At 42.3% G+C, this 60,948-nt stretch overlaps 2 protein-coding genes across 2 annotated transcripts; one reads left to right on the forward strand and one right to left on the reverse strand.

Annotated features, from left to right (window-relative positions):
• Positions 1-2,534: 2,534 nt before the first annotated feature.
• On the reverse strand, positions 2,535-8,128 carry pjvk (pejvakin; the record flags this gene model as incomplete). The annotated part of the gene is made up of 6 exons (XM_080878057.1): positions 2,535-2,836; positions 2,919-3,062; positions 4,001-4,118; positions 5,330-5,471; positions 5,973-6,168; positions 7,918-8,128. The coding sequence occupies 6 exons, from the start codon at positions 8,126-8,128 to the stop codon at positions 2,535-2,537; spliced, it is 1,113 nt and encodes a 370-aa protein (XP_080734183.1).
• Positions 8,129-25,131: 17,003 nt separating this feature from the next.
• Positions 25,132-60,716, forward strand: LOC308394260 (uncharacterized protein). The gene is made up of 54 exons (XM_080878512.1): positions 25,132-25,350; positions 36,568-36,786; positions 37,693-37,917; positions 38,107-38,123; positions 38,205-38,237; positions 38,365-38,397; positions 39,499-39,552; positions 42,665-42,757; positions 42,872-42,946; positions 43,037-43,081; positions 43,178-43,231; positions 43,324-43,377; positions 43,457-43,510; positions 43,644-43,697; positions 43,788-43,841; positions 45,169-45,213; positions 45,289-45,342; positions 45,447-45,491; positions 47,592-47,645; positions 47,792-47,890; positions 47,988-48,032; positions 48,136-48,234; positions 48,327-48,380; positions 48,493-48,600; positions 48,723-48,776; positions 48,862-48,960; positions 50,981-51,034; positions 51,118-51,216; positions 51,348-51,401; positions 51,503-51,556; positions 51,644-51,697; positions 51,876-51,929; positions 52,043-52,087; positions 53,079-53,177; positions 53,286-53,393; positions 53,575-53,628; positions 53,934-53,987; positions 54,286-54,339; positions 54,447-54,500; positions 54,606-54,713; positions 55,220-55,273; positions 55,354-55,407; positions 55,499-55,660; positions 55,738-55,845; positions 55,968-56,075; positions 56,528-56,581; positions 56,660-56,767; positions 57,839-58,000; positions 58,081-58,134; positions 58,222-58,329; positions 58,998-59,352; positions 59,443-59,633; positions 59,724-59,966; positions 60,043-60,716. Exons 1-54 carry the CDS (start codon positions 25,257-25,259, stop codon positions 60,187-60,189), a joined length of 4,767 nt encoding a protein of 1,588 aa, XP_080734638.1. The 5' UTR covers positions 25,132-25,256; the 3' UTR covers positions 60,190-60,716.
• Positions 60,717-60,948: the final 232 nt, after the last annotated feature.

Raw genomic sequence — 60,948 nt, forward strand, 5'->3', positions numbered from 1 at the left:
CATTTCAACTTTAAAAACTGTTTATCTTGCCTTGTCATCATTATTTGTTTATCATTATTTTCAGCACAACCTCAAATATCTGAAATTTGAGTTATTTTTTCATTTTGGCATACCATATTAGCACAATTGATATAATTTCAGACAAAAAATTAAAAATCAGAGTAGAAAAAAGTTATATTTTTTACTATAAAACCCACAAACATGTTTAACAAATAATTTTCATAACTTGAAATGCAAATAGAAATCGTACATTTGTAAAAATTATGCACAAGTTTTGCAAACAACAAAGTTATAAGGTACTATTTACCTAAAAATGCAATCAAGGCCTCAGGCATTTTTTTATATAACCATTTAAATCTATTTACAGAACAATCAGGTGTGCTGCATCAAATAAGAAGGTACACAAATTATTTGTGCCAGTCCAAAAAAAAAAAAAGAAAAATAGTTTGTGTCCAGTATAAGACAGAGGAGAATACCAAACCCTGCAGGTCTGACAGCAGGAGGTGCATCAGTCCTGTTTTCCATGTGGGAACAGCGTTTACACTGGAATCTGCCTTTGGTGGCTTTTTTGGAACAAATGTGACATTCACTTGTATATCTGACGCACAATACCAAACAATAACTACACAACACACTAACTACAGCCTCCAAACACGCTAAACGTCACTAATGTCGCTCTGAAAACTCTCTCTCTCTTTCTTTCGATCGCCCGCTTTCCGTCGCGGGTGTCACTCCTAAAACGTCCCCCTCTCCCGAAACAACCAAGTGTCACATGTTGCCATATAATTTTTTGGATTGGCTGACATGGTAAATTTTAACACCAATAGGGAAGGGGTGTTTTTTTCTTTTTTCACTCGCAAGCGGAGAGTGTTTGCTGTCCACAGAAAACGCAGTTTTTTCCGTTCTTCCCGCTGTAAACACCGCGGTTTTGTTCAGAAAAAAACATGGCGTGAATTTTTTTTATCATAACTGGTTTTACGTGGCCCATCGATACAATTCAAAAAATGTCGACCCAAGTTGAAATGGAGACTCTGGGTTGCTGCATCTTGTAGCTGTGTAGTCTTAAATTGGTCATGTGATTTTGACACGCTGGTGCATCAGTCAACCCCAGAGGGTTAAAGGTGCAGTGTGCACAATCTCACCACTAGATGTCAGTAGATGTGCCACAATTCAATTTTGAGGCAGTGATTCTGCTCACAACTTTGCCACTCACTCTCACTTTGGGTTGTGTCTAACCCTCATCTCCTTGCCTTTTTTGAAGAATAATTTTCTTCTTTTTTTTTGTACAATTTATTTTCAATAACACGAGAGTCATCATTATGCTGATCAGGTGTGTTCAAGCCTTAACAAAATGAATCTACTTTTCATTGGCATATGGAGAGAAAAATAAGATAAAGATCAAGCTTTCTGCAATACCTGAAACACCAGCGGAGCTACTGAAAATCAGTATCAATATTAAACTATATACTATTGTGTGTATTTTGTGAGTGTAAAAAAAGAGAAATTACACTTTATTAATTTTCTTCTTGTCTGCAGGCCATTAATAATACATTTTAAGGTAGAAACGACGGGCCACCTACAGCCATGATTGGCCACAGGGGCCAGACTTTGGACATGCCTGGGTTACACTGACTCATTGCACCATCTTGTGGTACAAATTGTTATTACACAAAAAGTGCAGCATGGCTCTCTTTAAATGTACATACATAGACTTTAAGCCATACAAAATATTTGAAAGTAGAACTTACTTTTTTACATATTTTTCATTCTTACATCTTTCAGATCATCAGACAGATTTTAATATCAGACAAAGGTAACCTGAGTAAATTAAAAATTCAGTTTTTAAACAATGATTTCATTTATTAAAGCAAATTAACTCTATTAAGGGAAAAATTCTATCCAAACCTACCTGGCACAGCATTTTACAGTTTCAAGTACCTTTAATGATGTGTTCAACCAGGTGTTCACTTAAATAATAAGTTAAAATAAGAACAGAAAGATAGAAATATGTTACCCCTAAAACATCTTATTTTCCTAGTAAAAAGACATACAGCCTTGATAATAGTAGATTAGGACATAACTATTGCTGACTTTATGGCTCTTGTGTAGTTGTGTTTCTTAGCATGTTAGAAGTGCATGTCTTTAAATAAAACAATCCCAAAGGAACAAAAATAATTTTTTAAACTGAAATTCAAGCGAGACAAATTTAAAACAGAAACTCAACATCAGTGACACACTTGGAACTTGTTCCTCACTGGCCTTCACACGATCCCTCCTCCTATCTATTTTTAATACGCTCAGTTAATAATAAATCAGCTGGCAGCTACAGTACACACACAGCACATGTGCAGAAATGCGCCGGTGCCAGTGGGAAACTGAAAATGATACACCACAAAGGTACGGATAGCACCAGGTTTATGTTTACATCTTTTACTGGATCACTTGGCTGCAGCTGAAGACATGGTGTGTTGAGGCTGTCGGCAGGAGTGATAAACAGTCGCACTTGTATCACTTGTGAGAAAAAAAGGCCTTTTTCACCTCAAGGTTTTATGCCAGAGATCAAAACAGGGTACCACATGCAGCCGGATGTATTTCTGGCCCCCAGTCGAGCACTCCAGGCAGCCGTACACGGTTTCCCGCCGTTGGTTGCCCATCCCGCAGAGTGCGCAGGGGCCCTTGGGGATGTTGTGTTTGAGGAGGTTGACCCTTGTATGTGAGCTTTCCCTCAAGTAAGCGGTGGAAATGTCCGTCATGCTGGCAGCCTTCTCGTAGTAGTCGGTCACCATGTCGTCCATGTAGGTGTCAGAGTGGGTGAGCTCTTCGAATGTTCGGTCATCTACACAGGGGTTGGATTACAGTGGACTCAGTCTATCAGAAGGATGGGTCAGTTTATTTAATGAAAAATACTGTAATCATACCTGCTCTAAAGGGGTTTCCGTAGATGATCCCAGAGAGGAAGCGGCGTAGTCGCCCCATGGAGAAGCGACCAATGAAACCACCAAGCTGCTCCCTGATCTGCTCACGCTCAAAGCCTCCCTGTGACTCCGGAGCCACACAAATATCTGACACACAGGAAGAAGAAAACCAGGCGATGTGCGTTGTTTATTATTATTTTTGTAACAAATCAAAATTTCATTATTGACTTTGTATATCTCTAATAACAACTTAGTCTATGGAATGCTGGAGTAAGATTTGTTATGGTTTTGCTATGCTAAAAGTTTATTCTTGCTGCAGTATCAAACACTTCAAAAACTTTAGTAGTTGTAGTAAGGGGTGGCCAGTGTGGAGACTGAACCTGGTCTAAAAGTTCCTTCAATGCCTGGACATTAGCTTGGATGCTGTGTTCAATCACTCAAAAACATTAAATTCTTATTTAAAACACTTTATGACTTCATTCCAAGACTTCAAATGTGTGTTCACTAGCTGGTACTGAAGTGTCAGAGTCCCTCTGTGATTTTCACTACAGGAACACAAGGAGTCACGCAGCCTAACAGGTAAAGTATCTGCCATCCGACACTTTATCCATTAGATAAAGTCCCAGAAATCCAGATGAGGTTACAGGCGTTGCCCAGCTGAAATTCAGAATAATTTGTTTCTAGATGATTTCATGAAACGTGTTATCAAACCAATTCAGTAATTAACGGATGTTTTTACAACCACCATCGTCCCAAATTGATGACAAGCTTCAAACACTCAAATAAATGTCACGCAGGCTCACAATTATGGTTTCAAATCATTTTGAGTATTTCATTTTTGACTGTTTCTGACCATTTAGACTTATTTCATCACTTACACTTCACGTAGTTCTTCATACAGATTTTGTCACCTTACCTGTTGACTATAAGTTCACCTGCTTTCATAGTGACAGTTAGCCTGCAAGGCTTTAAAGACTAAAGCTAAAACTTCAAAGGGTCAGACACTTCAAAGCCATTTGAAGTGCTTCATCTCATAAACATGAATTAATTGGCTAATTAACGATTGGCATGGTTTGCCCACCTACCAAGTCGTCCATCCAGTCGAACAAAGAGCTCACAGATGCTGAAGGCGATGGTGGTGTGAGCTGGGATGACAATGGCCTTGTCTCGACCTTTGGGGTTTCTGCCGTCGTCAATCTGAAACTGGAGCAAAGCAGGAAGCTGATAATTACACATGGAAAAGGCGGTTAAACGGAGAATTTGGGATTAGGTGAGGGAAAAATTATTGAGTTAGGGCTCGTTATTTTGAGTAAATGATTGGGAGATGGATTGTTCACTGCCCTTGACGCATTTGTTTTAAATATAAGTGTTATGAATTTAAGCATGGCCCCATTACATACATAGAGACATAAAGTTTATTTCTATAGCAGATTTTCAGAACAACTTCAGCTGATCAAAGTGCTGTACACATTATGCCAAAATATACATTAACGATTTACAATCACTAATTAAACTATAAATACACATACATAAACAATAAAAGTCAATAAAACTTATCTAAATAAACAATAATTCAAGTAAATAAGACTATTTGTGCAGTAAAAGCCAGGATACTGAGCTCAACTAGAACTGGCAGTGAGTGAAAGTAAGGAGTTTTATTTAAGAATATTTAAAAATATCTGTGAAGGTTCTCAGTCATCAAGGTCATCGTAGTCTAAGGAGCTTGGAAAGAAAAGCATCTGGACTTCTCTAAGTTTCCTTAAAGATGTTTCAACTCTCATCTGAGAAGCTTTTTCAGTTCTAAGCAACTGGTGGAGAGTCCCAGATTTTCAGCCATATGGGAACGTCCCCAAGAGGGTCATGGACCCCCTAATGATCCTTTATCTAATCACATGAGCCGAGGTGGGTCACAATCAGCCAAGGTTTCGGGTGAACCCATTGTGAAGCCTAGCCCCACCCTATTATGTGACTTACTGAGGTCAAATGGCCCAGGATGTGAGTGGGCGTTAAGACACATTAAAAATGGTTGAGTAATTGGGCAGCTCTTGTGTGAAAGAGTAAATTGTTCCACAGAATGGAGACAGCCACTGAAAAATCTAGTTTTTGAGGCTGGATCTAGGAACATTCAAGAGCAGTTGGTTTCCAAACATCAAGACTGTAGGGCTTTAAAGGTTAAGTCAAGTAGGCTGGCACCAAATCACTGAGACTCTTAAAGACAAGTTTAGGTATCCCAGTAAAGGTGTAAAAGCATGAACTACTCTTTCTTCATCTTACCAAGGAAGCTTAATTTAAAAAACTCATCAAACAGCTAAAAAAAAACTTATGAAAAGCCAGTAAACATTAATCTAATTCTAACCCTGGATGGGTCTTGGTCCTGGAGGGTGTTAAGATAAAACAACTACAGGTATTTTTACCCTCATGGTGGTCCCTCTCATGCCAGCATGCACGGTCAGAGAGCATTGACGCGTGGTGCGAATACTCTCCACGACAACACAGAGGACACTGCGTCCGCTCTCCTTTGACTGACGAATCAGGCAGTGATCCAGGTCCACCTTCCTGGAAGATCAAAAAATGAGAGCTTGAATTAAACATGAACTCATTAACACCTGTTAAAGTCAAGCAAGGCAACATCTCTGGCTTGTATTGTCCAATTGCATGTAGCCCCTGTATGTATGTATGAAGGTGTAGAATAACATGATTGTTTATACAGGGAAACCCTCTTCTCACATTCTCCGTGTAACAAAGAGGTCGAAGGTCAGACAACTTATTGTGGACATAAGGAGAATACTTCAATGCAGATACCTGAAATATCCGATTTACAAAGTGCCATAATTTAAGAACTTTTCCTAGGGTATTTTATGCTTACTTTTCAAATTGATAAATAATTGATTAAAGAAATATATCCTTCTACTTGATTATTAATAAAGCGCTACCTCAAAGTAACTTCATCTAATCTGTATTGAGAAACTATCATGATATTGATGCTTTAACATCCAGCACATGTAGATAAAAGCCCCTGCTGAGCTGCTGTTATACCCTGTCTGTCAATGCATATACCTGGAGTTGAGTTCACGCAATAACGTTGGCACCTCCAGCTCGTGTTTGGTCACAATGCCAAAGGAGGCTTTTACAGCCACTGAGTCTGACCCGCTGATGTTGAACCCCACATCATTGATGATGTGGTTCCCTAACCGACCATTGAGAGCTACATCAGATTTATCTTCGTAGTTGAGGAGTTGGTAAGAGGAAACCCCTGCAAAAGAAAACAATAGTTAAGATTATGGTTAACTTATGCTTTTGTAAGCATTAACTGTAAGTAGGTCCGACTCCAGTCCCAACAGTAAAATGGTATCTGTTCATGCATAGGTTAAATAATACTTATATAACATATAACATATACTTTAACAATTAAAGTACATTTTAGAATATTTGTGGCAGCAGTGAAACATTTTTTATAGTGTTAAAATGTTTATTTAAGAAATTAACTGTTTTTTTTTTCTTAGAATGAAGAAAATTAATCATGTCTCAAAAACGTGAAAACTATAAAAATGTTTTATGTCTCACTCTAACAAACTACAGGAAGCCAAAGAACTCAAAGAACTATTTGTTATGACAAAAATTTTCAGAAGAGCGTCTCTGAATGTACAACATTCAACCTTGAAGCAGATGGGCAGCACCACATTGGTGGAGGAATTGCTTTATCAGTCAGATTAAGCTGGTGAATATATGCAGCTTTGATGTCCTTTTCACCACGGAAATAATCAAAGTTGTGATTCTCTGCACATTACTTTAAAATTATTGTCTAACTACAGTGAAAGTATTAACAACATGGCTGCTACGTGCTGAAAAATGCTTTCAGAATGACTGGCAATAGGCTTAGATTAGCTTGTTAGCCTTTTTTTGTCTGTTTTATTATTGCGTTAGATTGATAATACTCTGAAGAACTGTATAGTGATAAATAATAACAAGAAAACAGTTGGTTATCTATGTATGGATTAAAAGCTAGGAGCAAGGGGAGACAACTAGCCTAGCTAATAGTAAAGCTCCCAAATGAGCCATATTAGATGTTTTTCTGCTTGCTAACTAGCTAGCTTGTTAAGCTCCTGGGCTCCTACTCCACAAACATAAACAGTGGTCACCTCAGAAACATAACAAGCTACCAGATTTGCTCATGTGGGTTGTAAATGATTAGAGAAAACAAAGTTCGCCTAAGTTAAGATTTGTTGTGAAACCTAAAGATGACCATATTGCAAACATTACTTATTATAATTAAATAATATTAAGGCTAAAGATTATTAGAACCTACAGAAGTTCATTTGAAACTTTAGTGGAGGTAACAACGTTTTCAGATAGTAAATCAGATATGTTGGGTTTTATATTTCTTTTTGTCCATGTATCCATATAACATTTTAATTGAGGTTTTACTGACATAAAACCACTACAGACTACAGACATACTATGATCATTTTGCGTCGCACTTTTTCACTTGCAGCCGGTGACCATGGCAATCTGCTAGCAACAAAGCAATGACTGCAAAGTTTTTGGTGGGTTGCGTGACTATAAAGGCTTTATGCTTGTTTTATGGTTGCGTGGTTACATCTGTTTGGGGTGTTTGCCTACACAAAGCTTATAGATAAGCGTTTTCAGATTAGATTAGATAAAACGTTATTAATCCCTCGGGTGGGTTCCTCTGGGAAATTCAGCCTATGCAAATGTGTTCCCGTTCAGTCCTTAAGGCGTGTAGCTCATTGGTGCATAGGTTGCTTGGAATCAGCGAAAAAACATCAAAGATTTAAAAAATACTGTATGTAAATTAGAGACAGTGGCTGCAGTGGACAGCAGTCTTTATATATTCAACAAAATGCAGGAGCATGATACAATACTTAGAGTGGAATAAACTTATTTTTCCCCAATCTTAAACCTTTTAAAGGGAAAAGGCTCATGTTTCAACATAAAATTTAGTTATATTTACTCAGATATGAATTTTCTGACATTAATGTACCTGCTGTGATCTCTTTCTCGCCCACCAGGATGTCTTTCAGTGAGAAAGGTGTTGAGGCATACTTGTCCTTCTTCCAAAAATGCTTCCTCCTCTTTCTGGTAACCAGGCTGAGGGGCTGGTAGCGGTCAGCCTCACTCAGGCTCGGGACAGGGATCAACCTCCCTGTGTCTCCCACCTGCTTCACAAAGTTTTTGGTCGCTGCAGCAAACATTTCTAAAGATGCATAAATATCGAACCAGGTAAAAAAAACAGCTTGTACTCGACTGCTGGGCACCCTTTGCTTGTATTGGTTATGGTGAGGAGTGCTCTCTCTCAATGGGGAAGCTGATTCGGGAGTGTTCTTACAAACTCGTGAAATGTTAAATAATGCAGGGAATTTGTAAGGGAATATGGGACAGTGAGGTGTGTGTTAACCTGATAGGTTGCTGTAGGCCTGCACCTTCCTGTCACCTCACAAATAAGGTGGAAGAAGTAATTATAAGTGCCTGTTTTGTACTTTTTGCCATCTGTATTTGGAAAATTTGATTTTCAAGGCATACTTAAAGTATGGAAGTCTATTGCTATTAAGTATTAAAGGAATTATACAGATGGTATTGTTGCTACATGTTCCTCTTTGAGTCTAATACACGAAACATCTGCTATGGCCATTAGTCTATCTTCATTCAGCCTGAAAACGGTCTGGACTTTTTCTCTTTGTCAGGGATGCCTCTGTGGTTTTTGTAGGATTAAATGTTTTTGCATCTGAGCTTTTTTTAGTTTGGATAATGTCAACCTTTCTGACTGGTGGCTTCCACACACAGTGTGTCCTGCATGCATGATGGTGGGTTGATCTCTCCTGTGGTTGCACTGCTTTCTAGTCTATACAACCAGAAATAGTATGTTTGAAGGTTTAAAGCTTTCTTGCCACAGAAGCTAAAGACAGCGTTAGCTTTCTATGCATTACACTCCCTTTAATTTTTTAACTTTTAGGTCAAAAAAAGTCATGGATTTGCTTGTAAGTGTTATTTTTGTGTTTAAAAAAAATCTTGCTGTAATTCACAGTTATATTGTTCTAAGTTGTAACCTCACCTTCTGTCACCAGTTTAGGCCATTTCATCAAGAAAACAAGACTCATTTTTGTACATAAAAATGTAGGTTTATGAGGTTAGGGTCGTATACCAGCTTTAACCATTGTGACAAATCACATTAATGAGCGTAAAACATGTACTGTTGACATGCTCAGTCTTCCCAGAGAAAATCAACAGGCAACAAGGTTGTTTGACAGTCTAACCCCCATGACCTGAAGTGAAAAGGATATCTTCTCTAACCATTAGTCCATCACAGCAGGGAAAAAAGTGCATGGATATACAGAACCTGAGCTCTCATTTGACAGAGGAACTGACTTCCCATCTGCCTGAGTTTTTGTCCCTGGTGGCTTCATGATGAGAAATCAGCGTGTTCTTCAAGCACCTGAAACACTTCCTGTCTTGTTCAGCAAAGGAAACAAGTGAAATCCACCTCACCCACTGAGAGAAATGTTACTTTAGGAAGACCCTGACAACTCAGCTGAAGCTAATATTACTCATGAAAACAAACATATTCTAGTGGAGACAATGACAGAGGAGTCATGGTGTTTGTTTTGCCATCCACCTCTGGGACATCACTTTGGGGACTGAGGATCAGCTTGACATAGTGACTTGGCAAACAGCTTTTATCTGGAAAACAGATTGAATGGATGTAACATGCGCACCGTATACCGCTCCAGCTGGAGTGCACAGATGTTGGACAGATATATCAGGTTGATAGCAAAGTTTCCAACAAATTCCTTCTGGTACTAAACAAAGAGATAAGGATTTGTATAAACCGCTGTAAATGTAGTTTCATGTGGACACTAAATGTTCCCAAATTACACTGAAATCATCAGAAATCATCAGCTAGAGCAGCGGTCCCCAACCTTTTTTGCGCCACGGACCAATTTAATATCAGACTTTATTTTCAGGGATCAGCCTTTAAGGTGTCGCAGATAAATACAACAAAATAAAATGATACAAGCAAGACAAAAACTGTGGTATTTTGTAAATATAACAATAAACACAAATTCACTGTGTAGTTGTATTTAACTTTAACTGTATTAGCAGCGTCCTCCTTAAATGCGCCAACAACATTGAGAGCAACTTCTTCCTCTCTGCCCCTTAATGCTCTCTGGTTGCTATGGTAACACATAAATATTTCTTTCAAAATAAGACACACAAGTACAACTCGGGAAAAGACCCAGGAAACCGAGTTAACGATAAAACCCCTGAAAACCTTAAATTTCACACCTGAGCCTCAACTCTCGTGGCCCGGTACCAAATGACTCCCCAACCCCTAGGCCACGGACCCAGGGGTTGGGGAATCCGCTGAGCCGGATTATCCCTAATGGCGGATTATTATAATCTAGGAAAAATGCCAAAGATAACATAGTTTGACAGACATAAAATAGATTTTTTTCACCAATACATTGATTCTCAAAGCGCTATTAGCTGAAAACTTAGCATAGCACGGTGGAGGCTGTGTCATGGTTTGCGTCAGCCAGTGGTGTTCTGTTCAGTGGAGATCTGTTAAAACTGATAATTTATGAACTCAGAAAAGTACAATGAGATTTTGATACAGCATCTGGAAAGTATCTAACTGGTAACAGCTTCATTTTTCAGCATTACAATGATCCCAAACACACTGTCAATGCAGTAAAATCATACCTGAATAGAAAAACACAGTAGAACACTATCGGTCATGGATTGGCCTCCCCAGAGCCCAGACCTCAAGATTATTGAAGCAAAAGGCAGTCAACTAGACTAGTTCACTAAATGTAATTCAATTCAATTAGCACCAATTCAATATAGCACCAAATCACAACAAAAGTCACCTCAAGGCGCTTTATATTGTACAGTAGATACAGAGAAAAGCCCAACAATCATATGAGCCCCTATGAGCAAGCACTTTGGCGACAGTGGGAAGGAAAAACTTCCTTTTAACAGGAAGAAACCTCCGGCAGAACCAGGCTCAGGGAGGGACGGCCATCTGCTGCGACCGGTTGGGGTGAGAGAAGGAAGACAGGATAAAAACATGTTGTGGAAGAGAGACAGAGGTTAATAACAGATATGATTCAATGCAGAGAGGTCTATTAACACATAGTGAGTGAGAAAGGTGACTGGAAAGGAAAAACTCAATGCATCATGGGAATCCCCAGCAGCCTATGTCTATTGCTGCATAACTAAGGGAGGATTCAGGGTCACCTGGTCCAGCCCTAACTATATGCTTTAGCAAAAAGGAAAGTTTTAAGCCTAATCTTGAAAGTAGAGATGGTGTCTGTCTCCCGAATCCAAACTGGAAGCTGGTTCCACAGAAGAGGGGCCTGAATACTGAAGGCTCTCCCTCCCATTCTACTTTTAAATACTCTAGGAACAACAAGTAGGCCTGCAGAGCAAGAGCGAAGTGCTCTAATAGGGTGATATGGTACTACAAGGTCATTAAGATAAGATGGGGCCTGATTATTTAAGACCTTGTATGTGAGGAGCAGGATTTTGAATTCAATTCTGGATTTAACAGGAAGCCAATGAAGGGAAGCCAAAACAGGAGAAATATGCTCTCTCTTTCTAGTCCCTGTCAGTACTCTTGCTGCAGCATTTTGGATTAGCTGAAGGCTTTTCAGCGAGTTTTTTGGACATCCTGTTAGATGCATGGGGGCCCAGCCCTGGCGCAGGGTGCCGCTGGTGCGTCGAGCCACCTGGGGGGCTCTTCAACTGGTGGGGGAGATTGTCACATCTTGCAGGAGCTTTCCTCTCTTCAGGAACTCTCTCTGCAGGAAGGGGAGATACAGGAGAGGTGGAGGAAGATCTCACCCTGGGTGTCTATTGTCTTATGTAGTCTGGAAGATGAGTGGATGGTGGGGTGGGTGCAGTTTTCTCTGTGGTGGGGTTGGGTGGACTGTCCCGGGCTCTGTGGGGCCGGGAGGCGCTGCTGCACTGGGCCCCGGTCTGGATGGGCCTGGGCCCCCTTTCCCTGGCGGGTCGCGGAGTATGGGGGTGCCTACTGGGGTCAGCGGGGGAGCTGGCCCCAGGGAGGGGTCACTTGCCCCTCCCTTCCTTCCCTCCCCATCTCCAGCTGCCTCCCTCTTCCCGCTCCACCACAACCACCCACACATGCAGGGCCTTGGAATAGGGGTATGTCACCAGGGTGCAGAGGAGGCTACCCCCCCCCCCCCCCCCCCCCCCCCCGTCCCCTTCTGGCTGCCTCTGCCTCAATTTTATCCCACAACTTAGACATTCACATTACTCACACTCTCATTACACATACATATAGGATCTTGGGGGTGGGCACGCTACACGGACTCCAAAAGACCATCAGGGTGTACACCTCACCCCTGGCGTCGTTGCCCACCCCTTAATTTTAAATACACATAGACATTGAGGGCTAGCAGGAGGGACTATGCATGTTGGGTAGATAGCTTGTACTGGAAGGACTGTAAGGTGCTAGTTCAGGTTTGCAGCTACCACTCCCCGGAGTGTCGGCCAGAACACTGCTCAAGGCCCGGATGAATGTTCAGAAGGGAGACAATGAAGACACCGAGGATAGTGCAGACTCTTGTATTGACTTCACACAGTTGAAGGTAACAGAGGTTGTCAGAGGAGCAGGTATTGCATACAGGTTTAGGTGCGTGGGCATGGATGTGTGTGTGTGTGTGTGTGTGGTCTCTGAACGGAACAGAAAGAAAATGCTACATTACTAAAGTGTTCACAACAATATCTCCAGAGTACATCAACATAAACACAGGCAGGAAATAAACTAACATCCCCTTTAATACCATAGGCCATATATTACCCACGACTCACACGTAGACCCCCTGAGAGAGCTAACCAGGTACACAGCTATACCCAACCACACGGCAGGAAAGTTAGCTTAGCTTAGCTTAGCACCCGCTAGCGGCACAGACAGAAACATAATCATTTCCCCCCTAACCTTGGTTACAGTCCCAAACACATCTTATTATCACATCCTCACACATCACCAACTTACGTTGCTCATTAACGCACACTTCTCACGGGATAACCAATTCTCTGCCAGTAATCTGGAGCAGAAAAGCTCAGGTGCTTTGCCCACGTCTCTCCCTGGACATAGTCTCTCATACAAAGCGGTGGGGTGACCTCTACTGGCCACTCTAAAAACTACAGGTGAACTAACAACTGAACAGAATAAACCCATAACTACGGGGCCTTTTGTACAGCCGCCCCCAAATGTATGAAGTACATTTGCTCACAACAAAAGGCAATTTTACAAACAAAGTTACGGTGATTGTCCTTTGCCTTCGTCCGGGAGGGCAGGCAGTACCACCAGCCTCGCCACAGGTCGGGTGAAGGTCCGGTCCTTCACCTTGATGTCAGCAGACCTGATGTGCCCGTCGGGACTGGGGTGGACTTTGGAGATGCGGCCCACGAGCCAGGAAGCGCGAGGCAGCTGAGGATCTACGATCATCACCACCGAACCTTCTGTGACATCTGCGGGGGATGACCTCCATTTCTGCCGAACCTGCAGGCTTGGAAGGTACAGCCGGATGAATCGAGACCAAAAATGGTCAGCCAGCACCTGGGAGTGCTTCCACCTCCGGCGACTCAGGAGCTCTTCTTTGGGATAAGCCACTTGAGGAAGTGCTCCGTCAGGCCGCCCCATCAGAAAGCAGTTGGGGGTCACTGGATCAGGATCACTGATGTCAGACGGGACATAACCTAGTGGTTTGGAGTTCAAGATGCCCTCCACCTCCACAAGGACCGTGCGGAGGACCTCTTCTTGAAGGGGTTGGGATCCTACTGTAGTGTAGAGTGCCGTCTTGACAGACCTAATCTCCCGCTCCCACACTCCCCCGAAATGAGGAGCCGCTGGTGGATTGAAGTGGAAGACGATCTTATGGGGAGCCAGGAGCTTCTGCAGGTCAGAGGTCATGGCTGCAAAAGCTGCTCGGAGTTCCCTTTCTCCCCCACGGAAGTTGGTCCCTTGGTCCGAGTACAGCTCAGCTGGAGTTCCTCTCCTGGCAATGAAACGTCGAAGTGCCATTAGGAAGGCATCTGTATCGATGGAGGTTAGGACATCAAGGTGGACCGCTCTGATAGTTAGGCACTTAAAGATGATGCCCCACCTCTTCTCCACACGGCGCCCGATTTTGACCTCAAAGGGTCCAAAACAGTCCACGCCTGTCGAATAAAAGGCAGGTTTGTAAAGGCGGAGGCGCGCAACTGGCAGGTCCGCCATCTTGGGAACAGTTGGTCGAGCTCTCCATCTGCGGCACTCAAGACAGGTCCTTTGAAAACGCCTAACTGCTTCCCGGCCTCTCAGGATCCAATGAGTGCGCCGAATCTCCGCAAAGACCCTCTCTGGCCCTGGATGGCGCAGGCGACTGTCGACGTCCTGGATGAACAGGCGGGTGACTGGATGTGTCGGATCCAAAACTAAAGGATGGGAGCTGGTAAAGGCGAGATCTTCAGAGCGGCGAAGACGTCCACCTACACGGATGACCTCATTCTCGTGGTCGAACTCAGGGGATAGTGCAAGGAGACGACTGCTGCGACTGATGGATTTCCCCTGCTTAAGGAGTCGATACTCCTCAGGGAAGCTCTCCTGTTGAGCTTCTCTCAGGACATCCATCTCTGCTCGAACATAGTCATAAGCCGATGAAGTTCCACCGCCTTTGGCCGCCCCATGCAACTGCGTAATAGCCGCTTCCAGCAGCTGTGTCCAGGTGTCATATTTGCTGAAGTTCGAAGTGGCCGGGTCGAAGGTGGTAGAAAATCCACAAAAGGTCTCTTTACGGAGCTCAGATGGGCCTGGAGGCTCAGCCAGGGTGCCACTTGGCTCTGGAGGCCACTGTTCTGGACCTAGGAGCAGGAAAGGAGGCCCTTGACTCCATCTATTGGGTCTGGTGAGCTCGAGAAGGGACTTCCCCCGGGTTATATCATCTGCGGGGTTCTGGGCTGAGTCCACATAGCGCCAGGTGTGCGAGTGAGTTAATTCCTGGATCTCAGCCACGCGGGTGCCGACGAAGACCTTGAAGTGGCATGACTGGGACCTCAACCAGGTGAGTACAGTTGTGGAGTCAGACCACAGCACTATTCTCTTTATGTCCAGAGTGAGCTCATTTTTAAGGAGACGGGAAAGATGAGCTCCGGAGAGGGCACCACACAGCTCAAGTCTGGGCATGGAGAGAATGCGTTTAGGGGCAACACGGGAGCGAGCCATCAGGAAGGCTAGATGTGAGCTGCCATCACCTGTCACTGTTCTCATGTAGGCCACTGCGCCATAAGCCTGCTCTGACGCATCACAGAATATGTGAATCTCTCTCTCACTAACTGACTCCGTGATGTGCTTTGGGAGATACGGGCGAGGAAGCAGGACTTGTTCAAGGAACAGCAATTCCTCTTCCCAGGTTTTCCACTGCTGGAGTAGTTCTGGCGGAAGCTGCGGGTCATCCCATCCCCTCTGTTGATCCCAAAGGCGCCTCACCAGCATCTTGGCTCGGGTGGTGTACGGTAGGATAAAGCCCAGTGGGTCGTATTGGCTTGCGAGAACCTTATAAATATTCCGCATAGTGGGGGCGCCATAACTGATTTTGCGGTGTCTGTAACCCAAGGTGTCCGTGGGGAAGTGCCAGCTAAGGCCCAGAGTTGGCTCAGAGGTGTCTGATTTGTCTTGAGTGAGCCAAAGTTCTGCACTTGTGGATCTGAGGTCTTCAGGTAGGTGGCCAATGGTGCTGGGTTCATTACTGGCCCACTGGCGAAGGACAAATCCAGCAGAAGACAGGAGGGCTCTTAGCCTGTCCACTAGGTCCCGGGCTTCTTCAGGGGTCGGCACGCTCTGGAGAAGGTTATCAACATAGAAGCACTGTCCCACAGAGTGACGTAGCGGATCATCTCCTTCCGTGTGGTCCCTGGCGTGGCGCTGCAGAGCAAAGGTTGCACAGCATGGGCTGCAAGTTGTACCGAAGGGGAGGACCTGCCATTCATAAACGGCCACCGGTTCCTCGGGGTGTAGATCCCGCCACACAAACCGCAGGAGGGAACGATCTTCGGGAAGAAGGCGAATCTGGTGGAACATACCTTTAATGTCACCACTGATGGCTACAGCATGCTCTCGAAAGCGAAGGAGAACACCAAGGAGTGATGCGCTCAGGGTGGGCCCAGGTAGAAGATGTTCGTTGAGGGCTTGGCCTTGGAACTGGAACGAACAGTTAAACACAAGGCGATCTTTGCCATTGTGGCTAACAAGGTGGTGAGGGATGTACCATGACTCATCTGCATGAGCAACCTCAGAGGGGGGCACCTTAACCACCGAACCGGCCTGGACCAACTTCTCTATCTCTGCCCGGTAGACCTTAGCTCGTTCTGGATCTTTCTGGAGCCTTCTCTCCACACTTCTCAAACTGGGAACGACCGCGCTAGGGCTAGCTTTAAGGTGTGGCATGTTCTCGCGGCGAAGGAGGGGGGTGGCATAACGTTGGATGCCCTCGACGTCTACGCGAACTGTCTTCTGCTCTAGCAGGCTAACTGCATAGTCATCTTCTCGTGAACGGGTAACCACCTTGCCTTCTGGCACTGGGACAACATCTACCTGCCATAGCTTCTCTACATGTTTGAGTAGCTCACTCACCTGGGGAGGAATGGCGGTCGTGAAGAGGCACTGTTGTGGCAGCGAAGAGGAACCTATAAGGCTGGAGGGACCCTGTAGTGTCCACCCTAACCTGGTGCGCATAGCGGCGGGACCACCCGGTGGACCAAGACGGACAGCTTCAGTTGGAGTGATGAGCTGTGGGTGGTCACTGCCAATCAGAAGGAGAGGTTTGACCTTCTTGAAGGACTGGAGAGGCAGGCCTCGGAGGTGTCTATACTTCCGCTGCAAGGACTCCACCGGGTAGCTGTGCTCGGCTAGGTCGATACGGGTGGCGGTGAAGGCGTTGCGGACTTTGTACTTCAGCTTAGGTTTGCCACCAGGGGAGATCTCGAATGAGATACATGATCCTTGCAGAGTTTGCACATCTTGCCTGATAGTGCGCAATGGAAGTGTCTCTGGAATGCCTTGAAGGTCAAGCTTCTGGGCAGCGGTGGGTAGCAGCATAGTCCTCTCTGACCCATCATCCAAAACTGCGTGAGTGCTCAAAGTCTTGCCATTATGGTGAAGGATGACTGGGACAACCTTTAACAGGACTTGGCCGCTCTCTGTAGGACGATCGAGGTACAGGACGCCCGTAGGATTCTCACCTTCTCGTGGGGGAGCAGACACTAGGCCATGTGCCTTTAAGGGCTTAGAATTCACATCGTGAAGGACCTGCAGATGACGACCCTGACACCGGCTGCAGGGTTTCTTGAGGGTACACTGTGCTGCCTGATGGGAGCGAGCGCAACGCCAGCACCTCTTGTTGATCTTTATCCAGTCTGTGAGCTGTTCGCGACTCAGTTTGACGACCTCCTGACACTGACTCAGGTGATGGGCACGGTTATCGCAAAAGGCGCAGTAGGGTGGCTGCCTAGCTGTGTTTGGAGTGGTACCTGGTGACCTGGGTGAGCTCTCTGCACTGTGAAGGACCGCAACAGAGCGTCTGCTTGGTCTGACATCAGGCTTCTCTCTGGTGATCGCTGGGGTGGGCAAGCCGTCATAGTCCTGACACCAGGATTCGTACTTTAACCAGGTAGCCAGGTCATCCAGGGTGTAAGCCTGACCAGAATGGTTGTACATGCACCGACGGAAATCAGCTCTTTGCTCTGAAGGAAGCTTACTAAGGAGTCGAGCCACATGGGAGCCACACTGGAGTTCAACCTCCCCATCAGGGCCTAAAGTCTTCAGCATGCCCACGAGCGACTGGATGTGGAGAGAGAATCGCTCAAATGCGGCTGCATCCCCTCGGCGGATGTCAGGTGAGTCCATGACAGCAGCAATTCTTCTCAGGGCAAGCTGGTGGGGCTGCCCAAGCCTGTCGTTAAGAGCGTTCATAGTGTCACTGAAGGGCGTGGCAGAATGGAGGTAAGCGTCCGCTATCAACTTTGCTTCCTCCAGGTGTAGATGATCTAACAAGACTTGGTACCTGAAAAGCTCTGAACTCTCCGGGGGCAATAAGTTCTCTAGCGCCATCTTTAGACGAGCAAATTCCCCAGGATCACGGCGTGAGAGCTTGGGAATGCTTGGACGAGGCCCCCTGTAGGTCAAGAAAGGAGTAGATGAGGACGGGGATGGAGTTGACAGTGGTTGCAATGGAGGGGGGTGTGCTCTCGGAGGCGGCGCTGGAGGGTAGGTGATCCTTGGCTGAGGAGAAGTGAAACCTGGCCTAGATTCATGTGGGGGGATGATCTTACTCTCCTGTGCAGCCATAGACTCCCTCTTCAGATCCTGGAGCTCTTTCAGCATCGTATCGATGCGGTCCGCAACTGGACCCTGGCTGGAGACAGACTCCTCCTTGAACACAACAGGAGGAGGTGGTGGAGGCCAGTCCTCTTCCTCTTCAGCAGGGGGTGGCTGGAGATGAACAGCAGGGGCTCTGGGCGGTGGACTGAGCTGCAGACTCTCTACACGGTCCAACAACTGCAGCAAACTAGTATGAAGGGCCTGGACATTAGCCAGCCCAGCTTTCATCTGGTCATGCGACTGCTGGAACAGGAACCTTTCACGTTGTATATCTTCTAATTCTGCTCTCAGTGGTGTGACATGACCGTGTGAGCGGTCATCAGAGGGGTCAGACGGAGGATGGTGGGAAGAACGGGTGTCGCCTCCTGTCTCACTTTCCTCCTGGTAACCTGCACCAAGCCCGGGAAAGTCAGTCTCATAAGCTTCATAGCGGAGGGGACGCCGTACATTACGCCGTGGGCGCGCACCAAGAGCTGAGAAGTTCTGAATATCATCCATCTTGTTAGGGTAGAAGCAGCTTACCTCCGGCTCGAAGGACCATTAATGTTGGGTAGATAGCTTGTACTGGAAGGACTGTAAGGTGCTAGTTCAGGTTTGCAGCTACCACTCCCCGGAGTGTCGGCCAGAACACTGCTCAAGGCCCGGATGAATGTTCAGAAGGGAGACAATGAAGACACCGAGGATAGTGCAGACTCTTGTATTGACTTCACACAGTTGAAGGTAACAGAGGTTGTCAGAGGAGCAGGTATTGCATACAGGTTTAGGTGCGTGGGCATGGATGTGTGTGTGTGTGTGTGTGTGGTCTCTGAACGGAACAGAAAGAAAATGCTACATTACTAAAGTGTTCACAACAATATCTCCAGAGTACATCAACATAAACACAGGCAGGAAATAAACTAACATCCCCTTTAATACCATAGGCCATATATTACCCACGACTCACACGTAGACCCCCTGAGAGAGCTAACCAGGTACACAGCTATACCCAACCACACGGCAGGAAAGTTAGCTTAGCTTAGCTTAGCACCCGCTAGCGGCACAGACAGAAACATAATCATTTCCCCCCTAACCTTGGTTACAGTCCCAAACACATCTTATTATCACATCCTCACACATCACCAACTTACGTTGCTCATTAACGCACACTTCTCACGGGATAACCAATTCTCTGCCAGTAATCTGGAGCAGAAAAGCTCAGGTGCTTTGCCCACGTCTCTCCCTGGACATAGTCTCTCATACAAAGCGGTGGGGTGACCTCTACTGGCCACTCTAAAAACTACAGGTGAACTAACAACTGAACAGAATAAACCCATAACTACGGGGCCTTTTGTACAATGCACTTACCTGCTGCTCTCTGGCAGGTACCTCCATGCCCTCCTGGGATTTAAATTCACCTTAGAACACACATGCATCAACACTACAATGAGCGGGTGGAGGGAGGTTTGGAGTTTTCTCTCACCCCCATTCTCTGCAGCCTGCTGGAGCGGGGGGGCTAGGAGGAGGAGTTGGCCGTCCGACTGTGGTCTGGGGTGTGGGGCCTCCCTGCTGCTGCGGAGTCGGGGCGGTCTGCCTCTCCCCACCGCAGGGAAAAGGGTAACACCACCTGGGTCTGGGTGCAGTTCCCCCCTCCAGGGGCAAGGGTACCTAGACCCGGTTCGTAGAGTACGCTTGGGGAGTGTGATCGTGTGTACAGCGTCTCTTTATGTCTGTCTCCACGTTGGTTGAGTGTGGAGTAAGTGCATATGAGAGCATGAGGGTGGGAATGGATGTTTGTGTCTGTGTGTGCCTGTATGTCTATGTCTATATGTCAGGTTGGGTGTCAGACGCCACCTCTCTGGGGACATCTCAGGCCCTCCAAGGTTTGGAGGTCTATCTCCCCCCACCACCACTTCCCCTGCCAGTGGCGGACTCCCTCAGACATCGGTGCGTTGGTGGTTCTTTGTGTCTGGGGATGGGCGTCCGGGTACACACCGGCTCACTCCTTGGCGGCCGCTTATCGGGGCCTGGAGCCTGGGGCTCGCTCGGGCCACTTCGGAGGTGGGGTGCCCCCGGCCTCTCGGCCTGGGGCTCGGTCACTCAGGCACGGCTGGCTGCCGGCGGAGCTCACGGGCGCGTCACTGCAACTCCCCCTGGCTTCTGCTCCGCGGCTGCTGAGTGAGCCCTCATCTGGGACTCTCCTCAGCTCTTTCTGGGACAGTGGTGTGGCTGCCCCTCTGTTGGTCTTCCTTGGTCTCTTGTGTTCTGGGGGCCTCTGGATGTCTGGAGTTTTGATCTCCTCCATACCTGCTTCATGCCCTGGAGGACGGGGCTGTGGCCCCCCCCACACCCTCTAGCAGATCATTACATGAAGAAACCTTTTAAAAAACAAAAAACAAGCGCGTCCATGCTCACAGGTGTACACACGGGTGATCACACCCACAAACTACACCCTTTTTGGCTCCTACCTCAAAGCACACTGTGTTCTGTTGATCTTATGTGCTGCACAATAATGTTTAATATTTAGTATTTACTGTCATATTCCCATATATCATTGTGATGTTGTTTATTCTATTACTCTTGTTCTCTTCTGCTTGTTTTCTTTTTTCTTTCTCAACAGGTGATCCAGGTGATTGATATATGCATTTTTTTTTCGGTTGGTTTTTGTCTTTTGCCCTTCTCCCCCGTCCCTCTTCTCAGCTGTTTCTCTTTCCCTCTTTCTTTCTCCCCTTCTTTCCTCCAGTCAAGTCTGTCCCGTATTCAACAAGTGAAAATAAAATAAACAATAAAAGGTGAATCAAATGGACCATTATGGCAAGGCTGGGATGGTCAATTTGGTAAAGTAAATCCGTTGGGCATCTTTCTTTGCCTTTAGACAATAATTCTGATGGCAAAAGAGCCAAACGGGACAGGCAAAAAAAAAAAAAAAAGAATCTGGTTAGATACCATATTTCTAGGCTTTTCAGGGCCGAGTACAATAACCTCAGTTTTATCTGAATTAAGAAGCAGAAAGTTAGCGGCCATCCAGGTCTTTATGTCTTTAAGACATTCCTGCAGTTTAACTAATTGGTGTGTGTTATCTGGCTTCATGGACAGATAGAGCTGCGTGTCATCTGCATAGCAGTGAAAATTTATGCTATGTCTTCTAATGATGCTGCCTAGGGGAAGCATGTATAATGTAAACAGAATTGGTCCTAGCACTGAACCCTGTGGAAATCCATAATTGACCTTAGTGTGTGAAGAGGACTCTCCATTTACATGAACAAATTGGAGTCTATTAGATAGATATGATACAAACCACTGCAGCACAGTACCTGTAATACCTACAGCATGTTCTAATCGCTCTAATAGGATATTATGGTCAACAGTATCGAACGCTGCACTAAGGTCTAGCAGGACAAGCACAGAGATGAGTCCACTGTCAGAGGCCATAAGAAGATCATTTGTAACCTTCACTAAAGCTGTTTCTGTGCTGTGATGAGCTCTGAAACCTGACTGAAACTCTTCAAATAAACCATTCCTCTGCAGATGATCTGTTAGCTGTTTGACAACTACTCTTTCAAGGATTTTTGATATGAAAGGAAGGTTGGAGATTGGCCTATATTAGCTAAGACTGCTGGGTCTAGAGATGCTTTTTGAGTAAAGGTTTGACTACAGCCAGCTTGAAGGCCTGTGGTACATAGCCGATTATTAGAGATAGGTTGATCATATTTAAGGTCATATGGGGTCTAAAAGACAGGTTGATGGTTTGGAGGAAGTAATTATTGAAGTTAACTCAGAAAGATCAATTAGAGATAAAGAGTCTAACTTAACATCAATGGTACTAAGAGTAGCTGTAGATAATATTACATCTGTGGGATGATTACTGGTAATTTTTTCTCTAATGATAAAAATTTTATTTGTGAAGAAGTTCATGAAGTCATTACTAGTTAACGTTAAAGGGATTGTTGACTCAAAAGAGCTCTGACTTTTTGTCAGCCTGGCTACAGTGCTGAAGAGAAACCTGGGGTTGTTCTTATTTTCTTCAATCAGTGATGAATAGTAAGATGTTCTGGCTTTGCGGAGGGCTTTCTTATAAAGCAGCAAACTATTTCTCCAGGCTAAATGATGATCTTTTACATTTGTGACACGCCATTTCCTCTCCAGATTACGAGTTATCTGCTTTAGGGTACGTGTTTGAGAATTATACCACAGAGTCAGGTACTTCTGATTAGAGACCTTAGTTTTCACAGGAGCTACAGTATCCAGAGTCGTACGTAGTGAGGAGGTGAAATTATTAACAAGATAATCGACCTCTGTTGGGGTAGCGTTCAGATCGCTGCTCTGCTCTATGTTGGTACAGGGCATTGAAGATGATAACAGTGGGTGGATTATATTCTTAAACTTAGTTACAGCGCTTTCAGAAAGACATCTACTGTGATAGAGTCTGCTCTCCACTGCTGTGTAATCAATTATTGTAAATGTAAATGTTATCAGGAAATGATCAGACAGGAGAGGGTTTTCAGGAAACACTGTTAAATGTTCAGTTTCTATGCCATATGTTAAAACAAGATCTAGAGTGTGATTAAAGTGGTGGGTGGGTTCTTTTACATTTTGAGAGAAGCCAATTGAGTCTAATAACAGATTAAATGCCATGTTGAGGCTGTCATTTTTAGCATCTACATGGATGTTAAAATCACCCACAATAATTATTTTATCTGAGCTCAGAACTAAATTAGATATAAAGTCTGAGAAATCAGACAGAAACTCTGTGTAAGGCCCAGGTGGACGATAGATGATAACAAGTAAGACTGGTTTCTGAGTTTTACAGCTGGGGTGGACGAGGCTAAGCATCAGGCTTTCAAATGAATTAAAAGTCTGTCTTGGTCTTTCATTAATTAATAGGCTGGTGTGAAAAATTGCTGCCACACCGCCCCCTCGGCCTGTGCTTCGAGATTTCTGGTAGTTAGAATGACTCGGGGGTGTTGATTCATTTAAACTAACATAATCATCCTGCTGCAACCAGGTTTCTGTAAGGCAGAGTAAATCAATTTGTTGATCAATTATTAAGTCATGTACTAACAGAGACTTGGAGGAGAGAGACCTAATATTTAATAATCCACATTTCACTGTTTTACTCTTTGGTTCAGATGTGGATACTGTATTGTTCTTTCTTTGTAATTGTTTATGTTTAAGTTGTTTGTTGCTGGTTTTTAGTTTGTTTTTTGTCTGTTTGGGAGCTGACACAGTCTCTATGGAGATGGGTTTTTGGGGGGGTAGCAGGAGGAGAGAAGCTGCAGAGAGGCGTGTAAGACTGCAACTCTGCTTCCTGGTCCCAACTCTGGATAGTCATATTTTGGGGGTTTTAATAAATTTGTCCATATTTCTAGAAATGAGAGCTGCTCCATCCAAAGTGGGATGGATGCCGTCTCTCCTAACAAGACCAGGTTTCCTCCAGAAGGTTTGCCAATTATCTATGAAGCCCATGTTTCTGGGACACCACTCAGACAGCCAGCAATTTAAGGAGAACATGAGGTTAAACATGTCACTCCTGGTCTGATTGGGGAGGGGACCAGGCGTAACCGGGTGTCATTACTGCCGACGTGAATTATGATTTTACTGAATTTACGTTTACCCTTAGCCAGCAGTTTTAAATTTCCTTCAATGTTGCCTGCTCTGGCCCCTGGAAGACAATTGACTATAGTTGCTGGTGTCTCTAGCTTCACATGTCTCAGAACAGAATCACCAATTACCAGAGTTTGACCCTCGGCGGGTGTGGCGCCAAGTGGGGAAAAACGGTTAGACACATGAACGGGTTGGTGGTGTACCTGGGGCTTCTGTTTATTACTACACTTCCTCCTCACCGTGACCCAGCCGCCCTCTTTCCCCAGCTGCTTGGGGTCTGCCGGGGAACAGCTAGCGGGGCCTACGCTATCTTCGGCTGCACCAGCTACAGGGGCCTGGCTAGCTATGGGTGAATGAAGGGTGCGAAGCCGAGTCTCCAATTCAGTAATCCTGGTCTCCAGAGCTACAAATATCATGAAGATCATACTATGAGAAAAGAATGTATTTTAAAGTTGTTAATTAAATTGCTAAGCAGATAAGCTACTCAGAAACACCACTGTGTTTGAGCAGGAACAGGAAGTGATACTCTACCGCAGAGCGAGCGAACACCAAGTGACAGCGTCACCAAGTTAAGGAATCAAGTAATAGATTTTAAGAAAAGATTGTTAATTGGCATTAAAATGTTTGCTGGATATGATTATCTTGAGGTTAGGCAACAGTTTTAGAGCTCTGTTTTTGTCTTCTGCAACCCCAAAGTGAAAGAAAATGTATATTATCAGCTAGAACATTAACTTTGTTGGCTGTTAAACCAAAGGCCACTGAAGAACACCCCAAACTCACAGACGTTTTTCCTAAACAGACCACTTCTATGAGCTGAGGTGTCCCTTTTCACGCAGAGTAGCAAGGGAACAAAAAGAGCGAACTCTCCTGCAGATCTTGTTCTTAAGCCTCAGATTATTCAAGGAAAATGTTCATGCAACAAACTGCAAATTATGCGCAGCGCTCAACTGTAGCTTTCAAAAGAAATTTCTTCAGATTCACCGTCCAACCCATCTTCTTTCATCAGCCTTTCAAATGGACTAATTTCATGCAGCCTTTAATTATGCCATCTTTCAAGGCAAATGCAGTAGGAGGAGGAGGGTGGCCCTGAAATAGAGCAAAAAGAAATGATGATGATAGAGGAGACTAAAGAGAGGGAGGGAGTTTGAGAGAGAGAGAGTAAAAGAAGGAGGTGTTGGTGGGGGGGTTGAAGAGGGAGCTCCTTTCAGTTTGCAGTAATCGCTCATCCAGGAGCCGTGTTGCACTCAGGGATATTTGGGATTTTTCAGTCTGGATTCTGTAGTTCGGGGTCGTGCTCTCGCTGACTTCCTCTCTTGCACAGCGATTTGTGTGTGAGGACGCTGCATGTCTGGCATGCAGACATGGGCCCCTCGTTGCACTCTAGGATTATCGTCTGCCTGGCCCTCACCTTGGTTCAGGTGATCGCCGTGACCTGCCAAGAAGATACTAAGAATGGTGAGCGATATCCACCAAGTTATGACTTCTTTTGCTGTCCTCTGATTGGCTTTCCGTGTTGATACCTGATAGGGATCCTTCCTGTTCTTCTGTGGGCTTTTGTTCTGATAACAGGTTTATAAAATCACCAGTTCATGTGCTTAATTGATCAAGGTTTTCATGTTTTTCTTATATAATAACAATGTTTTCCTTTGATTTCTTGCCTTCTGATTTTTCATGATTCAACAAGGCTTCTGAAAACACTTTAATCGGTATTTTTATGAAACTTTTATGTTCATATTCCGTGTTATCCCCCCCCCCCCCCCCCCCCCCCCCATTATATCCACGTTTTATTTATTTATTTCAGAATTTCAGAATGTGGTTGTCCTGTAAAGTTAAACTGGGATGTTCTGCCTCCTAAAGCTCAGACCGCACTGGCCTTGTGGTTTAGGGATGAAAGGTTAAATTCACACCCACAACCAACACCAGAAAGGCTTATCTTGCCTTAATGAGACACCATTCAGGGAAAGCTGCTACAAGCCACTGACCAGGTGACGATTAGTAAAGAAGCTAAACTGAAACTGTTTGAAAGTCTTGAAGTTGATAAAAAGCTTTGACACTGAAATGACAAAATTTGTGAGGATTTCTCAAAGATGGAGATGTGGCTCATTTCTAAAATTAAATGTCTGAGTAAATGTGATCCTGGGTCAAAAATACTTCCCCCCAACAGGCTGCAGTGCACACTTAAAGAGCACACAGGGCTATTTCAGTGCGAGGTCGAGGCTGAATGAAGGGGTTCGGAGTGCCACGGCTATAATGATGTGGCCTTGTGGATGGAATGGACAAAAGAAGGCCACTAATTTTGGTCAGACTTCAGGCCAGTTGCAGACAAGACACACCCAGACTAAGACTATGCTGAATATGAAATATGCATCTCTTACTTTCATCCAACTATACCTCCACTGAAGCATTCATGCTGCAAAGGGATAAACAACAACCTCAAAATATCTGCACCAGCTGTTTTTCGGTCTGAATCTGCCTTCTTTTCTTTTTTTTAACAGTAATGTTTATGTATGACATTTTCTCCAGCTATGGCCTGATAAGTATCACTTTAGACCAGAAATTATATTTAGGGTAATTTTTGAATAATTAAAAAGTGAATAAGTCATAACCGTGTTTAGAGCCAAGAGGCAAAGGTTTACATGGATATGTAACCTTAAATTCTTTGAAGACTGCTAATTATTAAACTATAAAGACAGGGGCATTCAAATGTTAATTGTAAAATTGAATAGTTTTGACAATTTTCACATGTCAATTTTTTTGCTTGAGACAACATAATTTATAACAAATACCAAAATATGAAGCTAATTGTGGCAGCTGCTTAGCTTTGTTTTCAGTCAACAAACAGGCTAGATGACTTACTAACTTACAAGTTTCATCTAATTTTTTTTAAATCTCTGCAAAACTTTCTTTTTTGCAGTTTCTTGACTTTTGTGCTAATTAAACAAATTTTATTTTAATATAAAACATTAATTAGCCTCAGAGGGGCTAATACTTATATTTTACTAACTTTAAACACTATCTTGCTAATGAACAGCTAGCTGTAGCATCATCAGTAGTAAACAATTCATTCTTAACGAGACATCTAACATCTAAGCGTACCTTACATCTCCTCTAGTTGCTAGCTTAGACCAAAATTAGGCTTTTATCACATTTCACTTTTTCCAGTCTGTGTGCTAAGCTAAACTAAGTCTATATGTTCAGTTTAACATACAGACAATAAGATTTCTCCTTAATCTCAGCAACATAATTAAAAAGGTGGCGTAGCATTGCAGTGTATTCTCTGGTTTCCTGCTTACTTTGCACTGAGTCAGTTATTGTTAGTTTCCAGACGGTCGAATTGCTGCTTAAACATGGCTGACCCCAGCGTCAAGTGTAGCATACAAATTAAAAAGTGTAATTAACATTTTTCATTTCAGATTCAACAAAATATATATAAAAATAAATCTATAACAGGTGAATGTAACTTTGTCTAATCTTTATTGGTGGACTGCTTATGTTACAGTCCTACCTTTTCCAGAGTATATGTAAAGTATATGTAAAGCTAAGCTATTTGGTGTCATTAGCTTATTTAGCATGAGAGTTATTCTAACTTTTAAAGAGGTTCACGAGTTATTTGGAAGCTCTTGGTGCATATGACCTTGAAACGAGGTAGGTGTTATGCATAAATATCTGACAGAAAGTAAAGATTAAAGTAAATCTGTGAATAAGTTTAATTTTGTGCAGCTACAAACTGTAAATTTGTTGTGGGTTTATCCTCCATTTTTAACTGAAATTTCTGTTGTTTCCTTACAGCAGAGAAGTTCACAAGTCATTTCAAGTCATTTCTAGCTGAAATGCATATACATTTACTGTCACAATACATATGTGACAGTATATGAGTTGTTATGAATGAACTGTGTGATTTATGATGCTGGCCACACGCTTGTTCAGAATTAGAATCAGAATCAGAATTCTTTACTGCTATCCCAAATGAAATTATATTTTGCTGGTATCCTATGTGAGATCTCTAGGTCAAATTTTGGATTAGATTCTGGAAACTTTCAGGAAACTTACTCATAAGTAAGTTGATCTGATTTGTTTTTTCTAGTGGCAGAAACAAACTTCCATACTATCAATATCAGCAAGTCTTAGTTTACTTATGTGTGCAAGTTTCTGCACATGTTTGCTTTTCACTGGTTCTTATAGATTTTTTAAGCAGTGTGTGGATTGGGATTCTTTATTGTGACCCTTTAAATCTAAGGTATAGCCTTCAGGACTGTTCCTGGTTACTCTTGAAACCAAGTTTGTAATGTTGGATTTCTCCATTTCAATCATTTTCATTGTTTTTGAACCTTTAAAAGAGAAAGTATTCAGATGAAAAAAGTAAAATAAAAAGTCATCAAAATATTGACTGTTGGTGTAAAATAAGTATGAGAAATTAGCACAGACTGATTTTATATCACCTTCCCATCCTATTTATTGAAATAAGTTTTAATAAATGGTAAAGAACAATATTACAGTTCCTTTTTCATATCATAAATCATCTTAACATGACTCATCCCTCACTTTGTGAATCTCTAGTCGGAAGTCCTGTTTTTGCGAACTGAATATGGTTTAAAAACTAAGCCTGTAGTCAGAAAGCATGGGTGGAAAGCTGAAAAGAAAACCACAGCTAGTCATGATAATTGACCTCATGCTGTACTGTATATATAAGCTATAATCACATAAAAATAGCTGAGGCACTGCCCAAGAGTATAAAGTCTGCAGTATAAAGTTTAAGTGAAAAAAACTACATTTTATCTGCAGAAGTGATGAAGAAAAATGAGCTTTTGCAGATTAAATACCAGCGTTAATTACTGGTATTAAGAGCTCTGCTTGGTAAAGACGCTGCAGCTACAGGGTGAAGCAGGTTTCATGGCAGGAGGTTTCTCCGGGTGTGGCACCTCCCAAATAAAGTGAAACCACAGCCTCTGAGCCCAACGTATAATAATACAGCTGCTGTGGTTTCCACTGAAATAACTGCTGCATTCAAGAAGCAGCCTCTCTGGTGGGGAGCGGCTCTACCACATAATTAGTGCTTAGGGACGTCACTAAACTGCCAGGATTAAAATGCACTCAGAAAGCCTGCAGCAGGTGGCTATTTGTAACCCCCCCCCCCCCCCCCTTTTTTTTTTTTAAATGTTTTTACTGTTTTGGGATGATTTCATGGCAGGGACACGGCTTCATCCAAGGCCAGCAGGATGAAAGTGCCTAAATCTGCCCTCTTACACTGCATAAATATGTTAATACGTGCTGGCATGTACATTTAATTCAAGGAAAATTTATTTGGGTCAATGTAGGTATAAAAAACTTAAATAAGAGGGTTCTGAAAATAAGTGCATTTTTGTTTATTTTACCCCCAGGACCTGCTGCTGAATGAGGCAGCTCTGTTTTCTGTCATTTTTCTAAATTACAATATTTAAACAGGCTCCTTTCACCTTATATTTTAGCCCCTGATTAACTGACATGCTGATAGATTTTTGACATGAAAACTACACGTTTGGCCTTGCTTTATGTATATAATTGAGTGACAAGAGACGTCGCTGTTGCAGACATGATTGCATACTTGCATACAGACACTTTTATCGTCGCATGCAGCCAGAAGCTGTCAAATTCAACCACAGTCTAGTCACTGACTGCTCAGAAGCAATTTACCTGAAAGTGTCTGTCATGAGGGAGAAGGATGTTCGTGGAGATTCTTAGTAATAAGATCAAGTGTCTCAGTTTGAAATCAAATTTTTTTTCCGTTTATGTTTAGCTGACTTTAAAGGTAAAAGACATCTTTGTAGTTTGCACTGTCCATAGACTGTATGTAAAAGATGGATGAAGGCACCATGACATCACATAAAACCTCAAGCTGAGCATTTGAAACCGGTCACAACAAACAGGCTCTAACCACAAAACTAATAGTCACTGGCTCATTGGCTACTGAGGTGTGGTTAAAGTTCTGTTAGCCAATGAGCATATACTGGCTTGTCCTCTTTCGGACTCAATTAAAGACCATAATGAGTTTCATGCTTTATTCAGTTTGACCTGAGTACCTGAATACCTGAGCCCCGAAACTCATCAGGAAACGGTTTACTAAGGAAGCTGAGACTTCTATGCAACCACAGTCGCCCCCTGCAGGCTGTTTTAAAATATGCACAACATTTAAATCGATTTTTCCTTCACAGAGTTTTATTGCCAAACGATCTACTTTTACTGACCTGAGGGGGAAAAAACATATATACTGATGGGTAGTTTTTATATCCTTTGATATGCCACTTTATTAGGTACACCTTGATAGTGCCCAGTTGAGACCTTTTTTGCCTTCAGAACTGCTTCTTCATGGCACAGAGTCAACAAAGTGCTGGAAATATTTTTCAGAGATTTGAGAGATCTCCTGTTCCATCACACCCCAGTGGGGCTCTACTGGTTTGAGATCTGGTGACTGTAGAGGCCATTACAGTTCACTTAACTCCTTGTCATCTTTAAGAAACCAGTTTGAGATGATTTGAGGTTTGTGATATTTCAGCGTGGACCAAAATCTCTGAAGGAAAAAGGCGCTCCAACCATGTAATTAGTAATGTGTACCTAATAAAGTGGCCGGTACTAACTGACGTTGGGTGGGTGCACTTTCAAAGATCACTGTTGCTCAGGTTGAAACTTGCTGAAAAGCTGCTTTGATAAAGGACTTAAACAGCTTTGACAGGATTTAATCATAATTACGGTAACAAGCATTTTGCTCTGTGCGAGTCACGGTGCGCTGGGTTCACTGCTGCTTTTTGTTGAGAAAATTGGAGTCTGCTGGGCGCCACATGCTCCTAAAGAAGTTTTAAAATCCATATATTTTTAGTAAGAAATGTGAGTGAATCATTCGTCCTGTTGGTGTGGTCTTCCTACTGTATTTCCCACACCAGTGAGGAGAGACTCTTCCTGTAACCTCATAGCAAAAACACTGAACATTTCTTGTTCAGGCTGTGAGGTTTTACAGTACATGGTAGGGTCACTGAACTCATGTCAATTTGATTATTTTAGATATTATATTGCCTTAAATTGAAAAAAAAAAAAGTAAAGACACTGCAGTACAGTAGTACCTCTCCTTGTAGATAAGGTGCTGTTCTCCACAACCCTACATGGGACTGAGTCCCATGTAGGGTGATTTTTAATTAACCTTCACACAGCAGTTTAGAGAAATTAAAAAGTGCTGCAGAGTGCACTTATTCTATATCCCAAACAGCACTGCCTCCATTTTACATATCTATTGAATAAATTAACTCTTATTTAAAGGGCAGCTGGTGCATCCTGATGGATTAATATACATCACATTAAAGACGGGGTTTGTGTTGCTGTAGATCTACTGCTCCAGAAGAAATACCCTCTCTCTGTGGTTGATTTAAAGAATATTAATACACACATACCTCTCCAGATGTTGATTGCTGCTCTGCTTGACTCAGACAGCTGTACAGAAAATGGAAAAGTCTACCGCAACTATGAGACATGGAGCCCAGAGCTGTGTCGGGTCTGTGTGTGCGACTCGGGGGCTGTAGTGTGTGAGGACGAGGTGTGTGAGGAGCTGAGTGGCTGCCAGATGGCGGTGACTCCAAAGGGCGAGTGTTGCCCCGTGTGCTCAACTCACACGACAGAACCTAAAGCAGGTAAACCACTGCAGCTCTACCTTCAGTATGGGGATATAATCCACCTGCAGCTCCCTTTCAGCTGGTCATTGTGAGGTTTTCAGTACAATGTGTTTTTGTATACAGCTGGTGATATGATAACAAAGCTGCTGGCAGGAAAACAGATTCAGTTGTTTCTGGTCAATTTGTGGTTTGAGCCAAATCTGCTGAAGCTGCTTTTAGCTGCTATGCTGCTCACATCTGGAAAAAACTTTCAAATCTAAATTGTGGAAACATCTACTTGCATTTTGTAGTGATGTACTGTTACAGTGCTTAGCACCCAAGAAGGCCTCTGTTAGCCAGCTGAGGACTTCCTGAGTTGAGTTGTCTGTGTGGTTCTCTCCAGTACCTCCAGTTCATCCCACAGCCTAAAAACATGCAAGCTATGTTAGGCCCAGGCCACAGAATGACCCCAGTTGCGACCCCTAAAAATTTATATTCCCATGTCAGTCAGTCAGTCAGTCTCCACACCAGGATCGGGATGAGTTACCACCACCCCAAGTACTCAAGTAAGTAAGCATCTGTTGTGGAGAAGAGAGCTGAGCATAAAAGCAAAGCTTTTGATTTACCATCATTCTAAGTCTTTACCCTCAGCAGTAGTCATGACCTCTGGGTAGTGAATGAAAGAATGAGGTCAGGGATACAAGTGGCTGGCCTCTCCCTTAGAGATAGGTTTAGGAGCTCCATCATTTGGGAGGGGCTCGGAGTAGAAGCACTGCTTCTCTACATTGAAGGGATCCGTTGAGGTGGTTCGGGCAGGAACCAGGATGCCTCCAACATCCTGCGTCGTCTCCTAGTTGACATATTCCAGGTATATCCTACCAGGAGGAGGCCCAGAGGCAGACCTAGGATATGCTGGAGAGATTATATCACTTGATTGGACTGGGGTCTATTCTGTCTTTCCCTTCAGATGAGTTAACTGGATAAGCGATATTTAATAGATGAATGGATGAATGGCTGTAGTTGTCGAGTGGATGGTGAAGGCTGATGGCAATTGCCATGAAATCGGTCACAAAGAGGCTGCTGCACCAGAAAACTCCTTATGATTGCCTTGGTCGGTAGCAGTTTTCATGGGAAGCAGCAACTCATCTGAAATCACTGGCCAACTTGGGAATGAGTGGCAATAAAACTGAAGAGCATTCACCTTCAAAGTAAAAGTTGACCTTTTGAAACAACCTTTACTTTGAAGGTGATTGTTCACCATTTACACTTTTAAAATGTAACTGCAATTCAGCCAGTAGTTAGCAAGTGCAGACAAGTCATTGTCTTGCTTGCAAACTACGGGAAACTGCGGAAATCTGCTAGCAACCATTACATTGGATTCCTAACTTACTAGAGAGGGCAAAAACTGTGTCTCATTGATGAAACCCTCACAATGACGTACGGGCTGAAAGGGACTCACCCACGATACTCATGCAGCTGCTGTTCTGTCTCATGAAGATACCTGCACAGAAAATGGCACGACCTACTCCAACAATCAGATATGGAGCCCAGAGCCGTGTCGAGTCTGTGTGTGTGACACAGGGACTGTGGTGTGTGAGGAGGTGGTGTGTGAAGAGCTAGGCGACTGTGAGACCACTGTGGCGCCTCAGGGCGAGTGCTGCCCTGCGTGCTCAGCAGCCACGCAACAGCCTCCGAACACGGACAATAAAACTGGTAATAAATATTTTGAGCTTCATGTTGGACAGATTCAAACACTGGGATGTCTGTTCCCTAAATATCCACACTGCTTTCCCACTTTTTATTACCTGTGGTATTCTTATAACAAGTGTGATTTGTCCTGTGTGCTACAAATCACGACCTTATGGCCCTTTTTATTTACTACAGCACATCTTCACAGCACTACAGAGACAATAATTGAACATTTTGTTAGTGGAAATCAAAAAAACCAAAGGAAAGACACAAATTCTCAAGTCATAGAAGTCCTCTAAGTATTGCTTGAGTTTTCCTCTGTATTGGTTATGATCAAAACCAGTATAAAAGATGGATGTTGCCTCTGTGACGTCACTCGCTGGTTGTTGACGTCCTGTTTCCACCATTGCTATCTTGGTTGCGAATAACCAAATGTGTGTGTTTTCATTAGCAAGTTGTTAACCAATGAGTGAGCAGTAAAGCACTGCAGTCAATCTATTTTTTCGCCCAATCAGAGCTATCGCCATCTTGTGGCCTTCAGGTAGAATGCAAGAATAAGGCACCCACATTTGCTTCTGTTGTTTTGTTTTTTTAACTACAGTTAACTTATTTTACTATTGATGGACAGGATACTGCCACCAGAAAAATGTGTATTTCCTCACCTGCTGGCGGCTGGTTGCTGGATGGCAGTCATTAATTGAAATCAGCAACACCAAAAACCTAGTTACAATTGCATTCGATGTTATCAGCCTCAAGTTTGCATGGAAGATCCACAGTTGAGTACAACCAATTGTTGACTACTTGCTGAAAAGTAGAGAAACTAAAAAAAAGGCACAGCTTTTACCTTGATGGTGAATTGTCTCCATTTGTGTGCAACTTTTCACAATTTTACATCTACTCCAGGATTAGCTAGTCTCTGGAGACAAATCCCAAACTGCCAACAACCAAACTGGTCACAATGAGTTTTTCATCAGCCAGTCGGGGAATACATTCTTCCCCATCATGGCCAGTAGATGACCAATGGTCATTGACCAGTCTGTAGGGCTGTGTGACTGGGACCTTATTCACTTAATGCTCCAGGGTCACATGCTCGAAAGAAGATAGAGGTCATATGATTGAAAGAAATTAATAACTGAAAAAGAACAAAGAAATACATGTAAAACGTCTTAAGACATCACCTCATCCAAACTGCATAAATGCGTATCAAGAAGTCAAAGGAAGTCCAGAAGTACTTCATCAATTTATTAAGTAATTTTGTAAAAATTGTTTTATTGCTAACAGGTAGCTTGAGGTTTTTCTAGAAGGAGAGTTCATCAGTAGTGAGATAAAGTCTGGGCTAAATGAGATTAAAACAAAGAACGTTTTAAAAGGGATTTTATTTAAAAAAAAAATGTCTGTTTGCTAACTTTCAGTAAGTGTAACGAGTGTTAGCATGCTGACCTGTGAGAATTGGCCCCAAACACAGAGCAGAGATAGTGCTTATGGGAATGCAGTGATATTGAGTGGAAGACAGAGACTGTGAATCAAGTTATTATGATGGGGGGCAAAGGTGGAACTGAGTTAACAAAGTTACAGTGACTATGCACATAGAAGGAGGTGGTTGGGGTTGATGGAGGGTCAGTAAAACACAGTTAAGTTCCCATTTCAAACTGTTTGAATTAAGCATAATTATTCCATACACTTAAGGAGAATTTTTTTGTGCTTTTTCTCAAAATACTGCGGCATACATTCATATTAAAAATGATCAAGACTTCAAATAATATGTGATTACTTTGTTAGAGTAATCACTCAGTTTTCTTGCTCTGACTAGTTAGTTTTCAAAAGTATCCTACTTTACCGATGAGCAGACTTGTCTTAACAAAGTACAGGAAGTAGTAGGAAGTTGCTCATAATCATTGGGTGCTGCCCCTTGGCTGTTTTCCCAGAAGTTGTCCAATCAGAAGAAAGTGGCCATTTAAGGTGGGATCAGTAAAAGGCAGTAAAATGAAATAAGGGGCTACATAACGGGCCAGTATGAGATAAATAAAACTCTTTATGAACTGTGACACAGAATGTTAGTCTGATGGTGTCACAGAGTGAAAGTAGAAAGCTGGGAATGAGTTTAACTGGTCCTCTGTAATGGCATTTTAAGTTGCCTCATGGCTCCATCTGTGTTGCAACCCAGTAACAGGGCAAAATAGACACACAGTCCACTGTGTACATTTTATGCTTTGCCTCTCCAAAAACTGAAATGGACACACAGGCAGAAGTTGCTTTATCAGCAGGGGGAGATCATATTGCTTTCTTCAGTAAAACTGGCAGAGCAAAAGTGCAAAAGTGCAAACCCATAAACTACTAATCCACAATGATTTTTTAATGATCTTTTAGCTACTATATTATATACAGCTGACAAAGAAAATGATACTGAAGTCAGCTGCTGTTCTTTGTCATAAAGATTCCTGTACAGCGGATGGCAAACTCTACTCCAACAATCAGATATGGAGCCCAGAGCCGTGTCGAGTCTGTTTGTGTGAAATGGGGACGGTGGTTTGTGAGGACATGGTGTGTGAGGATATAGGTGACTGCCAGACCGCAGAGATCCCAGAGGGCGAGTGCTGTCCTGTGTGCTCAGTCACTCAAACTGGTAAAACTGGAATGAAACCTGCACATTTGTCCCGGCGTCAGTGGTACTCTGCTCTCTCTTACAGCCCGATGCCCTCTTTTTCAAGCTCCGTCCTCTGCACACCACTGTGAAATGTTGTTCTTGAACCTGTACCGAGTTTCCCTTTCAGTTTGCAAAAGGAATACATGAAGTTTTTGCCAGATAAGTTCACTTCTCTCAACTAAATGTGTGCAATAAAAACTTTGGAGGTAGCTTCATTCTTTTGTGTTTCTTAGAAGAAATAAGGGAGCTGCGACCAGTTTTACTGCCACACACCCCCCAAAAAAAAACAAGCTGAGAAAGTAACTTATTCAACAAATAAGGTGTATTCCTCTGGGAAATCAACATCTTCTTTGTCATGTTTAATGCTTTTTTATAATTTCTTTACATGCATCTGTGATGATGTATTTCTGCTGCTCTAAGCACAAAGTTCGGCTTAATGATGCACCAGAAGGATGATTGTGGGCATGGTCGTGAGATTCATGCATGTTAGAGTAAGATGCTGGTATTTTAAGGACTAGAAAACACACATACTTTACATTTTTTGACTGTATTTTTGAAGGAACCCAACAGTATGGATTCATAAATGAGTATGTTTTATTTTTAAAATGTGTGTTTTCCAGTAAATTTGCAAAGTTGTGGGAATTTCCATTAAAATGTAGATCCTTTTTTTAAAATCCAGTGACAGCCCGTTGCAGCACATACTAACTGAGTTTCTCTTTCATGAAGACACCTGCACAGAAAATGGAAAAGTCTATGCTGACAATGACATGTGGAGCCCAGAGCCATGTCGGGTGTGTGTGTGCAATAAGGGGACCGCCATGTGTGAGGATGTGGTTTGCGAGGACCTCGGTGACTGCCAAAAAACGGTGACCCCAGAGGGCGAGTGTTGCCCTGTGTGCTTGACTGCAGCTTCAACATTGATTCCCAGTACAGACCCCGCAACAGGTAAAAAGTCCATTTTATGTGATTGAAAATATAATTTACTATATGGTTGATCCAGGGCTGGACGAGCCTTTAATGAGGCCCCAGGGCAGAATTTTTTTGCTGGTCCCCCCGCAACAAGTTTTTGATCAAATATGTGTTGATTAGCTGAAATTAGCCTGAAAAAACAAAACAAAACAACAAAAACTCGTTAAAAAACTTTTTAAAATGTGATGAGTGAAACTACAAGGGTGCTCTGTGAACAGAGGTGCCGCCAGAATTTTTTCATAGCGGCGGCCATATGAGGGCCAGTAAAAAATATTGGGTTGGCACATCTGTTGTCAAATATAGGTTACTTGAAAAAAAAGTAACCTAACCTATAAATAAAATAAGTAACCTATAGAACAGAGAGACAGAAAATAATTATATGTCTAGTTAATTTCCTGATATTAAAGTTGACATCACTGAAAAATAGGTACATATGAAAACCAAATAACATTTTTAAATCCATAATTATCTGTTTTAATTTATTGACTGACTGATTGATTGGCAGTCCCAACCAGCACTTTAAAGATTCTTCCTCTCTATTGTGTTCACATTTATTGAAATTATTACCAATATTTCGCAGTCTTGCCGGGGGTGGCCAGTGCCCCCCCCCGACCCCCCCTTGGTGACACCCCTGTCTGTAAATGGAACTTCAGTCCATACCACAACAATGAGTATGTTATAAAATGAAAAATCGAATTTTTAAAATTTTCTAATTCATAATGTAAAAAAGCAAATGCTGTTATGATGATGTATTGTTTATGACTTTATGTGTACAGGGGAAGGAAAGGAGATCACGGTTGTTTGTTGCTCCCAAGAATGTGTAAATGAATTTCCTGGTTGTCTGTCCATCTGTTTGAGCCATTTTGGGGTTTTTTCTTGCAGCTGCAGATGAGAAGAAGGAGGAAAACTGCAAAGTCAATGGGGAGGTCTACCATCACAATGACATCTGGAAACCCGAACCTTGTCGCGTGTGCGTCTGTGACAACGGCGTCACTGTCTGTGATGAGATACAGTGCGAGGTCCTGTCAAACTGTGAGAAGGCTGTCACGCCCGCGGGAGAGTGCTGCCCTGTGTGCGACAACTTCGCAAGTGCCAGCAGGATGATAGGTGAGACAGATTTACCTGCATCCAGAAGAGAGATGGTCACTTTGTGTTAGATTTACACCCCTTATAAAACTTAGATACTTTATTTTATGTCTTATCTTTATTTAAAGGGTTCTTTAAAGGGTAAGATTTACTACATAAATTGTGAAAAATAAAATAAATAAAAATATTTTTTTCTCTTTTTTTCCCAAGAAATTATGGGCCTCAAGGTAAGTCATACAGTCAGTTAAGAAAAATATCTTAAATTGGGAACATTGTCACTAAAAAGTGCTGCTTGGCTTTATTTTTAGGGGCAAAAGGGTGAACCAGGAGACATCCCATATGTAAGTAAAAGGAAAAAGTTAGGCGTTAGTGCACTTTGCATATAAATTTAACTTTTTTAATTCATTATGACTAGATAAAAGTCTTAATAATTCATTTAATGAACTTAATTTTTCTTGTGTTGTGAAGGTGGTGGGGATTCCTGGACCTTCAGGACCCTCGGTGAGCTTTTTTCTTTCTTTCATCCCCCTGTCTGTCCTTGTTATCTTTCTGTTTGCTGTCACAGTATTACACATGATAACTGGAGTCACAGTAGAGGGCAGCAAAATGCAATACTAGCATGTGTTATTACAATTACCAGGACAAATGCTTTCATGTACACCGTAAAAAAAAAAAATCCTAAGAAAAAAGTAATATTCCGGCAGCTGGGGCGCCGAAATAATACCAGAAAATAACAGAAAATAACTTTCTCATGAAAATACGGTTATTTCCAGTAATGACAATACAGTTTGTTGCCCTAATTTTACATGCGATTTTGCCTTTTTCAAGTGCTTTTAAACATTAAATTAGGAACATTTTAATGTGATTAAACAATGAACTTACTTATAAACAAGGTCAATGAATGCGGCAATACGAATAATAATACTTCAATGTACAGAAATATACAGTTAACAGTTGGTTTAAATAATAATGGATTGCATTCATATAGCGCTTTTTGAGACCCTCATAGCGCTTTACAATTCCACTTCATAATTCCCCTCTGGCCCTCACCAGTAGGTGGTAGGTGAAGTGTCTTGCCCAAGGACAAAACGACTGAGAGTATCTGAGCCAGGGCTCGAACCGGCAACCTTCTGATTACAAGGCGAACTGCCAACTCTTGAGCCACGATCGCCATAAATAACAATAATAATAATTATTATTTGATGTAAAAAAGTTCATAAGAATCATTTTATATATTTTTCCATAGCATTACATTTGAATTTAACAGTTCAATCTTTCAAATAACGGACAAATATTTGTGAAATTATGATACATTTGTGAATGTATTTTAACAATCTAAATATGCATATGTACAGACAGATACATTTAAAAAACAAGAAAATTATGTTTTATGACACTTACAGTGATTTTACGTTAATTTACATTTGAAGTCTATTATGTGAATAGACTAGAAGAACAGTACAGAACTGTAAAATACACAGTAAAATACTTTTATATTATAATTTTTTTTTACAGTGTATACTATTTTCACTGCATGATTATTCCAGTAATTAGACAGTGACCAATGTTTCAGTGCTCTTATGGCTTGTTCTCTTTGCTCAGGGTCCTCCAGGGGCTCAGGGAAGCCCTGGACCAAGAGGCTTTAAAGGCAGACGGGTAAGTTGAAACCAATACACAGGGAACTAGTGGACCTATGAGGTGATGTCCACGATGAAAGAAAATAGCTCCTGCAACTGTTATACTACCACAGTTAATGTTTAATTGCTGGATAGTTTAATTTAAACACAACATCATAACTAAAAATCTGTTTGTTTGTTTTGGTGAGAATGCTACATAGCAATGCTACAATGCAACTTCAACTGCAGCCCGCAGTTCATCAACATGTTAAACAAGATGTTTTTTAGGTGCTGCCTCTTTAATGCTGGGCTTACACTGTGCGATTTTTTTGCCCCATTTTGAGCCGACTTTTGAGTCGTGCGACCGTTTTGGTGATCGGCCTGATTTTGGCCTTCATCGTCTGTGTCTCGTGCATCGTGTAGTATACGTGGGGTAACGAGAAGCGATTAACAACTCACTAGTCATTTGTCGGTTGCGAACTACACGGCTCTTAGACCCGGATCTTTGACGTGAACAACGCGAGCCGGCTCCTTATCGCAAGCCGTGGGTTTTTTTTTTTCTTTCTCTCACCCTCTCTCTCGCACTTTTTTTCCACTTCACTCTGCATGCGAGCCTTGTCTTGTGCTTTTGCGCTGGGAAGAGGGGGAGGGGCGGTAGTTACACTCACAGTAGCACAGGAACAGAGCGGGAGGGAGAGAAAGAGAGCCAGGGACAACAAGGTCACATTAGAAAGGTATAGTAATCATCCACAACTATTTTCAGTTGTGGATGATAAAGGATTCAGAAAGTTTATTCATGCAGGTCCATATGACAGAGAATATGCATCTTCTTTTTGTTTTCATATTTTAATTTATATTTAATTGTGTTGTGGTTTGTAGTGTTTTGTGTTGTTTCACTTTAAATTTGTTTAAAAGGAAAAAGCTGAAAATTTAAATAGTTAAAAGTTGAAATGTGAATAGTTGGTTTTTGTATTATATGATTTATTTATTACATTTTATGTGGAGTGAATAAATAAAAGTATATTTACGGTGGCCCCTACAGACAAAGCACGTAAAAACTCAGAAGCACGTAAAAACTCCAAAACACGTACAAAACACAACAGAAGTGCTCTAGGATGCTAGGCGCAGTGTTGAGCTTTTGTTACTTAGTGGCTACACAAGCCAGGAAGTACCAACAACCGGATTTGGTGTGTGGTAGTAACAGGTAAATGAGCATATTTTTTTATTTATTATTTGAATATATATGAATGCTTGTGTATAAATACACAAACAATACACATATGCTTTCAATTGTGTAATTTAAGTGATCTAGGTAGCTCTGTTTTGGAAATTCAGTTAACGCTAGAAATGTGTTTTGGAGTTTGTACGTTTTTTGTCTCTAGGGGCCGCCACATATATTTATATATAAACATATATAAATAAAACAATCTTTTTTACATTAGTAATTCCTTTTGTGCATAATTTTATATTATTGTTAATAATAAATTAATTAAAGCAACATAACACCCTGAAGAGTCGGTTCGGAGCCGAAGGAGCCGGCTCTTTTTAGTGAGCCGAGCCGAAAGAGCCGGTTCTCTGAAAAGAGCCGGAAATCCCATCACTACACCTCACGACCAGCTCCCGATCATCAATCGCTTGGTCGTGACCATCGTGAGGGTGTCACCGCAGCTTCTCACACTGCGCAGGCGCAAACACAAATGTCAGCGAAAAAGACGGCGCAGCACGGCAGTGCAGCGTGTGATCCGGACACAAGCCATGGAGGCACAACTTGTAGAACTATGGCAAGCTTATCCGAGCCTTTTCAATGTGGCCTCACAAAATTATCACGACCACAACAACCGTGAAAATAGTTGGATCTACATTGCTGCTCAATCACAGCTGCCTGATCAGTGTTTTTCATTTGCAATTTAGCAAAGTTGATGGTGGTGGTGTGTCTGTGTGAGTGAAAGACGGAGAGGGAGAGTGAGCGACAGAATTTCTGTTATAACCTTCATTTTACGGTGAGCACTCAGGTCACATCAGAGCATCGGTGTGTGAGACCCTGCATCGTGACCTATGAACTTCTAACCCCTGCGAGTCAATCGTGCAGTTTGAGCAGAAGCTGAAAAATTGCACAGTGTATGACCAGCTTTAGGTCCACCTCCTTTTAGTCAGTTTCTTCTGATTGGCTGACTTCTGGACAGCTGTAGAGGGGCAGCACAGTGTGCTTGTGAGCTGTAGTGAGTCTTTAGCAGTTTAACATACAAATAAGTTGATGACAGGCTGATGCCAGATATTGATAAAGATATAAACAACATTGGCAATCATGTATTACTTTAAACACGTTTTAAAGTTTATCTAATATGTTTGTTTAATATGAACATTCAATAGTGTAGCATAAAATAGCCAGTCGTGGTAAAGATTGTAGTGTTTTGCTTATCAGGATGTAATAAAAGTCATCAGATCCTTAGCAGGTTCAAAAATGAGGCAACAACCCAAGAGCTACATGTCAGACTCTGTAGGCCTCTGTTATAGGTTGTTTGGAGAGGTTTCCAGGAAAACGCCTCTTCTCTCTAAGAAAAAACATGCCAGCACAGTTTAGGTTTGCAAAGCTGCATCTGAGCAAGCCACAAAAGACAGATAAAGCTTGACCTTAACAGCACAGCAGCAAATCTACAACAGAATGAGTGAAAAAGAAAAGAATCAAAGTGCTGCAGTGGTCCAGTCCACGTCCAGACCTCAATCCAGTTAAAATACTGTGATGGGACCTTAAGAGAGCTGTGCATAAATGAACAACCAAAAATCTCAATGAAAATCTCAAGCGTGGACCGATACTCCTCCACCACAGTGTGAGAGACTGATAAAGCCCCACAGGAAATAATTTTGTCAAGTTGTTGCTACTAACAGTGTTCAGTAGCTGCCAGCTACTGAATGCTGGGGGGTTCTTAGTTTTTCAAGTATAAAGGTGCATTAAGCACCTCAAGGCCCTCAAAGTCCTCAAGTAGATGCAGCGAATCTGATACCACACCCTCTCGTTGACATTTACACATTATTCACATGTGGATAACTGTAGTAAAATCATAAACTGCAAACAAAATGTCAGAATTAAGCTTCTGGTCATGTAACCAGTCAGTACCTTCTGGGTGCCACTCATTAACCTATGCAAATTGCAGGGTTTCCCAGGGCCTCCAGGATTTGATGGTGAGCCCGGTATACCAGGAAATCCAGGAGAACCGGGACCACCTGGGCATCCCTCGCACCCTGGGGTGAGCTGCTCTCCAACTTCTTTTAATTAGTTAATGCAAATTTCATAAGAAAAAACCAAACAAATCAAATTTTCTCCATGAATGATTCATTTTGGATCAACCTCTTCCTGGTAGGGTAACCTGGTGACACAGATGGCTTCGGGTTTTAGCGAGAAGTCGGGTCCATCTGCAATGCTAACAGGATCCAGGGTGAGCACTTTTAAACTGCATATTTTACATATGCAAAATCCGGAAGCTTGAAGAGTTTAAACTGCAGTGCATAATCGTTTGCCATTTCAGGGTGAAGCAGGACCACGAGGACTTCCAGGACCGTCTGGACCACCAGTGAGTCTTTATCTCTAATGAAGTTTTAGAGCCAAATATTAGTTTTACTTTGTAGGAAGTGTGCCTAAAAATGTGACCTTTAATTTTCCTGCTCAGGGTCCTGCTGGTGGTCAAGGAATTCCTGGAGAAGCTGGAGATCCAGGACTGATGGTACACTCGTTTCTTCATCTTGGATTAACTCTAATGCTTCTTTACATGTTAAAGAGTGAAATTTAAATGTGACTGTACGTGTGTGTCTGCAGGGGGAGCCGGGTCATCGAGGACCTGATGGACCACCAGGAAAACCTGGACTTGATGTGAGTCATGTAACAGATACTGATGAGGATTCTTCTTTTATCTGTAATTATTCCATAACCACCTGATGGTCTTTTCCAGGGACAACCCGGACCTGCAGGAGCAACCGGAGAACCAGGATACCCAGGATCAGCGGTAACCAGTTGTCATGCCAAAAAATATTTAATCCTACTATTGTCATGATAATAGTGATACAATAACCTACTCTAATCTGAGAGACAGTGAGCGAAAACGCGATCAGGAATGATGTGATTACTTTTGAATACAGGGTGCAAGAGGATTCCCAGGACTTCCAGGTAATCCAGGACTGAGAGGGCACAAAGTAAGTCCTTTTTCCTCATTATTACTCATTAGTTTTCATGTATGAAATATCAAGAACTAACCAGTCTGTGAATTTAAACCTCTACAACAGGGACACAGTGGACTTGTTGGACCAAGAGGCAAGGCTGGAGCAGCTGGAGTGAAGGTAGCTAACTCTCACTTTTGAGAGAATAGTAGGAATTATAGTTTAAGTCTTAAAGGAACAATATTCAGTGCAGTTGCTTTAAATTATCTAAAAAAAATTATTTAATGGTTCGACGGTGTCCAAATACAAGCTTGTGAAGTTAGCTGGTGATTCCAGTGACTGTAAATGTCTATGTGCTTTAGCTTTAAACAGAGACACTTTTAGTTAGACAGCTACATCTCAATCACCTGAGAGATGAAACAGAGAGGCTAAATTGGCCCTAATGTATGTAAATATATCAAATTCACTGAATCACACGGCACTCATTTGGCACTGGATCAGTGTTAAATGCCCAGATGTACACTTGTATGCATCTTCGTGCTATCAAGGTGGTAAAAAGATGTTGACCTGTTTAGATGAAATTACCATTGACCCATTGAAGCAAAGAGCATGTATGACCAATGTTCTGTTCTGTGAGGGAGGTTAAACTTTATGGAAGTCAGTTTTTCCAGTTAGGAAGCAGAAACCATCCTGAGCCATTGTGCAGCCTGATTGACGTTTGTCTCAGAACAGCAGAACTGGCAGGCCCGCTGCTGGTGGTGGTACTTAAAAATGAAGTATAACATTTGCCAACGATTCTGATACGTCTGACACACCTGCTCATATCAGTGAGGAGAACAGGGCACCAGTGATGGCCCTGCCAGTTCTGTTGTTTCTGCACAGCGTTGGGCTGTGATTGCAGGTCCCAACAGCCTTTAGTGGGACCTAAGCATGCGGCATGAGGGTTACGTAACATCAATGGACTCTTTGACCTCATGCCAACCTCTTGAAGTCTGCTCCTGACACATTTTGTCAGAAACATCCACGAATAGCCCGATGTGGGTCATTTTGTGGGGCACATGTGATGTTCCTCCTGTTCCTCGGGAGTAGATATCTTTCCTCCTGCTCGATGCTCTGTCCTTCTACACCAAACTCTCCTCACTTGTGTAACGGCCCGTCTCTGGTACACACAGCAGTGTCAAGAACACACACAAAAAAGGCTAAACTAGAGAAAAAACAGTCAGTATGGATAAGGAGAACGCTAATCTATTTAATTTGTGTGAATTGTTGTTGCCTCTACTACAAGCAGCTGAACTGGAATCACACTATTTTACATAACATTTTCATAACAAACACTTCATTGCATTTATCTCATGTTTTAGTTTCAGAATGAAACAGGATTTTTAAATTAACTCCAAAATCAAACTCCAAACAGAAATTTGATCACTTGTTTCCACGTTTGAAAGGTTGTTTCGGTCACATGTGCTGCACAATCTGTGCATAACTGCTCGGTGTCTATGATTTGCAGGGTGCTTCTGGTACTCCTGGTGCAATGGGAGCTCCTGGTCCAGTGGTAAGTTAAAAAACACAGTTAAAAAGAGAGGATATTAGTCTGCTGCAGAGATACTGACTCCATCTTTGGTTTCAGGGACCACCTGGGATGCAGGGAGAAAGAGGCCGAGCCGGAACGACCGGCTCTGTGGTATGAGACAAATAATTGAGCCACATGACAAGAAAAGGAAAAAAAAAATGCAAAGATATGTTTCCACATTAAGTTATTTATCTTAATCTGTGTTTTTCTCTTAGGGTAAACGTGGCACACCCGGCCATGTTGGTAAACCAGGTCCTCTGGTAAGATCTACTAAATCTACTTTTTCCAACTCTTCTGACCACACCGAGGGACACACCTCCTTTCAGACCCTGAGATTTTTCCAAAACATAAAAATATAATTTTAATCCTCTAACATGCTTCTTTTTTTAGTGTCTAGCACATCAGAAAATAGAGAAAAATCTCCCTTGTGATTTGAAAGCAGAAGTTAATATCTTTAATTTGCATGTTTTGACTGAACAAAAACCACATAGGACAAAATACTGGATATATGATATTACTCATTATTAAAAAAAAAACCTTTAGATTAGTTAATTTAATTTGTTTAGTAGAAAAATACTGTTGCTGTTTCCAATCGCAGGATGAAAGTGCAAAATCTGATGGACGATGTAAGTAAAAAAAACAAACAAACTGAAGTCTTAAAAGGAAAAAAGAAACAAAAACACAAGGAAACAGAAGAAAAGTAACTCAGGTAGCAGATAAAAGCAAAGGGGGACAAGACAAGAGTACCGATACACTCAACAGGAGAAAACCAAACCAAACTCCATAAAAACAGACCAGAACAGTGAAGTTTTCCAAAAAATCTCCAAAACTCAACCAATACAGGAAGAAGGAAACTCTGAGCCAAAGCATCTTTATAATCAGTCCGTCATCAACGAAAGGACAGAAACTCAATCAATGGACAATGTGGGTTTATTATTAATTTATCTGTTCGATAAGGGGCTCCTGTTTTAAACTGCACATTTTTTATTACCACATTTACAGCCATATGTGGTGTTAATGTTAAATATAAATCCTCAAATCAAATCCACAAAGTTAAAATAAGATGTTGTATTTAAATCCAAATGTTTGTTGTTAAAAGTGAAGACATCAGGTTGGTGGTTCGATCCCTGGCTGCTCTGATATGGATGCCAAATATCCTTGGACAAGATACTAACCTCAAAGATAGAGAGCACTTGTGTAGAAAAAGTGCTTGTGTGAGTGGGTGTGAATGGGTGAATGAGGCAAGTTGTATAAAGTGCTTTGAGTGCTCAGGTAGAGTAGAACAGCACTATATAAGAACCAGTCCATTTATCATAAAACACTAACCAGTGGCTAATATTTGTCGTGTTGTAATTTTGTTCACGTTAACCTGAATATTTAAATGAAAATTGAGAAAATTAAACAAAATTAAATTTAAATTATCAAGAGTCTGAATGTGTTCTGACAGCATTTCAGCATTTGGCGATGTTTTTATCTTCAGTCATTTTGTCCCTGTCAGCTTAAAGTTGAGGCCATGTTTGGAAAACATATCCAAATTAAAAATTGTCATGCCCCGTCAAGAGCATGGCAAACCAACAGGTGGCGATATAGCCCAAGAAATGTTAACCTATCAGGAGCCAACAAACAATAACACGGTGCAAACTTCGTTGTGAGACAAAATCTATTTTGTTGGTCCACACATAAACACATAGTTCTTTTTTTAAGCTCAGTTTTCAGTGACCTAAATCCCATTTACCAATGGAAAAAACATCAAGATGAGTGGGAAAAACACCGGTGTACATGTGGACAGTCTGAATAATTAGTAATTCAAAGAAAAATTGTATTGACATCCAGCTGTATCCGTTTAGGAAGAATTAACTTGGGGATGTGTTTTTTTTTTTCTTATTTCTTGCTCCACTGGATTAAAATGGAGGTCCCGCTAGTTTTTTACCTGTTGCCATGGTAAATGTTGGATAGTTGGTGTTGATTGAGCTTAATCGAATCAGCCTATCTGTAACAGGAAACTCAGAGTTACTTACCTGGGCTCTCACAGACCCAGTCCCTGTCTTTGAACCAGCAAAAAAATCACAGCTTTGTTGCACTCGATCATAATAATTTTGGTTGCTCTGCGGTCTCCAACCACTGTTATCCTCAGTGTGACTGCAGTACAGCAAAAAATAAAACTTTAGCTGCTAGAACAACAGTGAAAACCAAACAGAAACCAACACACAACACAAAAACATCCACCACCACTACATTTATCCTCTAGTTGTTCTTAGTAGCCCATTTGTTTATATTTGGAGCACCATTTACCCAGATTGTCAACAAAATATCAGATTAGATTTTTCTTAAGTATTAAACATACTTTCCTTTAACCACAGGGGCCAATAGGAATCCCTGGTATACCAGGATTTCCCGGTAACCCTGGAATGAAGGTGAGATTATTTGACGCTTGAATTGTAAGGAGTCTGTTTTCATTCTCAGACACACTTCGATTAGTATCTAAGTGACAGATGTTTCTGAGTCACTGAAGTCACCCTAGAAGTACTTTAATATTTCCTGAATGTACCTGCTGGTGTAGGGTGAAGCGGGACCGACAGGGGTCAGAGGAAGTCCGGGACAGCAGGGGCCAAGGGGCGACGTTGGGCGTGTTGGGCCACCTGGACCCATCGGACAGCAGGTGTTGTACTTTATCATTCTTGTTGCTAAAATAGCTGTAGACCCATTCTGGCCTCACATTACCACTATTCCCAATTAATATTTTCGTTTTTGAACAGGGCGCGTCAGGACAGGATGGAGCTCTGGGTCCCCGCGGCTCAGCGGTAAGTGATTGCAGCAAAGCTCTTTAACCAGCTGATCTTTGTCTACAAATGTCTTACAATAAAGGTCTTTATTTAATCTATTGCTGCTCTGTCACCTGACCAGGGTATAGCCGGTCTCCAGGGTCCACCTGGTATGGTTGGTCCCCCTGGCCCCCCCGGCCCCCAGGGTTCAACAGGAGCTCTTGGAGCAAAAGGCCAACTGGTATGAGCTCTCATTTTTTTAATTTTCTCTCTCCCTGTCATGTGAGTCTTCATTTCTCTATCCTAAAATATCTGTTTTAAACTCTTCTTCAGGGTGATGTTGGAGCTCCTGGATTCAAGGGAGAGGCTGGATTCAAGGGAGAGCGGGTAAGACCAAAGCTACCCCAAAATAAAGACCCTAAAAGTTCATCTTAGATGTTATTTTGGTGGTTAGGTTAAGGATTTGTCAACTGATTCAGTGGGTATGGATTTATGTTAGGGTGACCATGGTGCACCAGGTCCCTTAGGGCCCATGGGAGAAGATGGAAAGCGTGGACCCCGAGGCGATGCTGGATCCATCGGGCCTCCAGGATCCCCAGGAGAGACAGTGAGTCCATCAAGAATATTCACAGTCCAGTCATGTATAATATATTTAATGTATTCCTTTTTTAACTCGAAACTACACGCTGGAAACAAGACAGACTAAAGCTTTCTTTTTCTTTGTTAAAGGGACCACCAGGAAATAGGGGTTTCCCTGGTGCTGACGGTTTACCAGGCCCAAAGGTGAGTATTTATGACTCTAATTCGCCATCAGGTTCATCACATTCATTTCTGTGATTTTTGAATATTTCACACTTTCTCTGAACAGGGAGCCCAGGGCGAGAGAGGGCTGCCAGGATCTTCAGGCGCCAAAGGTTTATCTGGAGATCCAGGACGCAACGGAGAGTCGGGCTTGACAGGAGCTCGGGTAAAGTCGCATGTTGTAATTCATTGCCTAGAGCAGAAGGTTTATTTCATCCTTTTGCTCATGTTTGCAGGATTTTGTATATAAAAGTGAGCGTCTGACAACCTCTGCTCACGAGGGAAATGATTCTCTTCTGAGTGGTTGGCAAGTGGTTGCTGCAGGTTGATGACATTTGCTGTGAAGCTGAAAAGCCAAAGTCATGGCAGCATAGAAGCCAGTCAGTGAGTACCTGAAAATCTCCAGTCGCAGGAAAAAATGTGTATTCCAGAATTATATTGGTAATAATGATTGATGATATTGGCTGCAAAGAGGTATTCGATGCTGGTTGGTTGTTAGCAGGTTGCCTGTTATTTACATGGAAGATATCGATTTGTCTGCAAACATGTGATAACTATTCTTTGAGTCATAGTGAAACTTGAAAAAGTTGCAACACAACCTGGAGAAGTAGAAACTTGACTTTCAAAGTAAAAATTGAGCTTTCGGAAATGTGTTGGCTGCAGCAATAAGGCACAACGTTTACTTTGAAGGTCAATGTCGAGGAGCAGTTGGCAAGTGTTTGCCTCCTGCTCCTCGACATCAGGGCAGCAGGAAAGAATTGTCAAATCATTTTACCCATAACAGGCCCACTGTACACTTAGACCTTAATGACCCCGCCCTACCAGATACCTACCTCGGCACCTTTTACTCTTTGAGGCCACCAACCACAGGAGGGTGCACAGGCTAGAAAGCTGCTGGACCAGACAAGGTACCAGTGTTGAACAACTGTGCAATACAATAAAAGGATGGTTAAATGGTCATATTTAACTTCAGAGTAAAGACTTCTGACCTCAGCAGCCATGAAATCCTTCAAATCCTTCAAAAGCAGAGGTCCCAGCATCATAACTGATCCTTCTCAACCTTCTCACAGCATCTTCTCTATCACAGAATGCTAAACCAGAACCTGTGATTTCAGAGTGTAAACTGCTTTTAAGTTTTTATTAGGCACAAGATTTTATTCTGCTCTAATAGTCGCATTTTATTCTATACTGCCTCTTGATTCTGTTTTATATGACCCAAAATCTCACGTATGATCCATATTTATTCTGTTTATTAATATTTATTATGGCACTTTATTGTGATTTAGGGCAGGGATGGCTCAGTAAGGGCAGGGATAGCTCAGTAGGTTGAGTGGTTGCCCCATGATCGGAAGGGCGGGGGTTCGAATCCACTGAACAGCTACCATGAGGTACCCCTGAGCAAGGTACTGTCCCTACACGCTGCTCCCCGGCCGCCTGCTTAGTGGCGGCCCACTGAGTGAATGGGTCAAATGCAGAGAAAAACAAGTAATTTCCCCATGGGGTCATTATATAGTATACATTATTTATTATGGTTCAAAACTCCAGCAACTGCTTGCCAACTGGTCAGGGAATGCACAGATTCATCTATTCAGATTGCTGCACTGCAGGCTGCTTCAACAGCAAACTGACTTAAAGTTAATCTGAAATTAGTTGGTCTTTAGGTGTTGCATCTTCATTAAATTATCCTTGAGAAACTTGCATGTGCCTGAATTTTATGGCCATACTCTGTTTTAAACTGCAATCTTCAAGAGCGATTCTAAGTTGGTATTTAAATAAACATGCATAGCAGAATTAGCTAGTGACAAGAAGTGCTAGCTTTGCTTGGAGTCTTTATAATGCATATAAAAAACTGCATATAAAAAATATGTGGCCTTGCAGCCTTAAACCTGCATTCCTACTTATGACCACAGGAGAGCGACCTTTCTACTTAAAAAATAAGTCAAGTTATGTAAACATGTATGAAAGAAATTATTCTACTATGACTTCAGTAACCTTTTTCGGATGAGCTTATGCTATCAAACACAAATCTGAAGTCTGATTTATTAAAATATAGTACTTAGTTTGCAAATTATGGTCCCCAATAGAGTCAGAAAGGATGATGAAAAAAAACCTCAAACTCACCTGAACTTAACCAGAAACTCTTGTTTCATTCAGCATTTAAAAGACTTGTTTGTGTTACTTCACAGGGTCTCACAGGTCTCATAGGTGCCCAGGGAGCAGAGGGGAAGCAAGGACCGGTGGTATGTAATCAAATGCATTAACTTTCACCACTTGTAGATTTGCACACACATGCTCAGCAGTAAATGTGTTTCTGTCTTCTCAGGGATCCGCTGGAGACGATGGCAAACAAGGCCCAGCTGGTTCAACTGGAAACAGAGGCCCAGCTGGGCCGATGGGCCTGCCGGGACCAAAGGGCTTCCTAGTCAGTACGAATGAGTGTGGCTAGATAAGCCTAATGAGAGAAGCCAGATGAATATATTTGTAAAAATAAATGCAAAAAAAGCTCCATAATAACACAAAATATGCTGATTGATGGTCCCTGTTGTTTTTTAGGGTGATGCTGGGAAGGCTGGAGAAGCTGGAAGTCCAGGAGCTCCAGGTCAAAGGGCAAGTTGATACAAATACAGCTCATACTTCCTGCTGAGGCTTCACGCTCTTCATCTCAAGCACAAACATGCTGATAAATGCTGCTCTTTACTGTCCTCTAGGGACCAAATGGAAAAGATGGAGAGAGAGGCGCCGCCGGCCCACCTGGCCCAGCTGTAAGCATCCGTATCAGCTGAGAGTTTCTCATTATTAATAATGTAAACAGTTATGTTTTTAATATAATGTGTTTGTTTGTCCTGCAGGGTCCTGCAGGGAAGAGAGGAGAGCAGGGATCTCAGGGAGTGTTTGGCTTCCAGGTACTCTTCATCACATAACGCAAAGAATTTAGTTCCTATCACTGGAGCTCAATCTCACTTTTAATTCTTTATTTTATTTATTTAACCAGGTAAAAAAGGAGATTGGCCACGATTAAAGTTCTTCTCTATTGTTTTTATGATTATAAAATAAAATAAAAACTGTTTGGGGTGTTTTTAGGGTTTGCCCGGAACACCAGGCCCACCCGGAGAGTCAGGAAAGCCAGGTGACAAGGTACGACTCGGGTATTTTAAAATATTTTTCAAGTTAACCCACATAATATAAATTGTGCAGGGACTTCTATACAGCATGTAAAATCTGCTTAATGTTTTGTTTTTTTTTTGTAGGGCCTTGCAGGAGAGATTGGGGAAGTTGGCGCTACAGGACCAAGAGTAAGTCCGTTAGTCCAATTTCCACTTTTCTGTTGCTCAGTTCTGAAACTTCAGATCATCACAGTCCAGCTTGAAACATGAACATTTTCTGTAACCCACCCATAGCTCTAATCATCGTATGAATAAGAATTTCGGTGCATCCCTTTGTGTTTTCATTGATTGATTTTGATCGTCTGATGATTGTTATAAATTTTACTTTTCTTTTCGGTTGAACTTGTATCCAGCTAATGATGATGAGCTGTAAGAGTTAAGGATCTAAAATAGAAAACAAATATTAGTTTCATAACTTATTGATCATTTAGTAGTTGAGTTTCTTCTTGAAATGTCAAAAGTTTTAAAAAGGTTTGATTTGATAACCAGTCTGAAAGGATTTTTAGAACATAAATGGAAATATATCCTAAAATTGTATAAAATGGGATTAACTTAATTAAAAGATGCATGTATTATTATTATATGTGAAAAAACAGCGAATACAAAATGTTCTTTTTTTTTTAACTTGTTCGTATTTTATAAAATGTCAAAACCTGTAGATTAACATGCAGCAAAACAGATTTATTTAAGATAACTTATAAAGATAACTCTTTATTGTCATTGCACAGTCATGCTTAGTACGATAGTACAATGAAATTGGAAAACTGTTGCACGTTAGCACTAAGCACATCCAGTGTTGGGAAGGTTACATTTAAAATGCTACAGATTACAGAATACATGGCCGTTAAGTTACTTAATGTGAGTAACGTATTCTGAATACTTTGGATTACTTGATATATTATCATGCTTTTTACAACTACATGAATGTACTATTGCTGTGTGATTTCTATTACTGAAGTCTTCTCGCCACCGAGTTAACTTTGTTAGCTGGCGTTAGCTGAGGTTAGTTCATGGACTGCAGACTGTTAGACTTGATGGATAGAATTAAAAACCTGCTAGCTGCAAATAATCATGTGCAGTTCTGAAAGCAATACCAACTAGATTTTGGTTGTTCTTGCAGGGAGAGAGAGGTTCTCCAGGAGAAAGAGGTGAAACTGGGCCCAATGGGCTGCAGGGACCCAAAGGTAGTCCAGGTGCACCCGGACCAGATGGGCTAAAGGTATGGTAACCATAAAACTACTGATGCTTAACCCTGAACAACAAAAAGACTCATTGCTTGCATTAAATTGTTTATAATAAGCCTTGCTGCTTACTTTGCACATTTTAGGGTAGCCATGGACCCAAGGGTGCTGCTGGAGAGCCAGGAGGTCCAGGACTTCAGGGGATCCCAGGAGAAAGAGGCATACCCGGATCTTCAGGCCCGAAGGGAGATGCTGTAAGTTAAAGAATACATTCATTACACCATCTCCAAAGAAAAAGACAGCAGCTTTACCAATAGCATGACTGTAAGAGGAGCAAAATGTAAGGTACTGTGAGACCTCGAGATATTGGGGATAATCAGAACCAAAGGAGGGAAAACTAAGAAACCATTAAGTGAACCTGATTTGTTCTAACAGGGCGCTACTGGAGAAAAAGGACCAGAAGGAAAGGCGGGGGCTGATGGAGCGAGGGTGAGTCCCCATAACCGTGATCCTTACTGCAGATGAAAAAACTGTGTGTCGAAATATTTCACTTCACCTGAAGCAAGTTTGTGATTAAATCCAAATATAAATCCCTCGAAATTCTGCTGGTTTACTTTATGATTTCTCTCCAAGTCCACTGTGCAAAGACAAAATCAAGATTGTTAATGTGAAAAACAACATATGAAATCATAGTCTACTAATAAAAATAAAAATAAAATTCACTACCTGCAGCCTGCAAAGACTAATATATGTCTAAATTATGTCTAATATATTTCCTCATGTCATTGCACCAGGGGCTTCCTGGTCCCATTGGACCTGCTGGTTCCAGTGGACCAAACGGAGTGAAGGTAAGCATAAAAGCTGTTTTTCAGCCCAGAAATGTGTTTGTTTCAGTTTAATGATTTATCACAAAGCACAGCTACAAGATGATTAACAGTGACCCTGCACTGTTTCTGTAAAACTGATTTAGAGCTCTTCAAGTCCCGTAAGGTGATTTTGTGATGATTTTATGATAACTTGTGAACATTAGATAAAAAATATATTGTTTGAGGGCTTTAAGGACTTTGTATTTATGTAAATAAACTCTTGTTAATAAATACTGGTTATGTATTTTTGTTTTTAAATATTTACAATATTTCATTTCAGGGTGAAACCGGCCCATCCGGACCAACAGGGCGCAGAGGAACAAGAGGAATCGCTGTAGGCACAATATTTTATTTTACATTTATTTGAGCTGATATTCACTTTTTTCAATGCTGTAATTTCTTCTTGATTGTGTGTATTGGTGTGTGTGACCATGTTCACAGGGATCTACCGGTGAGCCTGGTCCAACTGGTGCTGCTGGCTTCCCTGGACCTCCTGTAAGTGGCCTGTTACAGTGTGACGCACAAAACCACCGAAGGATTAACAGAATATTAAACTAGAAGGTAACTGAAGAGAGATTCATCTCTTTTTTTCTTTCCCAGGGTCCTGATGGTCAGCCTGGGGTCAAAGGTGAAACAGGTGAGACAGGTCTGAAGGGAGAAGCAGGATCACCTGGACCTCAGGGCGTGGCTGGAAAACCAGGAGAACAGGTACGCTGCCAAATGTTTTAATATATAAAATCTGAAACAATCCTTATTAATGTGGGTTTACAGTTTCTGTGAAGCAGAATTAATCACAAAGTTTTAGTTTTACATGTTCCAGTCTGAAAAGTACAAAAGCAGTGCACATATATTCAGTATCAATGGCTCTAATAAAAATCTTAATTAATATGAAAAGGAAAAATGCCTCTTTTTCAACACTTTCAACACATTTTTACAACACTGTGAAGGAGCCACCCCTCTTTTTTGAAGGATTTATTTGAAAGTTTTCACTCATGCATTTGTTCTTAGGCAAGCGTCACTGGACCATGAGGGTGATTGGCATGCATTTCGTATGTCGCTTGGATGTAATTGGCATACATTCTGAGAGAAAAAAGTGTCTCTGGTTATGCTTTACTTATTTTGAGAGCTACATTTGACCTTCGTTTCTCTTAATGAGTAACTTGACAGGAAGTAGATGGGTCGCGTGAAAATTGTCCTGTGTCTGTGTTTTTCAGGGACCTGTTGGTGTGACCGGGCTGAAAGGTGGCAGAGGAACAAAGGGTCCAACGGTGAGTATTTTGACCCGGACAAGGCTCTCCAAAACTCAGTGATGAACATATTTGAGGTAAAACTTGTCTCCTTCCCACAGGGCTCCCCCGGTTTTCCTGGATTGCCTGGAGGAGTTGGTCCACCTGGTCCTCTTGTGAGTTCCTTATAAAAACAAACCTTGAAGACCTGATGCACAAAAACATCCAGTTTTCTTTTATTAAGTCACTTTTATGTTTGTATTTCAGGGTGCAGTTGGAGCAGACGGGCCTATAGGTGCTCCAGGAAAGCAGGGTCCTCCCGGGATTCGAGGAGAGAACGGAGGTCAGGGACGTCAAGGCGAGCATGGACCTCCAGGGCCACCCGGCGGATCTGGAGAGAAAGGAGAATCTGGAGAGGACGGTCCTCCTGTAAGATGAAGTTTTTTGTTGTTGTTCAAATTCAGAGATGTTTCAGTTGCTCATCAGCTCTGGTGCTTCTCCGTCAGGGTCCTGATGGGCCTCCAGGACCTGCTGGCGCTGCAGGGCAGCGAGGAATTGTCGGCCAACCCGGAGTCAGGGGAGAGAGAGGCTTGCTGGGACTGCCAGGTCCTGCTGTGAGTGCTCCCGCTAATGTTTCCTCTTTATTGTTATCGCTCACAAAGGCAACTTGCTCCTCAGCAGTGCCATTTTTTATGTTAGAGTTAGATGAGGAGGTTTGTGTTTATTTGTGCCTCAGGGTCAACCGGGAAAAGCAGGAGCACCTGGACCTCAGGGAAGCACTGGTCCTCCTGGGGGTATCGGTTTACCAGGAGCCACTGGGCCAAGAGGAGATCCTGGACCCGAGGTTTGTCCTTGAGATGGAGCTGTATAAATCAAATCTGACTTTTATTTAAGCGGTTTAAGGCTTCAATCTAAAGTGACTCTCATAAAGTGCTGTTTATGTCTAGAAAACATAACTAGAATGTTTCTGTAGCTCAAAAGCAGATTTCTTTGACTGTTCAGTATTCACCAACTTATTAAAAGTTTATTAAGACAGCAGTTTTGTCACATTTCTTTTAACCTGTCAGTTACAGGCTTGCAGGTTTGTGGCCTTTAGCAACGACAGCACATAAAATTTGTTTTCAGTATCAGTACATTCAGCTAAACACCTGGAAATCATAGTGCCATGTGAGTTTTTGTAGATGACTCAGCCTTATATATCACAGATCTGGTTTTTCCTTCCTCTTATCAGAAGTGAACAATTTCTTGTTTTGTTTTTCTCAGATCTTAAGTTTCTAATATCATTTGTTTATTCAGGGTATTGTTGGAGCTGAGGGGCCTCCTGGTAAGGACGGCCTAGTCGGAGAAAGGGTAAGATAAAATGTATAAAATGTATCTGTGTGTTTGTTTTAGAGGCTTGGTGTGGTCTAATCTCTGGCCTGTTTGTAGGGTGACAGGGGCAATCCTGGCCCAGAGGGTCTGGCTGGTGGTCCAGGGTCTCCAGGTACTGAGGGTCCAGTGGGAATAACAGGCAGTCCAGGTCAAATGGGTGTAAATGTGAGTTTAACAAACAGATCAACCAGGACTACAAAAACTAGAAGGTCTCTGAAAAAAAAATGACCACAACAAAGAGGGATAAATTTCTAACTTTTTTTTTTTTTTTTTTAAATCATGGATGGTACCAGATGTAAAACACGAGGACACGGCCATGTGGTAATTAACATGTAATCCAGCAGCCTAGTAATACTGATAATGATGTCAGCCTCTCATGTTTACGCTGTAGGCTCCACAAAACGTCCCCTCAGAAGTCTAAATCAGGCCTTTCAACTTTAACAGCTGTGTAACTGACAAAGGTGTGAACAACTGACAGTTAATTCAATTCAATTCAATTCAATCTTTATTGGCAGACTACATGTCCATAAAAACAAGACAAGAAACACACACACACAACTCCCCCCCCCCCCCCCCCCCCCCACACACACACACACACACACACACACACACAACACAAGGTATACCATTAAATATATATATGTATATAAATAAGTATATAAAGCATTTGTAAAAATATACAAATATACAAATGCTTAATGAGTTATGGCTCATTTAAATGCCATTATCTGATTGGTCATCTCCTTCCTGTCTCTGATTGGTGGATACTTTTGATGTGTTTTCACTTGCATTTCAGATAAATGGCTGAATCTGATTGTAAGACTCCTTGAAATGGACGTACACAAATGTAATCCTGTTGAGAGTTAATTATTTATTTATCCATACAGTATTGGATAGATATGTAATTCCAGCTCAGTTTAAAGCCAAATCATTACAGCTGCAGTGTCTCAGCTGCCATTCATAGTTTAAAGCTACTCTCACTCTCATGTGGACACACATAGTAATGGGCAACAATCCCAGACACCAACATAGACACTTTGTTCTTTTGCTGATTTTCAAAATAAAAGTATATTATTTATTTTACTGTGAGTACCCACTGTTATCTCCCATCAGATATTTTAGCCAATAAATTTTTTTAGTTCTCTTTTTTTTAACAGCAAGCAACAGATTAAAGTTCAGCATTAAACTCGAGCTACATCTTTAAATCCACAACTGTTACGTCTCTTTTGACTTTAGGGTGAAAGAGGCCCTCCTGGACCCCAAGGACAGCCAGGAATACGGGGAAAAGTTGGCCCTCAAGGACCACAGGGGGACAAAGGGGCTGCTGGAGAGCCTGGGGAGAGGGGTCAGAAAGGTCACAGAGGATTCACCGGGCTCCAAGGCCTGCAAGGAACAGAAGTAAGAAAGATGTGTGGACATTAAGGTTACATCATGGAAACAAGAAATTAGAAGTTTTAATGTACTCCTTTGTGTTTTAGGGTGCCACAGGAGACGCAGGAGCTATAGGAGTCGTTGGACCAAGCGGTCCGAGGGTAAGCAATAATCAAAATCACATTAAAAACTAAACATAATTTCTCTTCCTGTCGTCTTGTGAAAATGTTTTTCTGATATCCACACAGGGGCCTCCTGGAGTGGTCGGTCCTCCAGGTAAGGAAGGAAACATTGGCCACCCTGGAGCTATGGGTCCTCCTGGAAGCAGAGGGAGCAGCGGAGATATCGGAGCACAGGTGAAAGAAGCGGGAAAGAAGCTGTGATTTTTTTTCCTGCATAGATGAAACAAGCGTGTACAAAAATTTCCATTGTGACATATTCCAGGAACATTTCTGCACTCCGCAGTCAGACTTTGAGCACTTTACCACACTTATTTTATCAGTACAAAATACATTTATGTGCTTGTACAACGGTTTTCTCTCTGGTTCATGCATTACATTGGATACATCTGATAAAATTACAGTGAATGCTGTTTGTTCAGAACAAACGGGGAGGCCAGACAGACACGGGGGCACGACTGGGAAGATGAAAAGATGTGATTTGGAGCTATATAAATAAAACTGAATTAAATTGCATTGTAAACAAAGCATCATTCTGGACAGAGCTTAAACTTGTTGCTTTTAGCCTGTGATTTCTCAACAAAAGCATGAAAATATTAGCTGAAAACTCACGTTTGCCAATCGCCAAAGATTCGGTGGGATGGATTTTCATCGTCACAGCATAATGAATCATATTTTAGGATGGCAATGTGATACTTTACACCTAAAGTTAAAGTTAGAAGTCAAAGAGAGATACTCAATAAAATTTCAAGAGGTAGAAAGTCATAGTAGATCATCCTCTTTGGATCAAAAATAGCTTTATATTTTAGTAACTAGAAAGGTAATTAATCATTTTCATTATTCAGGGCCCACCTGGTGAACCAGGCCCCCCTGGCCCTCCAGGATCCCCAGGACCTCCCACCTCACTTTCTGAAGACCTTTTTGCTGGCCTGGTCGATTACGAAGCACAAGGAATTCCTGAAGCCGTGGAATTCATTGAGGACGCTGTTGCCGCCGAACCTCCTCTGCTTCCCGAGTTCAACAAAGATGAAGCCCTTCCCAACAAGAACTCGGCCACACTGCGGGCAGACACCGGCATCCACGCCACGCTGAAGAGCCTCAGTGGAAATCTGCAGAACTTCCGCAGTCCTGACGGCAGCAAGAGGAACCCTGCCAAAACCTGCCAGGACATCAAGAACTGCTACCCACAGAAAAGCAGCGGTCAGGATCTGCACTTCTTCAACCATTTACTGGTTATTAGATTTTGATTTTTCTACAGTTTCAGTGATGGCGCTTGTATTTCTCATACAGGTCAGTACTGGATTGATCCAAACCAAGGAAGCGTAAAAGATGCCATCAGGGTCTTCTGCAATATGGAGACTGGTGAAACCTGCATCTCTGCCAACCCACCCAACATTCCCCGCAAAGCCTGGTGGACGAAATCAAGGCCCAATGACAACAAACCCATCTGGTTCGAGGCTGACATGAACGGTGGCACCAGGGTAAGGAGTGGATGCTTTTCTAGAAGTGGCATGCATGGTGTAGTTGCTTAAAAAAAATCACTGAGCTGTTCATATGACGTGTGATTTCAGTTCCGCTACGGCAACAAGGAGGAACAACCAAACGCGGTGGCCGTGCAGCTGAAGTTGCTACAGCTTTTGTCCAAAGAGTCGCACCAGAACGTCACCTACCACTGCAGGAACAGCGTTGCTTACAACGACGAGAACAGTGGGGATCTGAAGAAAGCACTGGTCCTCAGAGCCTTCAATGGTCAAGAACTGAGAGCCCAAGGCTCCAACCGGCTACGATATACTGTCATTGAGGACGGCTGCTCGGTGAGTCTTCGATAAAATGCCTAAATTAGTTTTTCCTGGAAAATACACTGACTGATGTTTCTGTTGTTGTCCTTAGAAATCAAATGGCGCATGGGGTCGGACGGTGATTGAGTACAGGACTCAAACTTCAACCAGGCTGCCTATCATGGACTTGGCCCCCATGGACATCGGACAAGCTGATCAGGAGTTTGGCCTGGACATCGGCCCTGTGTGCTTCTCATAAAACAAGAATCCCCAGCACAGAGTTGACTGAAACTGAGTAACATCATCATCAGGGATTATAGGGAACAGGACAGGGAAGGGGGGACTTCTTTTTCTGGGAGAAAGACGAAGGCCAGATGTTTCACAGAAGTTGCTGAAGCACAGCGAACGAGAGCTTCGCAACCGCTAGGATATAATTTATTCACCTCGTCGATAAATTCACCGAACTCTAGACAAGTTCTCTGCAGTTTAGATGGAATGTAACCTTGCATGAACTGTGGAAAAGTCTTTGCAGACGAGTTAACATAAGAAGTGAAGGTTTACAGTGAATAAAAGCATTCAAACCTTTTCATTTTTATGGCTTTTTTTTTCAGTACATGCACATCCAAAGGCCAGGATAGAGAGACAGAGAGAGAGAGAGTTAACAGTAGTTTTTAATTTTCATTGAAAAGTATGTTTGAACTAAATTATTAAGTTTTGTGCAGAAACTCATTTAGCGGAAACCATTTGTATCTCCTTTTTAACACGACTGTAAATGCGAGGAATGACTGTAAATGGCAAATTATTTGTTTATTGTTGACTATGGATGTTTGAATAAAATGTCTTTCTTTGGACTGACTCTGCTCCTCCTCAAAACCAAAGCGAGAAAAGGTGAATAAACGTTCATTTTGATTGAAATTATGCAGGGTCACGAGTGCCAAAATGAAATTAATACATATATTAGATTATTAATCAATTTTAATTAATTCATTTGAACTAGAAGTGATTAATTAAATATGTT

Source organism: Rhamphochromis sp. 'chilingali' (genome assembly GCF_963969265.1).
Source record: "Rhamphochromis sp. 'chilingali' genome assembly, chromosome: 3".
Taxonomy (NCBI): Eukaryota; Metazoa; Chordata; class Actinopteri; order Cichliformes; family Cichlidae; genus Rhamphochromis; species Rhamphochromis sp. 'chilingali'.

Coding starts and splice junctions, on each gene's coding strand:
- LOC308394260 (XM_080878512.1), top strand. CDS start 25,257: ATGGGCCCCTCGTTGCACTCTAGGATTATCGTCTGCCTGGCCCTCACC. Junction 51,402..51,502: donor CAGGAGCTCCAGGTCAAAGG/GCAAGTTGATAC, acceptor ACTGTCCTCTAG/GGACCAAATGGAAAAGATGG. Junction 59,353..59,442: donor CTACCCACAGAAAAGCAGCG/GTCAGGATCTGC, acceptor TTTCTCATACAG/GTCAGTACTGGATTGATCCA.